Source organism: Gastrolobium bilobum, unplaced genomic scaffold (assembly GCF_033153095.1).
Source record: "Gastrolobium bilobum isolate Gb01-03AN ecotype WA unplaced genomic scaffold, APGP_CSIRO_Gbil_v1 utg7961, whole genome shotgun sequence".
Lineage (NCBI taxonomy): Eukaryota > Viridiplantae > Streptophyta > Magnoliopsida > Fabales > Fabaceae > Gastrolobium > Gastrolobium bilobum.
This window is the reverse complement of record NW_026899198.1, coordinates 399,753-463,421: the sequence shown is the minus strand read 5'-3', so window position 1 is coordinate 463,421 and position 63,669 is coordinate 399,753. Positions and strand designations below refer to the sequence as shown.

The window sequence follows — 63,669 nt, the reverse complement described above, 5'->3', positions numbered from 1 at the left end:
ATGTGTATTCATCCACTTTCATATAGAGATTATATGATTCATTATATTATGATGCACTAATGATGTATGTTATGAGGATCCTGGCTAGTGATTGGGTATATAGGCTTCTTGGGTCATTCCTTGAGTTATTTCATACTAAATAGAGATTTGTGTGTAGACCGCCTATGACTGGACTCTAGGGGTTATTGCACAGCATGCATACTGGACATGCCAGGATGTTGGCTATTCGGGGTTCGAGTCTTTCAATAGCTGACCAGGATGAGATATGATGCTATGTTTATGTTGTATGATTATATATATGCTTTATATCTGACTTGTCATGCAGGAAGTGAGTTCAAGGGAATAGAGTATTCTCTATAAACCTTGAGCTTACTGAGATTGTTGTTATCTCACCCCTTCTTGGGGACATTATTTCAGGTACCTACCATAATGGTGAGCCCTCGATGGGCAAGGACCAGGAACGTGGCTAGTGGAGTGCCAATGGATATTTATCTGATAACATGTTTAGTTTTATCATGTTATAGTTATGTATTTTGAGATTATGTTATTGTTTAATAATGCTAATGACTTGTTTTGATGAGCTTATGGAGAATTATGTATTGGTTATGTATTTATTTAGATGCATGTGTTTATTATATGAACATGTTGTAATTGATGTTTAGTTTTGGGCATGGAGCCTTATGTATGTGTTGCCCCACTGAGGGGATCACAGTCCGTGTCGGACTTGTGAGATGTCTGTTTATATAAACTGTGTCTATCAGGATTATCTTATTTAGTGAGATTCTTATATCCTAGTTATCTGTTAAACAATTGTTATGCTGTCTGTGAGACTCTAGCAGGAATGATACTTGTTGTCATATTCGGTTAGTAAATGACACTAATAATGGCTAATGTGATTAGTTAGTAGTTGTATGTTTTATATTTAGGTTTACGCGATATCTCATGTGAACGAGGTTGGAAATGTTTTTAGAAAACATTTTGGATAAAGTTAACTCATATTTTTATAAGACGATTTATATTAAATAAAATAAAGTCTTCCGCTGTGTACGTTAAATTTCATGTATGTTAACAATCAGAGTACTACGGGGTGTTACATTTATGGTATCAGAGCAGTTTCACCGGGACGTTCACTAATTTATTGCTTGAGTGTTAACTGCCTATAGAGTATTTTCTTGAGTGCTTTGATAATGCATATGTCATCACTTGTATGAGAGTAGCTAACTCATTCTTTGTGTAGTTGTGTGCAGTTATCATGGCTCCTGGAGAACTCGTCAGGTAGTTGTGGATCCAACACCGGATCCAGTAGCAGTTGCTCTAGCAGCTCTCCAGCAAACCTTGAATACTGCATGGGAAGCTGATTTACAATGGATAGCTGAGGCCAGAGAGAGACATAGAGCACATGAGGAAGACCAATGAGGATCTCATGGCTCAAAACAGATTGCGAATATGGAGATGATGAGACTATTATTGGCTGAGGTACGAGCATGACCTCCACCACCTCCATCACCACCACAACAGGATGTTCAGATGGCGGATCTGATACCAGCTGTCGAGCCTGTTGTACTGAGACAGGAAGTAGTTGGAAATGTCACCATGGTGTTGATGTGTCTGTGCACCGAGGGGGAGATGGACCATCAGTGATTGATAGAGAGACTCGAGAGAGGATGCTGAATGCTTTCAGGAAGCATTCCCCACCCCACTACAAGGGTGGAAGAGATCATGTGGCTGCCTTGAGTGGTTATAGGAGATGGAGCATATTTTTCAGGTTATGGAGTGTGATGCAGAGATGAAGCTTCTGTATTCTGTTTATATGTTGTAGGGAGATACAGCGGACTGGTGCAACAATGTCAGGCTTCCACTAGAATGCCAAGGATATGCTATTACTTGGCCATTATTTGAGAGACACTTCTTGATGAAGTATTTCCCCGAAAAGGCTAGAGAAAAGAAGAAAGGGGAATTTGAGGATCTCAGGCAGGGAAATATGATGGTGGATGAGTATTTGGGAAAGTTCAATCGGTTGGCTAAGTAATCTTGTTATGGTAGAGCTCCCCTCACTCCAGAAGATAAAGATTCAAGTTCAAAAGAGGCTTGAATGATATTATTGCAGACAAGTTGGCTAGTCATTGTTCTTAGGGATGGCAAAAACGAGCCAACCCGTCGGGTTGGCTCATAACCCGTCACAAATGAGTCGGGTTGGGTTGGCATAAATGAGCTGTCAACCTGAGCCAACCCGATCCGATCCAACCCGGACAAAAACGAGCCAGCCCGCAGGTCAAATGGGCCAGCTCGTGGGTTGAGTTTTTTTTTAATTAAAAATACTAATATCAAAATTTCCCTACGCTAGTATGTTTTCATCGTCAGTCGTCACTTTCTTTCCTCATTTTCATTTTTTTGTCCAACCCTAAATTCTTCTTACTTTATCTACTCTTTTATTGAATCAAAGTGAATCAACTCAAAGGTAAAGTGAAACTATTCTCCTTCTTTCTCTTTCTCCCAAAGCAATTCTGCAAATTTTGTGCTTTGTATCAGATCTCTGATCTGTTTTCATATTTCATGAAGTTCAACCCCTAAAAGTTTCAGCTCTCAGGTTTACAGATCTGTTTTCATATTTCGCATATTAGATTATTTAAGGGATTCTGGATTCGTATCGACAATTCAAATTATATTATTTATTTATTTATTATTATTCTTAATTTTCATGATTCAAAGTTGGTACTTTTGATTTGTGATTGTTTGGTGCTGGCTACGGAAGTCATGAAGTACGGTATTGTTACTGTAATTGTATCCAAAAGGAGATAAGGAGAAAGGAAAAATAATTATTCAAATACCATGCTTCTGCGGTTATGTGACAGTAAATGGTTCTGCTAGTTGCATATTTGTTGGATTAACAAGCAATATATTATTTGATTTGTGGCAGTTTGCAGTTCATTTTCTCCTAGATCTGTCCTCTCCTTCCTCTGTGATAACCCCCCGGCCAAAAAAAGTTCAGACTATTATAATCTAACATATGCTTAGAAGTATGTTAAACTCGGTCTAACTTTCAGTATTAGTGAGCAACTTAGCATGAAGAGGAAGGAAATTCTGGAAATTTGTTATTAGATACATGGATGGATTCTGTATAAGTATTTGAGTAGGATAATCTTTTATATGTGGATTGCCTTATTGCTATACCTTGAAAGACATAAAGTAATGGACAAAAGAATTTGAAAGAACCGATTATTGCTAAAACTTTTATACTTTTTTTTTGAAAGAACCAATTTTTTTGAGCCAACCCGCGAGCTAATCCATGAGCCAACTTACTGGCAATATTTCGAGCTAACCAACCCGTGAGCCAACCCATTGGCATTATTTCGAGCTAACCGCGAGTTTTTTTGAGCCAACTCGCGAGCTTTTTTCTGAGCCAACTCACGAGCTGATTATCGAGCTAACCCGCGAGCCAACCTTAACCCGGTTCGGGTCGGGCTGGATTGGGTCTTCTGGCTCGTTTTGTTTTTCAGGCCAACCCTAACCCGACTTGTTTTTTTCGGGTTGGGCCGGGTTGGCCCGTTTTTCCAACCCTAATTGTTCTAGAGATTTTGTAGAGTTAATTAAGCAGTGGCAGGACATACGGGAGCATTATAGGATTAGAGGCAAGGATACTACAGGCAAAAGTTTCAGTAGGAAGACTACTCCCTGGAACGGGAAAGGCAAAGGCTTGCAAGAGAAGCAGAATGGAAACAAGTTTAAGAGAAATGGAAATTTTCATAATGGAAATGCAAGAGTTGTGAATGGGAAGACCCCTGCTTGAGCTAAGTGTGGGAGGTCTCATGTTGGTGTCTGCTGGATTGGGTAAAATGTATGCTACAGTTATGGTCAAGCAGGACATTTTGCTAAAGAGTACTCCAGAAAAAGGGGACAGGTTGCGGCTATTCAGGCTGTTCCTATGCAGGCTATTCTGACTTCTACTTCTATTTAGGAGCATCCAGTCCCTCAAGTTGCACGAGTTTATGCTGTCACCCAACAGGAAGCGGAGAAGTCTCCAAATCTTATTAGAGGTACCATTTCCATTGATGACCATGATTTTGATGCATTGTTTGACTCAGGAGCCACCCACTCTTTTATTTCGGGTTTTATTGCAAATGGTTTGCACTTGCCTATGTATTCGTTTACGCCTCCAATGATAGTGAAGACTGTCACCGGAGACTTGGTTTCTACTTCTTTGATGTGTAAAGAAGTCAAGTTCAGTTATGAAGAGAAGGAATATGTGGTTGATCTGATTGTGCTTGAGGGTATGAATTTGCACATTATTCTGGGCATGTATTGGTTAGTCAGACCTGGAGTTATGATTGATTGTTGTAGCAAGAAGATTTACTTTTCTGCTATGAATGAGAAGAAGGACTTCCCATATTTATCAGTGTTACAGATTATTAAGGCTATAAATGAGGGAGATGCAAGATTTATTATGTTAAGAGGATTGATTGGTGTCTCAAAGGAGCCAACTTCTAGTATCCCGATTGTACGTAACTTTGAGGATGTATTCCATAAGAGATCCTATAGTTTCCACCGGAAAGGGAGATTGAATTCTCCATTGACCTATTTCCTGGTGTGGGGCCCATCTCTTTGGCTCCATACCGGATGTCACCAGTGAAACTTGTAGAGTTGAAGAAGAAAATTGAAGATTTGTCAAGTAAGAATTTCATTAGACCGAGTGTGTCTCCAAGGGGAGTACCAGTTATCTTCGTGAAGAAGAAAGATTGAACTATGAGGTTGTGCACAGATTATCAGCAATTGAACAAGGTGACTGTGAAGAACAAGTACCCTCTACCTCGCGTTGATGATTTGTTGGATAAGCTTAGAGGTGTTTATTTTAAAAGATTGATCTTCGTTCCGGATATCATCAGATCTGGGTAAAAGCAGAAGATATTCCGAAGACAGCTTTCCGATCTAGATATGGGCACTATGAGTATCTGGTGATTTCATTTGGGCTTACAAATGCCCCAGCCGTGCTCATGAGTTATATGAACCAGATATTTAAACCTTACTTATACCAGTTTGTTGTGGTCTTCATTGATGATATTCTGATCTACTCCAAGAGCAAAGAAGAGCATGTAGAGCATTTGGGGATAGTTTTACAGATCTTGAGAGAGCACCAGTTGTATGCGAAACCGTCCAAGTGTGACTTCTGATTGTCAGAGATTCAATTTCTGGGTCACGTCATTTCATCTGAGGGAGTGGTTGTTGATCCAAGCAAGATAGAAGTAGTTTTAGATTGGGAAAGACCCAAGAGCATTACAGAGATCCAGAGTTTATCGGGATTAGCTGGATATTATAGACGATTCATTGAGGGATTCTCAAATATGGTGTTACCATTGACCCGATTAACCTGAAAGGGGACACCTTTTGTGTGGACACCGGAATGTGAGGTCAGTTTCAAGAGCTCAAAAGGAAATTGACAACAGGACCAATTTTGATTATTCCTAACCATGAGGGAAGATTTGTGATTTACTGTGATGCATCTAAGTTTGGATTGGGGTGCGTGTTGATGCAGGAACAAAAGGTAGTTGCTTATGCTTCCAGATAGTTGAAGCCCCATGAGGAGAACTACCCCACTCATGATCTTGAGTTGGCAGCGGTAGTATTTGCTTTAAAGATTTGGCGGTATTTCTTATATGGTGCTAACTTCACAGTTTTCAGTGATCATAAGAGTCTTAAGTATCTATTTGATCAGAAGGAGCCGAATATGTGGCAAATGAGATGGATAGAGTTTATGAAAGATTATGAGTTTGACCTTCAGTGTCACCCTGGTAAGGCACATGTAGTGGCTGATGCCTTGAGCAGAAAGAGTATGAGTGTGGCTAATTTAATGATTGCTGAATATGAGTTGATTGAGAAATTCAGGGATATGAATATTCCCGTGACTCCGCCGGACGATCCTCATGTTATGACTGCGATTGTAGTCTTGAATTCTCTTGTGGAAAAGGTTAAAGCGGCTCAGTTACTTGATAAAGACGTTCAGATCATGAAAGAACAAGATTTTGTCTTCACAGGTAATTCTAATGTGAAGTATTACAAAGATATGCTGATTGTTTCGAAAGGGCAGATGGTAGAAGATGCATTGACAGAGGCCCATATGGGTAAGTACACCATTCATCCAGGTACCTCTAAGATGTACCAAGATTTGAAGTAAAATTTTTGATGGTCTGGTATGAAGAGAGATATAGCTCAATATGTGAGCAAGTGCCTGATTTGTCAAAAAGTGAAGATTGAGCATCAGAGGCCTTCAAGTTTATTACAGCCATTAGGGATTCCTGAGTGGAAATGGGCTAGTATATCCATGGACTTTGTAGTTGGATTACCAAGAAGCCAGGCTGGATTTGATTCTATTTGGGTTGTGGTAGACAGATTGACTAAGTCTATCCACTTTCTTCTAGTCAAGATGACTTTCTCCACAGAGCAGCTAGCCAGATTATATGTTAGAGAGATTGTGATGCTTCATGGCATTCTTGAGAGTATTATTAGTGATCGGGATCCGAAGTTTACTTCCCGCTTTTGGGGAGCACTACATGAGGCTTTTGGTACTCAATTGAGATTGAGTACAACATATCACCCGCAAATGGATGGTCAGACGGAGAGAACTATTCAGACATTGGAGGACATGTTGAGAGTATGTGCACTAGAGCAGGGAAATGCTTGGGATAAGTACTTGCCATTGGTTGAGTTCTCTTACAACAACAGTTATCATGCCAGTTTGGGCATCGCTCCTTATGAGGCATTGTATGGCCGTAGGTGTAGGACACCTACATGTTGGAATGAGGTTGGGGAAAAGCAGTTATTGGGTCCAGAATTATTCCAAGCAGATAGAGATGATCAGAGATCGGCTGAAGAAAGCACAAAGCCGTCAGAAAAGCTATTATGATGGGAAACATCGACCCCTGGAATTCTAAGAAGGGGATCATGTGTTTATCAGATTGTCACCAACCACAGGTGTTGGGCGTGCCTTAGGAGTTAGGAAGTTGAGTCCACGGTTTATTGGACCCTATTAAATAATAAAAAAGGTCAAACCAGTGGCTTATCAACTTGCCCTACCTCCGAACTTGGCAAATTTACATGATGTTTTCCATGTGAGTTAGCTCCGAAGATACATATCTGATGACTCCCACATTGTTCAATATGATGATATAGAGATCAAGAAGGATATGAAGTTTGTGGTTGGACCTGCTAAGGTTCTAGCTCGTGATGAGAAACAGCTGAGGAATAGAGTTATTCCCATGGTTAAAATCCGATGGGAAGTATTGACATCATAGGATGCCACAATGAGAGCGGGAGGATGACATTCTCCGGCTATATCCTGAATTTGATAACAGGTATGGTCCGATTTTGAGGACAAAATCTTTTTAAAAGGTGTGGTTAATATAATAACCCTAATTTGGATAATTCAAAATTAGAGAGTTATTATGAGGACCTAAGGGTCATTAATGAGATGAGAAAAAAATTATATGAGTTTTGATATCCATATTATTGGTATTTTAAACAGGTGAATTTATGCATGTTAATTTTGACTGCTGATGCAACAATAAATAGTAGAATCACCCTAACCAAGTGAATTTGAGTTAGAAAGTTATTCTAATAATACCAGTATCTTAGATGAGTTTAGAATTCAATCCTGAAAAGATTGACACCCATATTGTGGGTATTCTGAGAAAGTGAGTTTTGACCTAATGGTTTATACTGTTGTTGCAGTAACAGGTATCTGATAAATCCTAATCAGTAAATCTGAGTTAGAGGACTATTCTAAGGATATAATTATCATAAATGATAAGAGTATTTGATTCTGTGAATTCTGATACCCATATTGGGATATTTTGATAAAATCACTATTACCAGATATTTTGTACTGTTGTGACAGCAGCCGGTATAGTTCTGAAATGAGAAAAAGATGATAAAAGAGAAAATAAAAGTTCTCTAATTTCAGAATTTTTTTTTGAAGTGCCTACAATAAGGTAATAATTGTTCTTTCTTACCTCCTTTATGATGAAATTTATTTTCTAAAATTAATAGATAAAGATACATCTCCATAACTATTTTTGTTCGTAAATTTACCAATTACGAAACAATATAAAATAAAGATTCACAAAATGCTTCAATAGGAGATTGATAGAAGCTTTTCCAATAAAGGATTATGTCCAAGCTATTGTTTTCTATGTCTTTATAAACAAGGATTCTTTCTTGGCTTTTACTGCAACATCCAATAAATTGAACTAGTTTCCTTAAGATGAACATTAATTATAGGCTTGAGTTCATGATAACTCATATTTTGTTAGACTTATTTATTACTCTTGGTTGATATTTTTATGATTTATTTGAATTAAATAAAGGTCTTTTGGGTCAATTCACAATTCTAGATTTTAGTTGGGTTTAATTGATTTTCGTCATAATTTTCCAGATTTACACTACTTCTGTATTTTGACCATATCTCACTCTACAGATGTCAGATTGACTCCGTTCTTATTTCGTTTTGCAGCTAACAGATAGGGCTACAATCGCTATTTCAGCTACTGAAGCCCAATTCAGACGGGAAGATGGTCGAAACTTGATCTCAAGATGACGTGTTTTGCTGGAATTTTATTTTGACGTTTGAACTTGTAATTTTCATTAGGACCCAATGTGTTTAGGGCCCAAGGCCATGTTTTATTATTTTATTTTATTCAGCTTTTATTTTATGTTTGGGCTGAAGCGATGAAACCCTAGCCGTCCTGCGTGATGGCTATTTAAAGGAGACTCTAGGAAACCCTTGGGAGTCAGTTTTTACAACAGAAAAGTTCTCTCTGAGTTTTTATTCAATTCTGTTCTTATCTTTTTCTTCCTCTTCTTTTTATTTTAATCATGTTTACCTTAGCCATGCGAGGCTAAGAACCTTTTAATCAACCTAAGGGTAATGGATTCCATGGATTGGTCTTGAGGATCTGCGTTTATTTCAAATCAGTTTTGTTTCCCTTCCCAACTCAGATTGATATCGTGCGATCGTGGATATTCAATCTGAGTTTCGCGATTGCGATTATGGAAAGGGATTAATCATCAGATTTGATGATTAGGTTGATTGACCCTATGACCTTAAATCAAGCGGGCTGATACTCTACGATTGTATGAGTAGAAGCATCGTCTTTGATCAAATGCTAAGCGATCGCTTAAAGAGGGTTGTCAATTGGAAATAAGGATTCTGATTCGATTGACAAATCAATCACGATTCTGATATCTTCTTATCCGAGGAAAAACGTCCATGGAACCCTAACCTTAGGTTGGTTAATTTTTAATTACGAATTTTTATTCCAAATTTATATTCTGCCTTTTTAATTATTGAATCAAAATTCAAAAACCCCCCCTTTTAATTTCTGTTTTGATAAACGATTTTTACCCAAGCAATTTCCTTGAGAGAGATGACTTAGGGTTTCCACTCTACTACAAATTTTCTGAACCCTAAAGAATTAATTTTTAATTTGCGCGAGTTCGACAGCTCGTGTCAGTTCACGTTCAAAATGTTCAACCAACTAGTCAGATTGGTCCAAAATTAATTTCTTAACTGCTATTACTTTACCATTTTTCAGTGTACCATGTTCATCCAACAATGGTACGACTAACAGAGAATGAACTAAAGCCCAAAGTTGCAATTCTAAGTTTAAGCAATCTTAGTGTAACGCCCCAATTTAATAATCATATAGTTAACTACATATGGTCATACTATTCGCATCTATCTAAATTAAAGTAGCGGGAGACTTAATTAAATTTCTATTTACGCGATGTAATTTTTACGGTATAGCTTTTTCTTTCAATTACCTTCTACTATTTATTATAATTATCTGTACAGTCCCGTACCTGTACAAATTCCAATTTAAATTCCAAGAAATCATAATCAATGACCAATCACTATTCGAATATGATAATTTATACCATTCCGCTTAGAGCCAGTCGAACAACAAAACGGCTGTAAATCAGACTATACCAGGGATTAAATCCCAATGTTATAACCTGTTCCTGAAATACAGAAAGGTCTATCCAACATATATATATATACTGAAAATGGCTCCGTGCCAATACAACGTCAAACTACATTACTTGATTATACACACATAGAAAAATACATGCCTCTCAAAAAGATAACAAACTATATAAATGCATGATTATCTACTTTATGTACTGCAAAACATGTCTACACAAACATTCAAAACGGCTAGTGCCAACTCCTCTAGAGTCCTCTAGTCTCACTAAACTGGTCCTTTGCCCTTTGCCAAATCTCTTGCTGCTGATGTAGTTGTAATTTAAATTACAGCCCCACGATGGGGTGATAAATGAATCCTAATAAGACTCTGGGTTTATGGAGTAGTCTCCACCCAAGAGTTCACTATTTGCATGAAAGGTCAGATATAAAACATATAATACAACATGCAATTTTATTAATATAACCTACTGACTTTATCCTATTGTCTGTTTCTCACTGTCCGTATCTTACTGTCTTTATCTCACTGTTCATATCTTACTGTCTTTATCTCACTGTCTATATCTTACTGTCTTTATCTCATTGTCTATTTCGAAAGCCTTAGACTCCCCTATATCCCACTGCTTTATATTACAGAAGATTTATACTTCCCCGCTTTTGTAATATGGAAGATTTATTCTTCCCTGCTTTTTCATATGGAAGAATTTATTCTTCCTTGTGTTTTCATACGAAAGATTTATTCTTACCTGCCTTTTTATATATAATAATAATAATATATTATATAACTAGGAATCTATTTCTATGTCTTAATTACTCAATCCCCTTTCTACGTCTTGATTTTCTGTTAATCTTAGTACTACGGAAGATTTATACTTCTGTTATACGTCTTTATAATTTTGCTACGGAAGATATGTACTTCCGTTATCTCTCTTTCTACTGTCTACTTGCGTTATATCACATCACAATATGTCTGTCTATATGAATGCATATGTATGCATATATACCAAATATCTCACTGTCAATCATATACACAATTTAACCATCATCCTTAATGGACTTTGGCGGAACCACAAAGACGGAGGAAAAATCCTAATCAAGAGCTTACCTGTCAGTGCTTTTATATCACGCTTACTTTGTATACAAGTAATTTTTCTAAAATACACAGTATCCTGACTTGGAATCACTGTATTACCTACTACACATTACAATACTTGTTTACTATCTCTATTTGATAATTTCATGCCATACCACAAGCCATATTTAAATTCCCACAACTTAACCTATATTTACATAATATAAAATTTACTCCATCATATTACCAATTAAAGATTCATCATACTAATTTTACTGGAAACATACTTTTAATCCATTTCCAAGTTCCATCATTAAGCAACTTAATATTTAACCCAACAACAACTAAATTTCTGAACCTATATGCCACATAAATTGACATTTATTAAAGCTTAATACTTGTAACTTTAAGTGCCATTTAACCTTAATACAAACCAATAACACCAAATATCATTTAATTACACAAAATAGTCCAAAAAGCTAAATTTTCAGTCTGCACTATAAAATACACGAAAAATTCATTTTACACCCAATTTCTCTGAAATTTTTGTATGTTAAACTAGACATGTGTGCCTTTAATTTGCAAGAAACCCCACTCAATTTGGATTTCTACAAATCCAAAAATAAATTTTTGAAAACAAGAAAGATTTAAGGTCTTTATGTTCAACGAAAATTATAACTCTTCCAATGATTCAAACTTAATCCAATCAATTCCATACTCATCAAATACCATGAATACATATAAAAACACAAAATATACACCTAATTTATCATCATACAAAGTCAGCCCCAATTCAAAAACCCTAAATCAAAATCTATGAAATTAAGCTTAAGATAGGTAGTTAGTTACCTTAAACCACTCCTTTGTGCCCATTTCCTCAATTTCCCATCAACAAAATATGAAAACACCTCACTTTTCGTGGATGGCTATAACAGCCCATTATACACTGGTATTATTAACATTAATTATAATATTAAGCGCAGTTACAATCACAGCAATTCATTTGTAAAAATGGGAGTAAACCTTTTCCGTTTATTACGCGAACATTTAAAACAATAAAGCGTAATAATTAAAAGTTGTGATCGTAACTGTAAAATATTTGTGAAATAATTATTTAAACTACTTTTATAACTTATTTTACTTCCCATAAGTCACTAAGGGGTTCCCATTAACTCACTTAGCATATTTCTCACTTTTACGTTTTCTACCTATCCGAACATGGTTCGGTCATTAATTTTTTGAGGATAAAATGCATTCTACAAACCTCCCATATTTTGATATGTTATTATACACTCAATTACCTTTCTAGGATGCTATCACACGAGTCATTTAGAGTTCTTTTGCTCTGTATATCGCCGTTTGAAGTTGGACCTGCAAAGCTGCCAGCCAACCCCAAAACAGCTCCAAACATCCCTCACTCAACGAATTACTTCAGAAAATAAACTCAACCAATTGCTCTCAAATTTTTATACAAAAAACTAGACACCTTAAGATTCAATTTGATATATCATACACCTAAATTTACAAGAAACGAAGTGGGAATAAATTTCCCAAACTTGGTCCAGAACTGCCCAATGTGCAGTAGCCCACTGAACAGTCTGCGTTCTCTGCCTCCTACAGGCCTACTTCCAACCCATATTTTTACCAAATTTTAACAAAAGATAGAGGACATCTCAAGCTTCAAAATGGCATATGGAACGTCCCTATCGGAACTCTATGGAGGGAGATATGCTCTCCCGAAGTTTGCCTAAATTACGCCAATTTCTAGAAAATTCGCCAGAGTTTCTTTTGTTTTTACAAAAATCCCCAAATTTGCAAAGCCATCTAAGACCTCAAAATGTACCTAATAATCATATGGTGACACACACAAGGACCAGCAATGCCTTCGGGCTCTTACAACCCTTCACAGTTTATATCAATTTACTCAATACATACCATATTGCTTACTTTATTACACGTAGCACATTTCAATCACTAATGTCCATTTGCATGCATTTTCTAAACATACACATAATAATAATCCTAAAATAGGTCTATTGTCCTTTCATCATATTACATCAAGTATACATGTACAATTACAACTTCTCAATTACATATTACAATTCATAACCTTCAATTACAACATAAAGCATGAACCTTAAAATGACATATACAACTAGACTTAGGCAAAATGACATGAACAAATATGACAATGAATCTCCTCCTAAATACATATGCAATGTTCATGCCCTAAGTCTAGCCTAGGCCCAATGGCCACCAAAAAGCAAAATGTATAATCCTCCATATAGTCATCCTACGGGCTTTTTGCCTGCCGCTCCTGCACCACTGCTACCTCCTAAAATAAAGCCCCCAAGACGTCGTGAGATATACGAATATATCTCAGTAACCCAGAGGTTCTGAAGAATACTCTGCCCAATGGCTCACTTCGATGCCTATAAATAATATAAAAAAACATCTTGAAAACGGGATAAAGCAAGAGATTTAGAGAAACCGGGGAACATAGGGATACAAAATACGACGAAGCTGGAATGGTCGATGCCAATACAACGCAACGTCCAGCCTAATGGCTCGGCATATAAGCCTACGGGTCTCAACCAAGGCGTGTTCCTAGAACATCTAACCAAGACACCCTCCATCCATATACACCCGAGACTTCCTAGTGTGCTCCTATCAAGATCACACACCACGACCCTAGGTCAACTGGAACTCCCTCTCGGAGACCTATCCAGTGGAAGTCTGTAACGCCCGAAGGCAAACTGTCTACTGGCCAGAGACTCGGTACATCCTATGTACCAACATACATACTACATGCATGATCATGTTATTCTACATTACTTACATACACTTTCTACCATCACCCTCAACGGGCATGGTGGAACACACAAGGGGATCAAGCCCTAGTACCAAGAGGTTACATGTATAGTCCTCTTCACTTAGCTCCCAGTAATATATTCTTCGAGCTTGTTATACAGCAGAAATGCCTACACAGAGGACATTCCCAATTACTTACAATTCATACAAACACATGCAAGTTACCGATTATACAAGCATGGTTCCAATTACTCACCTCAATCCCACTTGGTCCGGGACTAAGGGCAATCCACCGAACTCCCGGTTCGGGGTTCAAATCTACGTACGGCAACCTACCACAACCATCTACGAATCACCAATACACGACAAATCTATCAAAATATGAAAACGTCAAAAATCCTCCCCTATACAATGTAGGTTCGACCTCTATAGTGTAAATTTGCAATTTATTTTTCTAAATTTTCTTTCTCATTTTCTTAGGCATCCTTAGGTTACGAAAAGGTCATATCAAGTGCCATTTTTCATTTTTCATCATTCAAACATCGTTTTGCCTAATATTTTACTCTAGGTTCCATTTCACCTCTCAACACTATCAATTATTTTTCCATTGGTTTTCCAACCTTCCAACCACCACACAACCCTTCTAATTACCATACAATACACAACACATCATCCAAATAATTTCAACAACATCATTTCCCTTATTTTTCCTTCTTGGCCGAAATCAACAAATGCCCATACCAAGGACCATTCAATTCAATTTAGCAATGTAATACATCCTGTCATCCCATTATTAACTCATATACACCTCCAACAATCCAATTACACAATCCTAACAACAATTCCAAACACAAAGTCATGACACCATCAAAATTTTCCTAAGTTAAAAATCATATTTTTCACCAATAATTTTTATTGCATTTATGGCTCCAACACATCATTCTAAGACATATTCATGTACAAACATTTTCCATTTGAGCTCTCCAACTCCATAAATCAAGCATACAAGCTCTAGGTTTTCATGAAATTAAATCATCAAATCAATCCATGAAAGGTGTTGAATCTTACCCACAATCAAGTCACAAGACTTCTCCAAGTGATCTCCGAGCAATAGCTTAAGCAAACAACTCCAAAATCACAAAAATTCTCTCAATTTTTGTGGCTGGTTTTGCCTCATATCTCTAAAATGAGAGGGTTTCAAGGAAAACTAATCGGTGGGTTGTGTTCGGATGATGATTTCCAACAACTTTGCTCACAAACTTTTCTTGATTCGGAGTTATATGGAGTGAGTAATGGAAGAAAGAAATTTTGAAAGAGAAATGGTGTGAGAAGAGAGAAAGTCACGGTTTTGAGAGAGAGAGTGAGGGTGGGAGATGATGAATAGTGCATATGCGCATGTGTCTTAACTGACTTAAGTGAGGTGGGCCCCACCGCCACCTCACGCGATTTCAAACTAATTCAAAACTCCCTCCGATTCCACTAAATGTCCATAATTTCATAACCTATTTAGAAACTCTAATTTTTAACATTAACCATTGTCCTTTAATTACTCTTGATTAGATGAATCCGGAGTTTTCCGGTCGTTCGGAGAAAATGTTGTTTTAAGCTGTTACGCGCGCTGTTGGCACGCTTTCCCAAACTTAGTAATTTCCATCAATTTTCATCAGAAATCATATTTCCTAGTCCTATATACCATTTATAACTTGTATTCAAAACCTAGAGCTCAAAACTCAATCGGCACACTTTACGGTGCAACTGTACCGCAGTATTTTTACTCGGTAAAAATACTATTCACTGAATTTTATGAAACTTGCCTAACCACTCAATTTTTCGTTCTGAATCCATTTCCAGGGTTATTTTTATCATCTGAGACCTTCTACTCAATTTTTATTTTCCTAGGGTTGCGTGTTGGCTAATTACCGTTTTACCCTTCCTTTGTATTTTGACCTAATTCCTAGGATTTTCACTAATCCTTCCCTTTAATCCATGTTTAATATTTTAATATATAATTTAAAATTGCGAGGTGTTATAATGGCAGCCATGAAGTCATAAGAAAAACAGGAGAAAAGATGAACATGTGAAGCTACTCTCAAGGATTAAAAGCCATGGTTATGTTCTACTAACTCCAAGGATGATTTTCTCTCAAAGTATCTATGAATTTTGGTGACTAGAAAAGCAAGTTCTCAAGCTCCTAAAGCTTCCATGGAGGTCACAGTTTGTAGAGGAGAAGTGTGCAGAATTTTTGCTCTTTAAAAAGTAAAGGAACCGACTTGTTTTTGCAAAAGAACATCAAGCCACTTTTGTTGATTTTAAAGGCTATTTTCCTTTGATTTGGTGACTTCCTATTGGTCCACTTTCTACACACACTAGACACTCCTTTCCTCTCATAATGTGTGCTGATTTGGAGTCCTTCCAAGACAAGGAACATCAGATTTTTTATTAACCAATAACTATACAACACTTTAACTAGTTTATTCTTACATTAACTAAGTTATCTTTAATTCTATTGGCTAATTAATTCCATAATTTGTAACATTTGTAACAATTAATCTACACAATATAATAACCCTAATTACATGACTTTTAAATTATAGGGTTATGATGAGGACCTTATGGTCATAAATAGAATGAGAATAAAATTCTAAGAATTTGGATACCCATATTATGGGTATTCCAGTCAGAGTGAATTTTCATCTGCTGTTTTTGACTGCAGACGCAGTAATAGACTGTAGAATAGCTTCAGTACAGTAAATTTAAGTTAGAGAGCTATCCTAATGATATGAATATCATAAATGATGTAAGCATAAGATTCGATGAAGTTTATTACCTATATTGAGGGTATTTTGAACAGTTGAGTTTTCAGCTGTTATTTTTGACTGCTGACGCAGTAACAGTCTGTAGAATAGCTCCAATCTAGCAAATCTGAGTTAGAGAGCTAATCTAATGATATAAACATCTTGAATGAGGTTAGTATATGAAATGGTGAAGATTGATATCCATATCGGGGTACTTCTGAAAAGTCACTTTTACCAGATATTTTGTACGGCTGTAGCAGCAATCGGTAGAATCCCGGAATGGGAAAAATATGAAATAATGGAATGAACGCCCAATATATGCCTAACAAGTCATAATTAGACCAATAATATTAAAGTTAAGAAGATTATGAAATCCGAGTACAGTTAAGAACACTGGTAAAGACTATAGTGCAATTAAACAGCTGTAAGTGGATCTGTGATCTACTAATCAAATTTTAAGTTATGAACATGATAATTAGACAAAATTAATATGAATTACTTCAAGTTAGAGTCTTGGGTGTTCTCGGATAAAAATTTGATAACAGTTCAAAGAAAAATTACACCGGGTGTCACTAAATGACAGAAAGCCACTTAATGACATGGCATAAACCCTAAAAACATAAGGGACCTTTCTCCTCATTTCTGACCAGCACCCTAGCAGCCCCCCTCTCTCTAAGTTTGAGTTGTCAAATTTTCTCCACCTTCTCTCTAAGATTCCACCACCAAAACTCCATCAAATCACTAAACACTCTTCACAAAACTTGTTCCCCTCATCCTCCTCTTCAAGATCATACCATTTTTGTTCTTGAAAGGCAAAATTTCATGGTGCTTTTTCTTGGCTTTTTCAAGCCATGGTGCTGGTGCTTTGAGTTCTCCTTGAAGAACCTCACTTTGGTGCCTACTTCCCTAAGTTCTAGTGTAAGTTTTCTTGAGTTTTCTTCTTGAAAAATCCCACCTTTGTGTTGTCATCTTGATTTCTAACCTTGAGTTTTCTTAAAGGTATGTTCTTTGTGGAAAGAAAGCTTGCTTGCTTGAGAAAGATGGGAGCTTGAAGCATTGGTGCTCATTTGAAGATGTAAGCATGAAAGTTTAAAAAAATGGTGACAAAAATCCCACCACCACCATATAAACAATTCAGCCATCATGAGTTCTTAAGGGGTTTGATGTGTTTAACTGATAAAAATTGGTTCTTGAGGTTGTAAAGTGTGGACAATCATGAGTAGGACGAAGGGGAAAGGTTAAAAATGCAACCTTTAAGCTTAAAAACGCTAATCTTGATTAAGGAATGGATTTAAACTCTAATGACTCTATTATATCAAATCTGTCCTAAATAGTATAATTAGGTTTTTATGTTTAAAATTAAATTAAATGATGGATTAATGGACTAATTAAGTGTAGGACTTGATTAACTAAAGAAATGGTAAAGTTAACAAGTTAAAAACCTAGTTTGTATAACCTAAACAATTTGGCCACCTAAGGATCAATTAGGGTTAGTATGTTAAATATTGGTTTAAGACCTAATTAGGATACTAGTCTAAGGTTTAAGTGAAGTGGACCATGCATAATGTATTAATTAACTATAAAAACCCTAAAATGGACCTAATGAGGGTTTAGAAGCACTAATTATGTAATTAGTGAACCTAATGAACAAAGACCTAATGTGACTATGTGGTAATGCATAAGTGACCTAATAATACAAAAATTCTAAAATTAAAGTGACTTAGAGTTTCTAACCAAAGATAATTAGGATTTGCTAATTAAACACACTTGGGGTTAAATGACCAGTTTTTAGGCTAATTTTGGAAGAGCATATCTCCCTCCACAAAAGACCTATAGGGATATGTCATACATCATTTTGAATATTTAGATGTCAGCTATATGGTGTCAAAATTTGGTACAATTTGAAGATGTGTATCATTTTGTAGGTCCAATTGAGTGGAGACTGCCCAGGGAGGCCATGTGCAGGGGCTGTACGTGGCTGCATCTTCCACGAATTTTTTCTCCCTCAGTTATTACTCAAATTAGGCTCATGATATGTCAAATTAAAGCTGAATGTGTTTGTTTTGTGTATAAAAATTTTAGAGCAATTGATTTAGTATATTTTCCAGAATCGCAGAAATGGTGAGGGATGTTTGGGGCTCTATTTGAGTTGCAGGCAGTTTTGCTTGTCCAACTTCAAATAGTGATAACTGGAGCTAGATAACTCCAAATGAGGCATGTGATACCTTGTTGGAAATTTAATTGAGTCTAGGTTAACATACTAAAAGCTGAGAATATTATAACAAGTTGGTTGCGCATAGAGACTAGAAAACAGAAGTGTGTACAGTTATAGGAAAATCGTAAAAGTGAGATTTAGGCTAAGTGAGTTTATGGGAACCCTAAGTAACTTATAATAATTAATGTTCAACGTTATGAATGACATATATTTATGATAAATGTCTTGATTAGTTGTAAGTTAAGTGAAAAATGCCTTAATCTAAGAGAGTTTATTAATGGACTAAGTGTCTAATGAGTTATTGTGGACTTAGTGAACAATTCCTTATGCTCTAAAAACATGTAATTAAGTAATAAATGGTCTAGACTTGTAATGGGCATATTATTGGCATATAAGTATGGAAAGTGGAACCATTAAATGGTTAAGTGTTTTATATGACTTGATTAATTACTATGTAATTAATGATGTGAATGGTTCCTACTCTAGGTGTGCCTAGAGAACCTTGCACTTGATGATTGTATTGGAGCATACGTATAATATTAGAGTGTGGGCTTGTGCTAAGCTCCTTAAGGTAAGCTCCTAGTTCTGGTTGTTCCTCTATCTTATGGCCCCACCATGATGGTGGGCATTATGGTTGTATTATATGAAAGTGTGTGGTGTAACGTATATGTGCATTCATTCACATTCATATAGATGTTATATGATTCTTGATGTTATGATGATGCACTGATGATATATGTTATGAGAATCCTGGCCAGTCATCATGGTATGTAGGTTGCCTATGACTTGACTCTGGAAGCTATTTCATACTGAGGTTGTGTTGACTGTCTATGGCTTGACCCTGGAGTCGCACATGTGTAACCGTCTATGGCTTTGAACTTGGGGTTACACAAGGACGATATGATGATGTAATGTTTATGTTGTATGCCTGTATTATATGCTTTATATCTGACTTGTCATGCAGGAAGTAGGCTCAGAGGATTAGAGGATCCTCTATGAACCTTGAGCTTACTGAGGTGTGTTATCTCACCCCGTTTGGGGACATCATTTTAGTTAACCAGGTTAGCAGTGTGCATTCTAAGGGCAAGGGCCTAGCTACGAATTAGTGGATTGTGGCTGCTGTTTATTTTTATGTTGTTATGTGACATGTGTAGTGTTTTGACATGCCTAGTCAGCTCATTTTGAGACTTATGTTGTTATGTGACATGTGTAGTGTTTTGACATGCCTAGTCAGCTCATTTTGAGACTATGTTGTTGTATTAATAATGCTCATGATTAATTACTGTTTGAGCTTTCAAATTATTGATGTATGTATTATGAGTTATGTTAGATGCATGTGATGAGTACACAAAGACATGATGTTTGAATTTATTAATTTGGGCATAAAGACATTATGTATGTACTGACCCATTTAGGGGATTGTAGTCCGTGTGGGACTTGCAAGCTGTCTGTTATTTAACTGTGTTTATCAGGTGTAATTGTGTGAGATTCTTATCTCCCAGTTATCCGTTAAACATCTGTTATGCTATCCGTGAGACTCTGGCAGGAAGGACACTTGTTGTCATATCCGGTTAGTCAATGGCCACTAATACTGGCTAATGGGATTAATTAGTAATTATATGTGTTAGATTTACGCTTCCGCGATATATCAAGTGAACGATTTGAGAAATATTTTCATAAAATGTTTTGGAAAAAGTTTATTCGTATTTTCACAAGACTTTTCTTTAATTATTTAATCAAATCTTCCGCCGTGTACGTTATAATATCATGAGGTTAACAACCGGAGTACTGCGGGGTGTTACAAGGAACATCATATTTTTTATTAACCAATAACTATACAACACTTTAACTAGTTTATTTTTACATTAACTAAGTTATCTTCAATTCTATTGGCAAATTATAGAAAATGAAAATCGATGAAATAAAATTGGCGCTTCTTAAATTGAATCACAAGGGAAAATAGAGAATTCAGGGAGATTTGAAATATTGAAGAGCGAATTGTGGGGAAAATGAAGAAAAGATGAAAAGAAAAGAAGAAAGAATACTCTGTAACTGATCATAGAAGGAATATCACGAAGTAAAAATAATAAGAATAATAAACTATGGAAGTGTAACCTTCGACCATTATGCTTACAAGGGGATGAAATTGCAACCTCCCAACTAATTTTTGTTGCACTAGCAAATAGACTTATAGAGCTTGAACTAATCCAACAACTTACCACTTGTATTATTATACATTTTTACTTAGACTCTATGGTTTTGTACCTTACGTAAAGAATAATAACTCATTCAATAAATAAGAAAGCTACCCTCTATTAGCATTTCCTCTCTCTCTCTCTCTCTCTCTCTCTCCCTCTCTCTCGTTTGCCTTTCTTTGCATGGTTCTGATACCTTACACTATTGATAAAAGAAGAGGTGATGTAGTCGTAGAGATTTCAAAGCTCAAGTCATTAAAAAAATAGAATCGAGAATACATTTAGGGTTTAGTCCATACTGAGGGTGAAACATGCAATTATAGAATAACCAAAGGGCCAACAAAGATGGGCGTAGTTGGTTAAGGGTTTGGCTCATACCCCTCAAGGGTGTGTGTTTGAATTTCTCTGGCCTATATGAGGACTTTGTTAGTAGGTGATATGTAATCCCTCCTGGAAATCCTCAAAGAGGTTGAGGGGTCTTCTCTAACACTAGTGGGATATCAGTATCTAGCCCCACTTAAACTTTTCATTATCCAAAAAATAAAATAACCAAGGAAATAATCCATTACTAGATATTATAGGATTATGGGGTATCTCCGAATCATTTGGTGGATAGGGGTGGACATAATGTACTAGTCTGAAACACTTTCCCCCAACTTAGTAGTTCATTGTGTGAGAGTGTAGAGCTATAAAGTGTGACTTGGATGATTTGATTGTTATTTGGATGAGTGTGGTGCCCGGGGTGTATCAAAGATTTAAAAGTCCAAATGAGGTTTGATGACATGGTGAGTTGTCCGGTGATCAGAGCAACCAGGTATATCTTAATATAGGGTAACTCTTATGACAATGGTACAAACCAAGCCCTTGTGAAGCTTCCCTGATACCATGCAACGTTAAAAATTGGGGGGGGGGGGGGTTGTTTAATGGTCAAGGTGGCTCTCCAATCGAACAGAGTAACAACTCATGAATATCTTCGAACAATACCCTCCTATGTAATGGAGAGGGTGTATTCATTTAATGTTGTGAGGGGCTGTGAGGCTGGATGGGATGGTTTCATCTGCCGTCACTTGCATTTGCCTTGGTATAAAGTGATGCTATGGCTCCATGTCCTTGGGATTAGGGGAAAAGTACCTACTTCCTCATAGGGAGAAGTGACTTGTGGAGTGTTAAATATGAGTCGCGTCATTGGGCCTAGGCTTAGGTCAAGCCATTTGGGCCGGCCAGAACACATGGATACCATAATTTTCCAAATAAATTGAGTTGAATAAATTGGCCTATTAAACTAGTGGGTCATTTAGATGGTAGATCAAGCAACTGCCTATGCTTTAATTGGTACTAGGGTTGTTAACGGGCCGAGCCAAGCTAGACTTTGATCTTAAAAGGCTAAGTCTGTGTTTAAATGTGTCAATCTACTCTAGCATGTTACCTGTTATGAATATAAGCATCGGCCTGTGGCCTGACTTATTTAAAAAAAAAATAAAAGCCTGGTTTAGCCTGTTAAAAAAAAAAGACAACAAAAATTTATTCAAACAGAATATACGATCAACAACGCTAATAATTCCACAAAGATTCATAAATTCAATGTATATCCAAAGAACATAATATAGAACAAAATCATTCAAAAAGTCTATTTAATCAATAAAATAGGGTGAAATAAGGTGAAGAGAGAGAAAGAGAGCTATTATGAGTAGTATAAAAAATATAAAATAAAAATGAAAGTTAGTATACTAGGCCAACTTAAGAGGCTCTAAGGATGGACTTTTGAATTCGAGTGTGAAGCCTTTTTATTAAACGAGCTTTTATACAAGTTCAAGCCTGATTCTAACATCCAATTTTATACATTTAAGCCCAAGTGTTCACTAGCCAGGCCAAAGGCCCCTAGTTTGTTTACCATCCTTAGTTGGTACAAACCGAGCCTGTTATGCAATGTCTTTATGTTTTCTTGTCGATTTATTGATTTAGTTTGTTTTATCATCAGTTGCATGAGGACATGGCAACCGAAGAGCAAATCAGAAACTTGATAAGGCGAAGGGCTAACCAGAGTGCGAGTTTCCCAACGTCGTCTCTCTATAGAGTATAGAAAAAATTGAGTAAGTAGATTTTAACAAGTTTGTGACACATTTTCGTAGGGGGAGTCAATTCCAAACCATTTTGAAAATATCAATAAAGAATAGTTTCAAAATCTATTTGTAAGACAAAGGTTCAGAACTAGTTTCAAAACCAATTCGATTCTGAATTAATTTCGAATTGGTTTTGAAATTGATTTTGAATTGTTTCTTAACATGAACTGGTTTCCAAATAGTTTGGTTCAAGAATTGATTTGAAAAAAATCAATTTAACTTTAGTTTTGAACTATTCCTACCTTTACTTGTTGCGAACACGACAAATATACCGATCGTACAAGTAATAAAGTGAATGAGTAGAGTATCGTTCCCACGAGAACTAATTACAAGCAATCATTTCACCTTTTTTTTATCTAAGTTAGACAATTCAAAAGTATTTTCGCACTTAACCAATATTTAATTAAAATTAAATAAAGATGAAAGTAAAAAAAAATTAAGTAAAAGACTAATTTAAAATAAAAATGAGTTTTAAAAATTGAGAATAAAAATGCAGCTAAGGTTTACTTCACCTCTGATTCCCTTAAGTGAATTAAATTAATTCAATAAAATTCTAACACTCTTGTTATCAAACGATTCATAATCTAATTATTAATTCGTTAAATCCCTCATGTAGTTATTTAACCCTTTAACCTAATTAGAATCCTAATTTCCTAGAAACCCTTCTTAGATTAAGCATTAAATGCAATGAATCTCACACACTTGCAACTCTCACCAGTCTATGTCTCAAACAAGCAAAAATTGGTATTTATCCTAGTCCGATTAAAATCCTAAATATTTCTATTTAGAAATTTACCCTCTTTATTCCTATATGATTGATCAAGTCATATAAGAAATTTAAATAAATAAATCAAGATAAATACATAACAATTGAGACATAGTTTTATTGAAAAACAATTTAAATCAAATAAGAGTAATCATTGGATCCATATCCCTGACTACTAAGAAAATTAGCCAGACATATTCATATCTGGCTTTAACAAAATATCAAGAGAAAATTAAACTAAATTCCTGGGTGAAGAATGAGGTTAAATCTCCACGTTTCAGCTTTGATCCTCTTCCAGTTCTTCACTGTCTCTAATCTTTAAGTTCTTTGTGTTGCACGCTTCAGTCTCTGTTCCAGCCTCCAATCTCTCTCTTGCCAGAATAATCCTCTCTAAAGTATTCCCTTTTTATATTAAAGAGAAACTTTCCTTTTTAATCTCCAATTAAATCTTCATAATACAAGATATCACAACCCATTAGATATTATTCCTCCTCCAAGAGTGTCTTTTTCTTATTGATAAAACAAAAAATTCCATTTCGTTTTATTTTAGAAATCAAATCTTTAGCGTGAAGCGTGAAATCAAATCTTCGGTAAATCTGGCTTTGGCATCTGTGAGAAAACGGCGCTTTTAGCACCACCCAACGGAAGCTAAGTAACCTGCACCAAACTGAGAGAGAGAATGGCGCCTTTGGCACCAACTTTTGTGTGCTTTACAAAAGGGTTGAAATTTTGGTGCCAATGGTGCCACTTTGTTAGAGAGATTGGCGTCTTTGGCGCAATAAGCTTTGAAGTTCCACTTTCTTCGTAATTGATATTCTTTAATAAGAAAAATTCTTACAAAACATATTAATTTCATGAAAGTATTCCTGAAGGTGAATCAACAACTATATCATAATTTTCTGTGTTTTGGTTGAATTTAATTTAATTAATTGCTCAATTTAACCTTTAATATATAATGAATTAAGGACTTATCACTACTCGAGGGAATGACGGTTCAACTGACAGACTTGACTTTGGCTGCTCAAGACCTCTCGAACAACTTCCTCATCGATGCTCCTGCTTTCACTATCGACTATTGAGACCACAACGTTCGCTTAGTTAAGAAGGAGAATAGGCAACGAATGTTCCCTTAGGTGTATTAAAGTCCTTACCCTAAACTTGCAAGAAAGTTTTTTAGCAAAGTTAATTAAACTTGTTTAAAGGAAATGTGTTAAGAGATATATTATATAATTATACAAATGCCTTCACATAACAATTTAAACGTTTGAGATAATTAATTTATTTCCTCCTTATAGTTCTGTTATAACTAAGCGGTCTGGAATTCGTTATTAAATTAATTGATTTATGACATCGTAATAGTTCTGTTCTAACAAAAATTTATATTAAACCTTGGTAAAGTTGGTTCATGAAAGTGCCCGTATTTGTTAACCAATTTTGAAGCAATCTATCCACTTCATACGTTGCCTATAGTCCCTTAGAAAATATTTTAAAAAAATTAACGCATATATAATTCAAAACATTTTGTGAATCGAACCCCAAACTTTCCCAAGAATAAGCCTGAATGCCCCGACTTAGATAAGTGTAATTGCTTTAACATAGGAATAGATATAATTATAATAATTAGCAAACGTGCTAAGGTAATTTAATCATGAACATTTTACAAACACAACTAAACACAGCACAAGGTATATTACAACACATATCTCATAAGCTCATGGCAACCATCTTAGAAGGCGAAGAAGCCAGCCACGGCGGCGACAACAGCAGAGACTCGAAGGGCGGAAGCACCGCTGGTGTTGTCATCAACTGATGCAGGATTCTCAGCAGGTGCCAAGTCACCAATAGGGGCTGGTGCCGGAGCACCGAGTTCGGTGGCCTCGCTAGCCGGAGCCGGTGGAGATGATGGCTCCTCCTCCTTGGCTGGGGAAGCAGCAGGAGAAGACTCCGCAGATGGGGTAGGTGGTGAGGCCTTGGGGGATGATGCTGGTGCTTTTGGTGATGGAGATAGTGCTTTTGGTGATGGCGTAGGTGATGGCTTAGGTGATGGAGATGGTGCGTCGCTAGCCATGGCCACCCCAGCAATGGCTACAAAGAGAAGAGCAAGAACAATGACCTTAGGTGCCATGTTGTGTTGTTGTTGTTGTTGTTATTGTTGTGTTTGTTTGAAAGCACTTAACACTGCAAATGACAATTGAATTGTGGGAAATGAGTTACCATTGGGAGGGTCATTTATAGGTTTGGGGTTGTGAGGGAAATCAGGGGAACCTGTGGTGGAGATAAGAGAGAGAAAGAAAGTTTTTAGAATTAGGGTTAAATGATAGGTTGTTGATGCCTTTTGTGTTGTTAGGCTAGTATTTGAAGATGCTCGAAAACTTAGGTATGAAAAAGCCCCATGTTTAGTATATGCCTTTTAGGCTTATGGCCTGTAACATATGCAGATATGTTTACTTAATTTAGATAACGACACGGTCATTTTTGTTTTTGTCTTGAACTTTTCAGAATACGTGTATTATTTTATTTGTTAACACTATATATATATATATATATATATATATATATATATATATATATAAAAAAAATATTTCTACGGTCATAATGTCATTTACATATAGTCCTCTCTGACTAAGTTTGACATGTGAGACATAGTTATTACAATAAAATAAAGTTGTTCTTTTTTTTTCTCTCTCTCTTTCCAGACATTATCGGCTTTAGAAATGTTTAACCCTATATATATATATATAGGGGCAAACATTTCTGCATCCACTTTAGATAAGCTTCTCTACAGTTACCTTTTTCACTAAGTACGACCAGTCGTACATTAAAATTGCATTTTCTCTCTCCTCCACGTCAGCCGACAATGTCTGAGGAAAGAGAGAAAAAGAACAGCTTTATTGTTATTACTAAGTACGACCGATCATCCTTAGTGAAAAAGAGTAGTTGTAGACAACCTTATCTAAAGTAGCTATAGAAATATTTTTCCCATATATATATATATATATATATATATATATATATATATATATATATATAGAAATATTTCTAAAGTCATTTGAGCTATATTTATCTCTGGTCACCTCAAAACTACATCATTTTGTTTATTTATTTTTGGCTAAATTATAAATTACCACCCTAAACTTTGATACTTTTCCAAAAAACCACCCTGTACTTTTGATTTAAGCAATTAAATTACTTACAGTTAAACATTTTAGCAATTCAACCTATCTGTTAAACTGAGAAGCAAATCCGTTAAATCTAATAAAAAAGCACGTGCACTTGCAATTTTTTTTAGAAGAGGACGATGGCAAATTGCATCATGCAGGTATCGATAATCTCTCGCTTCAACTCAAATCCTCTTGTGCCAAGAATTAATTGCTTAAACAAAGTCAAACTTAAAAGGGAAAGTTCCTGAAATCAATGGTCTTCTCCACCATCAGTGACTCCTCCCCTCGTCACGTCCATTTTTTTTTTCTTCTTCTTGTTCGTGTTTTAGTGAGAGAGAAACATGATGATGTTGTCTTTTGAGTATGGTGCAACAGAGAGGAACCACATTGGAAGATGATATGTTAATTTCGACATAGTAGCAGATTTTCCTATTTTTAGTGAATGATCTTTTGATTCTGAACAATTTTGAACAAAATCCAATGAACATTTTTGTTTTTCTTGGTGCCGATTATTTTGTTGAAGTTGAAATTTTTTGTTTTTTTGAATTTTCCTTTATTGGATCTTCAACTAAATGTGTGAAATTCCTATTTCTATTGTCTTTCTTCTTCCACAACTTGTATTGGGTTTGATTATTTTTGTTTCGTTGTTATTTAAACATTTGTGCATATTTCATAAATGGTTTAAGTGATAATTTTGATAGTAGTCTCAGAATGTCGAAGTCAAGAGGACAAACTCATCTATCTACTGTCATGTAGTCTAGTTTACAAAAATCGCATATCATGATGCCTTTAATCAATATATCGTTATTGTCAACATTGGTCACAACATTAAGGTTTTTACGGTATAAAATATTCACTTATTTTCAGATATTCACTTCGTGATGATAATGCAATGTTTCACTTTTTCTTTATTCAGAATCTGTTTGGATATCATTGAAATTGGGGAAATCAAATCCAATTTCAAAACTAGAGATCCATCAGAACATTATGAGAGGAAAGTAGTCAAGGAAGTGACCTCTACGACGAGATATTCAAAGACGACAGTATTCAAAACAACAGTGAAACATTGGAAGAGCTTGCACTGATGCACTAAATACATGAGCTCCAATAGAGAAAAGAACGAGTTTTGTGTAAAGAGAGAAGATTCCCTCACGTGATGCTTTAACAGAATTGAACGGAGATTTAACAGATAAACTGATTTGTTGCATCAACGTAGTCTAGGTAGGTTAATTGTTTAGAATGAAACTATAAGGTGGTTTTTTAAAACTTGATCAAAGTATAGGGTGTCAATGTGTAATTTAGCCTTTATTTTTTTATATTAATTGATTCACCTTTGAATGGTTATGATTCCTTTTTTCTCTCTCTTCTTTTATCACTATTGATCCATCTTTATATGGTTATGATTTAGTGGCCGGAGATAAAGTTATCTCAAGTGACTTGAGAAACTATAAGCATATATATATATAGGAAAAATTAAAAATTCGGTCACTGGACCGTCCAGTGCACTAAGTTCTCCCGCGAGAACTTAGTGCAATAAATATTACAATGGTGTGTGTTCTCCCGGGAGAACATAGTATAAATTTTACTATAAATGTGTTCTCACGGGAGAACATAGTGCACTAGACCGTTTTTACATCCAGTCACTGTACACTCACTAAACTCATATATATATATATATGAAAAAGTGTTTGTCATTTTAAATGACAAAAAATTACGTCATTTGAAGAGAGATACAGACACAGAAAATTTGAATTTTAAATTAAAAAAAACCACTCACTTTCTCTCTCCCATGATTTTCGTTTTTCTGTGTCTATCTCTCTCCTAGAATGACATAACTTATGTCATTTAAAATGACAAACACCAAACACACACACATATATATATATATATATATATATATATATATCGATTTTTAAGAACTTTATCGACAGAATTTAAGAGATTATCAAATATTTGTAATGACAAATTCAGCTTACAAAACATGTTTAGCAGCGATACCCAAAAACGAAAGCCATATATTCTTCCATCATTTATAAGTAGAAGTTGATTAATAAGAAAGAACAAAAGTTAATAATTAAAGATATTGATTAAGAAGCAAAAGGTGTAAGAATATACAGACCTTGGATTAGGTTTTTTTTTCATTAATAAATATTTTTATTTTCTAAAATTTATAGCATTATATATTGTCAATTAAAAATAAAAAAATTATGAGGCTAAAATCAAGTTGAGATCTAAGACAAGAGTTTTATTAGCCTTGCTTTAAAACCGACCATAAACAGCCTTTAACCTTATATTGGTGGGTTGTATGTATACCCTTCCAACGAAAATAGTGACAATTTAAACTTCGGATGTTACATTTTACTGTTAAATTTAGGAAAAAATGTTTGTCCTTTTAAATGACATAATTTGGATCATTTCGCTCTCACAAAGAGGTGAGACCCACACCTTTATATTTTTTTGTCCATTTTCTTTCCTCCTTTATCTATCTCTTTCTCTCACTTAAAATGATACAACTTTACATCCTTTAAAATGATACACACTTTTCCCTTAAATTTAACAGAGCATGTGATTATCGTTGGATTTTAATTTCTTATTTTTAATTATTACTTAAAAATGATTACAACAATATTTTTGTCGCGATCTCATAGGAAGCTGAAAATTAGAAAAACACAAATTAAATTTTAAGTGTTATTGATGTGATGTCTCAAGCTGGCATCATCATACGAAAAATCTATGGATTCTAATGTTAAGTTATTACCCGGACAAGGGGAGTCATTGGCAGACCCAGTCGTTATCGCAGATTAGTTGAAAAGTTGAACTATCTTTATATATAGACCCTCACCACTTCAGAAATTTTATCTAGTTTTCTTCACTGTTATTCTGCCGGGTTTTTTCCTTCATCCGATTTTTGCATACTTCCTTCCATTCTCCGATGTAATCCCTCTGACATCTTGTTGTGTTCGTTCGGGCTGTTAACTGGTAGTGCCACCAATCTTCAGACGCAATTCGTTTTATCTTGGGAGACAAGTGTCCATCAACCTTCGGCATCAGTGAGGGGGCAAATTGTCTTAAGGAGACACTTTCTATGGGCTCAAATTTCTTACACTATCCTGTATCCGTTAATCATTCTGTTCCATTATCTTAAGTCTGTTCTAATTTTCTTATTACACTGTGTTTGATAATTATGATTATTAATATCATATGTTCTATACACGGGTTCAAACCTCTTAGTGATTTTTAATATCACCCACTGTCTTCTAAATAATAATCTTAAGACAAGTTTAGTGTTTTGAATCTGTGATTAGTATATTCTGTTTTCTATTTTAAATACTATTTTTATTTACTGTGTGATTACTGTATTAATCTGTGTGATTAATTCCTGTTTCTGTTTGTGTAACAAAAACGGCAAGTGCAAGTACAAACTCTACCAATCCTACTGCTTCTGTTCCGATGCATGCTGAAAAACCTGAAAAAACTTAATGGGACAAATTTCAAGCGTTGACAACAGAAGATGTTGTTCTATTTGACAACATTGAGTCTGGAACGTTTCCTCAAAGAAGATGCTCCTAAATTGGATGAGGAAGAACAACTTGACAAGGAAAAGGTTGCTGTCATTGATGCTTGGAAGCATTCTGACTTTCTTTGCCGAAACTACATTCTCAATGGTCTAGACAACACATTATATAACGTGTACAATACCCTGAAGACCAGTAAGGAACTATGGGATAATCTGGACAAGAAGTATAAAATCGAGGATGCTGCCTTAAAGAAGTTCATAGCTGGCAGATTCTTGGACTTCAAGATGCAAGACTCCAAATCTGTTGTGAGTCAAGTTGAGGGAGTTCCATTGGATAGGTCTCCGTGAGCGAGTTCCAGTTGACCTAGGGTCATTGAGTTGTTATTCGTTGAGGAGCACTCTAGGAATGTCTCGGGTGTATATGGATGGAGGGCGCCTTGGTTGATATTCTGGGAACACTTCCTTGGATGAGAACCCGGGCTATATACCGAGGCCAATAGGTCGGATGTTGTGTGGCTTTGGCATCGACAATTCTAGCTTCATCGTATTTTTACTCCCTATGCATCCCTACTTCACTAAATCCCTTATTTTATCCCTCTTTGGTTGTCGTAGTATATTGTTGATTTACATCTTAGTGAGCCATTGAATGGAGTAATCTCCAAAACCTCTGGGTTACTGAGATATATTCGTATATCTCACTCCATTTTGGGGACATTATTTCAGATAGTAGTAGTGAGACTGGAGCTATGGGCAAGAGGCCCATAGGTTGAGCACTTGGAGATTGGAGCATTTTGCATTTTGAGGCCATTGTGGCATAGGCTAGACTTAGGGCATGAACATTGTATGTTGATTAGGATTATGGATATTGTCATATTTGTTCATGCCATATTTTGTCTAAGCTTAGTTGATAAATTACCTTGTTTTATTTTGAGGTTCATTTCATTGTATCTTGGAGAATTTATTTGTATTATGTTTCATTGGAGATATGTAAATTGTAATTATTGGACCTTGTGTAATCTTGAAGCATGATGTATGATGAAAGAAAAATAGGCCTATTTTAAGTTATGATTATATCTATGTTTAAAGAATGCGTGCAAATGGAACAAAGTGAATGAAATGGTTTAAGTTTTATAATGTAAGAAATGAAATGTAAAGTGAGGAATTTGATGTAAATTGTAATGGGTTGTAAGAGCACCAAGGCATTGCTGGTCCTTGAGTGCCACCCTTGTCTATTAGGTACCATTCGAGGATAATAACATACTTTTGATAAAGTGGGATAGGTTGAATAAACAAAGGAGATGCCGTCAATTTTTTTATAAAAAGGCAGATTTTGGGTGAACTTTGGGAGAAAATATCTCCCTCCAAAGAAGTCCAATAGGGACGTTCCTTACACCATTTTGAATATTGAGATGTTATCTATATTGTTTCAAAATTTGGTAGTCATTGGAGTTGTAAGAAGACCTGTAGAGGCGTTTGAGTACAGACTGTCCAGAATGCCCTGTTGCAGGGGCTGTCGGGTACCATATTTTGGTAAAATTATTTCTCCCTCAATTCTTGGTCAATTTAGGCCCATGATATGTAAAATTGAAGCTTGAGGTGTCTAGTTTAGTGTATAAATTTTTTAGAGAAATTAGTTGAGTAATTTGTCCAGAATCGCTGAAAGTGTAGAGGCTGTTTGGAGCCCTCTTTGAGGTTGGTTGGCAGCTTTGCTTGTCCAACTTCAAACGGTGATAACCGCAGCAAACGAGAACTTTATGGAGCGTATGATAGCTTGTTGAAAATATAATTAAGTCTAAAATAACATACTAAAATATGGAAGGTTCGTAGCATGCGGATCTCTCGCAATGTACAGAATACTGAACCTTGTTTAGATACGTAAAAACCGTAAAAGTGAGAATTATGCTAAGTGGGTTTATGGGAACCCCTTAGTGACTAGAGAGAAACATTATATGATAGTTAGGAAATTAATTTAATTATTCCGCATTTAGTTTTCTGTTATGATCAATGCTTTTACTCATTATGTTTTATTATTATTTTAAATGCTTACGTAATGAAAAAGGAAAAAATTTACTCGCATTTTTATAAATGAACTGCTGTGATTATAACTGCGCTTAATATCATAATCAATCTTAACAATACCGGTGTACAACAGGTTGTTACAATTTTTCCACATTAAAATCTGTTGTGTTCTTCTCTCTCTCTTTCCCTCCTCTGTGTTTTTTGGTTTTTCGCTGCGCTGGCCGACCTGGTGATTCAGGCCGACCTCTGATTAAAGAGTCGAGCTCCTAGCTCGATATTTTACTTCCGCAAAGTATTCTTAGCCGAGTTTGAGGGAACCAAGTTCTCAAAAGTTATATCAGAGCCCGAGTTCGACGGTCTCTAAGGGAGACGAGATGGAGATCGGTGGAATCTCACATGATGGAGATATGTTCAAGCTGACTACAGAAAACTTCACTTAAAGGAGACAGATGATGGAAGACAATCTTTACTACAAAAATCTATATGAGCCCATCATCCTTAAAAAGAAGCCTGAAGGCAAAATTGATAAGGAATGGGAGATCCTGAGTCGAAAGGTGGTAGTCACGATCAGGAAATATATTGACAAAAGCCTCTTTGAGCACGTGTCCGAGTTGACGATTGCGTATGAGTTGTGGAAGGAGTTGGAATCCATGATTTAGAAGAAGAGTTCTAGGAACAAAGCACACCTGGTTCGCCGACTTATAAAACTTGAATACAAAGACGACATGAGCATGATTTAACACCTCACACCTATTAAGGTATTGTGAATCAATTGTCTAAAGCCGAGATGAAAATTGATGATAAGATGCAGGCTTTGCTGCTATTGAGCTCGTTGCCAGAAAGCTGGGATACTATGGGGGTGACATTAAGCAACTCAGCTCATGATGGAAAATTGAAGATGGATGCCGTGACAAGCAGCCTCCTGAATGAAGAGTCTAGGAGAAGGGAAAAATGTGTAACCAGCACATCTGAGGCAAATGTGACCTAGAATATAGGAAGGTCTGACGCCCTAGGTCGTAGCAAAAGTCGAGGTCGTGACAAGTCCAGATGCCAGTCTGGGCCAAAATATTAGTTGAAGTGCTTCTATTGTGGGAAGCCTGTCATAAGAATTCGAACTGTAAGACTCTGCAGAAAGATGAGAAGATCGATACTGTGAAGCCGAATCAGATTATTCCAAAGAAGAAAGAAGACAAGAGCACCACAACTGTGGTTTCCAACTCGGATGCCAAGATATTTTTCTTTGGTGAAGAAATTACTTGAATGTTGCATACGATGACTGAACCTGGATTATTGACTCTGGTGCCTCTTTCCACGTTACTCTACACAAAGGTTTTTTTTTCTTCATACAGAGGTGGTGATTTTGGAGTCGTAAAGATAGGAAATCTGATGACCAACAAGATTATTGGTGTCGATGATGTGACCTACAACAACCCTCATTACCAAGTTGGGTTAAATAAGGAAATCAAGTAAGAGTTCAGTAGATCAAGTGGTGTTCATAGAAATTGTGATCGGTTATGTCAAGTAATGTTCCATTGATCATGAAATTGAGATAATGAGATGCACAGGGATAACATTCATGCCAAGCAAGTCATATAGTATATAAATATATGTATGAAGAGAATTCAGGACGTATATGTCATTATAGAAAAAGTCATCAATTACTTGGTAAATAGACTAGATGTGATCAAAACCTGAATTGGATGTTATCATTAAATTCTTTAGAGAATTTAGTAGGTTCAATATGATCTTATATTAGTCTAATGATGATTAGATTAATAATTAAAAATGAGTCAAAGTTGAATGAAAATTAACCAATGAGAATGAATATAAGTCAATGTGACTTAAAAGTAAGCAAAACTAGTCTTAAACTTGAACTAGAAGACATAATTAAATTGAGTGGTGAATTTCATTGGGTCAAGGTATCTTTAGATTAATTAGGAGATGTTTAGATTAGTTGTTAAAAATATGACAAAGTATGGATTTAATTAGCCAATGGAATTAAAGATAACTTAGTTAATTTAAAAGTTAACTAGTTAATATGTTATATAGATACTTTTGATCAAAAAATCTGGTTGTTCCTTGTCCTCTAAGACTCGAAATAAGCATACATAGGAAGGAAAGAAAGAGTGTGTAGAAATCCAACCAATGGGAAGTAAGTTAACAAAGAAAGAAAGCAACCTCCTCACAAAAAAAAACAACCAAAATTCAACATAAGTGGCTTGATATTTTGGACACTATACAAGTCAGTTGTTACTCTTTTTAAGAAGCAAAAATCTGTACTCCTTTGCCTTCAAAACCGTTACCACCATGGAAGGAAGGAAAAACTTGAGAACTTGTTCTTTTAGCCATTGTTTGGTCTTGTCTATGATACAAAAAAGAAAGTTATAGGTCTTGTGAGTAAACCCAACACCTTATTCATCTTCTGGGGCTATTATGATGGTGTTTATACTTTCTTCTTCTTGCGCACCTCTTGCTGTCCACATGAGGAAGAGATGTGCTTTCAAGTTATTTTGAAGAGAAATTGAAGAAATAGCCTGCTAGTAGTGTTTTAAGGTAACTATCTACCTTTCTTTAGCTTAATTTCATGGATTTTATGATAGGGTTTATATGATTTGGGGCTGACTTAGTATGATCTTTTTCATGTTAAATATGTTGTGGGGTATTGATTAAATTCAAGCAGTTAAGTGTTGATTGTTGAAGGATCATTTGGTTTGATGTTGAAAAACAAAAGGAAGGAATGACCTAGTTTCCTAGAGTGTATCGGCCAAAGAGGGATAAAATGGTAGACCAAGTGTTTGTCTATATCTCGAAGTGGAATTGAAGTTGTAGTATGCTTGGATTTAAGATTCAAGTGGTGAAAAAAATCAAAAGAAATGAATAAGATGCATGAACTTGGTTATAAGTCACTTTGGGGCTGCTGTTTTAGAAAAATTATATTTGGAGTTTTAGAACTCCAAACTGAGTGAGGTTTGTTGAAAATTAAAGGTACACGTGTCTAGTACAACATACAAATTATTCAGGGTAATTGGATTTAAAATGAATTTTTCTTGTATTTTATAGTGAAGACTGGTCATGCTGGAAAAATTCAGCTTTATGGACTATTTTGTATAATTAAATGATGTTTGGTGTTATTGGTATGTGTTAAGGTGAAATGACACTTAAAGTTATAAGTATTACGCTTGAAAAATATGATTTAGTAAGACATACAACGTTTGGAAAACTTAGTGGTTTATTGGGTTAAAAATCAAGTTGTTTTATGATGGAACCTAGAAATGAATTTGAGTATGTATCAAGTAAAATTAGTATGATGAACCTTTAATTAATAATATGATTAAGTAGGTTTTATATTATGTAAATATAGGTCCAGTTGTGGGTATTTAGGTCTGACTTGTGGTATGACATGAAATTATCAAGTATAGTTAGTGAACAAGTATTGTAATGTGTAGCAGGTAATACTGTCATTCCAATTCAGGATTTTGTGAATTTTGCGAAAATTACTTGTATCCCAAGTAAGCGTGATATAAAAGCACTGAGAGGTAAGCTCTTGGTTTCAGAATTTTCTTCATTTTTGTTATTCCACCAAAGTCCATTAAAGATTATGGTTAAATTGTAAATATGATTGACAATGAGATATTTAGTATAGATGCATACATGTGCATTCATATAGACAGATACATTGATGATGTGTCTAAATTATGTACAATGATATTATGATGTGAATTTATAATGTTATGTGTTTAATTCAGGTAGATAAATAGACAAAACGCAAGTAGATAAGTAGAAAGAGGAACAACAGAAGTACAAATTTTTCGTAGTAAAAATATCAAGAGAGATAATGGAAGTACAAATCTTTCATAGTAATAAAGAAGAATAGCGGAAGTACAAATCCTTCGTAGTACAAATATTATCATGACGTAGAAATATGATTTAGTAAACAAGACGTAGAAATGTCATTTAGTAAAAAAGACGTTGAAATATGATTTAGTAAAGAAGATGTAGAAAGGTAAATTTAGTTGTATATATCAGCAGGATAAAAATCAGTAGGATAAAATGATAAAATAAAATGTTTTATCATATGCTTTATATCTGACCTTTCATGCCAAAAGTGAACTCTTGGGTGGATACTACTCCATAAACCCAGAGTCCTATTGAGATTCAATTCTCACCACGTTGAGGGCTGTAATTTAAATTACAGGTGCGTCAGCAGCAGGAGAACCCTCAAAGGGCAAAGGACCAGTTTAGTAAGGATAGATGACTCAAAAGGAGTGGCACTTAGCTATTTTGAATGTCTATGTAGACATGTTTTGTAGTGCATAGTATATGATCATGCATGTATATAGTTGATAGTCATTTTGATAGGGATGTTTTTGCCTATTTGTATATTATCAAGTCAAGTTGTTTGATATTGTATTGGCACGGAGCCATGTTCAGTATGTATATATATATATATATATATATATATATATATATATATATATATATATATATATTGGTAAAACTTTTTTGTATATCAGGAATAGGTTAAAATAATAGGATTCAATCCCTGGTGTAGTCCGACTTACAGTCATTATGTTGTCAGTTAAACTCTATACGGAATGATATAAATTATCATATCCAGATAGTGATTGGTCATTGATTATGATCACTTGAAATTTAATTTGGAATTTTGTGCAGGTATGAGACTGTAACAATGTGTAGGAATTAATTAAAAGAAAAAGTTATACCGCGAAATTACATAGGGTAATTAGAAATTTTATTAAGTCTTCCGCTAGTTTAATTTAGTTAGATGCGAATAGTATGACCATATGTAGTTAACAATCCGATTATTAAATTGAGGAGTTACATGACCCTGACCACATATGTCGCGTGCCGACTTATGTTGAAAGATGTAAGGCAAGTTCCTGATATGCGACTGAACCTAATCTCGATAGGCAAGCTTGATGATGCTGGATTAGTGAACTAATTCAGTAGTGGTAGATGGAAGCTAGCTAAGGGAGACTTGGTTATTGCTCGAGGTAAGAAGGAAGGCTCCTTGTACATGATACAAGGAAAGATCAATGGTGGAGAAGCCAATTCTGTTCGCAATGAACCTAGCCTGGAGCTGATGTCTGCTCCATGTAGGAGAGATCTGTAACACCCCGTGTTAACCCGGTTTGTTAACATGTCATCGTATTAAGTAACGCTTAATTTAAAAATGCGAAATATCTATTTCTTTTCAATTATGACGTCATTATACTTAGCCAAGTTGATTACTTAACCATTTCCATAAAACATCGCCTGTATGTAATTGCAAATCAACAATAACTAGAATACCCCATATATAAATAATTGTGATTATCTACAATCACGGAACTACAACACGTAGTCCGAACATAATCCTGATACATTATTAATACTCAAATCTAAACTAAGACATAGTCAATCAACGTGGCATGGACAATCCCCATACTCACCAAATAAGGCAACAAAGCCCAACAGCAGTCTCAACTCAATATCATAAAAAAGGCAGAAAACATAAGCAGCATCCAATATCCAGTCAGCCAGCAATATAATAATAACAACAATAATCATCAACTAAGCTCCGGCCTCCTGCCACTAGAGGCATCAGCCCCTAAATTACCTGAACCTGAAATAAGCGCCCCCAAACATGGGGTGAGATCTCTAAACAAGAAATCTCAGTAAGACAAGGGGTCCTTAAAGATCTTCCACCCCAAGCTCACTTACATGTGCAATATAAGTTCAAAAGCAGTTTAACAATATAATTTCCAAAGTAGTGCAATGCAGCATATAATCATGACATGTGTGTCAATACAATAATCTACTGGCCAGAGAATGCAGGAATATGTCTATTACCCATAATTGTAGTACAAGGAACATCGCTTGCACCTCACCCCAGTCTCACCATCTTGTATGTACCACATACTCAGGCTTACCGTATAGGTGAAACACCACATGCATATCATAAACCATTGCACATATCAGCTCAAAAGCATTTCAATATATCAAAGCATGTAACACAGCATGCATATAACCATTCCCCCATGGGGTATGGTGGAACTACATAATGGCTAAACCGAGGACACGAAAGCTTACCTTGTAAGCTAGCTATCCAAACCAAGAGTCCACGCAAGCTCAAGGCCAACAAACAGCACAATCACAATCTGTTTAAGCAATAATTAATCATCAATAATCATTACTCAAGATTACACTAAGTGATTAAGGCTTTCTTACTCATTTTAACTCATTTCATGCTGTTTCTGCAGGAGGTATTCGAATACTCTACGAGTAGTATTCGAATACTTCAGCTCTCCAGAAAGTATTCGATTACTTTTATTTAAGTATTCGAATACTACCAAGTATCCGAATATTTTTCCCCCAGTATCCGAATACCACAGTATCCGAATACCAAACCTCACTGTATTTGAATACTTTCCAGTATTCGAATACTTCTTCAAAGGTATCCGAATACTTTTCTTCCCAGAAAAGTATTCTCATACTCCTACAAGGAGTATTCGACTACCAGATTAAAACTACCATTGCAAATATTTACCAAATACTCTAAGATTTTACTATGTTAAACTAGACATCTCAAGATTTCCAACGACATATCTTATGCCTCAATCGGAGTTGTATAACTCCGGTTATGATTTTTTGCAAAGTTCCTACAACAAGCTGAATTTCCAGCAATAGGGTCTCGACTTCAAACATACACTGAGAGAAATCCATTTATCCAATGGATTTGAAAATTTACAGGGTTGTAGCTCTATGTGTTAGCTTCACATAAGTTCAAAACTCACTCAATTTAAAGCTTTGAAGCTTGAGATATCGCGATTTTACTAATCTAGGTTGCTGTTGTCTCGCGAAGTATTCGATTACTGCCCGAAAAGTATTTGAATACTTCTTCGACTGAATGCAAAAAACTGAGTTTTAAAGGTAAAATCGACCTCCAATGATCCAAACTCGATCTGGAGTCCAAGAACTCCTTAAACAGATGTTTATTAACATGTTATTAACCCAGAAACACATTCCTTTTATCAAATGGTTCAAGTTACGATTTTTAATTGCTTAAACAAGCTTAAAACATCAAAATACACAAGGGTGATCATGGTATACCTTCCAATGCTCAAAACTTCGAAAATGGCACTGACTTGGAGCCTCCAACACAGCTCCAAGGTACTGACTTCACCAAGATACGAATTTAACACACCAAGGTTGGTTCTTTAAGCCAAAAGGTTACTACTTGGCAACACAATAGTCATGAACAAAGCCTCACCAAGGTAGTTCACAAACTCAGCCCACAAACCACCACTCACAGCCACTAAACTGACTTCCCACAGCCACCACACTCAGAAAAAGTACTCCTTTCACGCTCACAAGTCCAAAACACACTCATACCAAGAGATTTAGTGAAGAAACTATGGAGAAAGGTGATCAAAATGGTGATTTCTCAAGCAAGGAAGAGGGTGGCAGCAAGGGAGGCTAAAAGTTCAGCAAGGAGACACGTAATGTTAGAGATTTCTAACCTAGAAATCTGTGCCAAGGCCTTATATAGGCCACTTAAGTTTTAAACACACAGTATTAACATTAATAGCTACGCTTAGCATTTTAATCTCAAACTTGAAATTCTGAACCTACTAATTTTTCTAAGATTTGTCATATTTTTATTCTATTTTTCGCATCACCTTTCCGGTACGCGCTTTTCCATAGCCAGTATCAGTTCTGGCACCAGCTCTCATTGTTTTAACTTGAAACTTGTTTTACAAGTCCTATATATTATTCTAGGAATATTCATGCACTTATTATAATTTTCTGAGATACTTCATCGGTACGCATTTATACCGAGTAGCAGAACCGGTATCTGCACTTTTCGTCTGAAAAGCGACTTTCAACATTATTACTCACTTACTATAATTATTAAAGCCTCATAATAATTATTAGGGTCAATTATGGAATTATCTCATAATTATCTAATTAATTTCCTTAATTAGCAGTGCGGGTTCTTACAAGATCACTTAGTGGAGCTCAATATTTTGTTTTATTTATTGATGACCACTACCGCAAAGTATGAGTATATTTGTTGAAAACTAAAGACCAGGTACTCTAATCCTTTAAAGAATTTCATGATATGGTGGAAAAGGAGACTGGCAAGAACGATCTCACAATGATGGTGAGTACTGCGACCTTTTTGATGCATATTGCAGAGCATCCAAGATTTGACTTGAGAAGACGCCACCCAAGACACCTCAGCTGAATGGACTACTAAAAGGATGGACCGAACTATTCAAGAGAAAGTCTGCAGTATGCTATCCAATGCCGGATTGCCGAAATCAATCTGGGGAGAAGTCGTAAGAACTGTTATTGACTTGATCAACCTCTCACCATCACGACCACTAGAAGGAGAAATTCCAGAAGAAGTCTGGACAGGTCAAAAAGTGGCCTATGATCAATTGAAAGTATTTGGATGTCGAGCTTTAGTGCATATCCCTAAAGACGAAAGGGAGAAACTAGATGCAAAGACTAAAGAATGCATCTACCTTGGTTCACCGAGATGCGAATTCGGATTCAGACTTTGGGATCCAATCAACAAGAAGGTATTGAGAAACCGAGATGTGGTATTTCATGAGAACGAGACTATTCAAGACATTTCAAATCCTAAAGTCTAGGTAATTGTAAGACGTGTAGAACCTATCCCTCATGTTCGAGCTGAAACAGGGGAAGAAAATCAAGAGAATGAAGAAAATAATGAGAATGAACAAGGTACAGAAGATCGAGTTCTCGAGGACCGAGATGTTGAGGTCTAGGATGATGAGATCCGAGATGAGCATGATGAGCTGGATTCTCAACCTGAAGAATAACCCAGACACTCTACTCGAGTGAGACGTCCTTCTACGAGGTACCTCCCCTGATGAATACACTGTTGTTGCTAAAGATGGTAAACCTTAGAGTTTTGATAAGGCTGTGACGAGCTCAGATAAGGAAGAATGAGAAAAGGAAATGCAAGACAAGATGAAGTCTCTGCACGAGAATTAGACTTATGAGCTGACCGAGCTACATGAAGGAAGAAGAGCTCTGAAGAACAAACGGGTTTACAAAATCAAACATGAAGAGAATAACCAGAAGTCGAGATACAAAGCTCGAAATTGTGGTGAAAGGCTGCGGCTAGAAGAAGGAGTTGGTTTTGAAGAAATATTCTTTCTTGTGGTGAAAATGACTTCGATTCAAACCGTGTTAGCCATGGCGACTTCGATGAACCTTGAAGTGGAATAGATGGATATGATGACGACATTCCTTCATGGAGATCTTGAAGAAGAGATATATATGGAGCAACCTGAGGGGTTCTGAGCTCCAGAACAAGAAGACTTGGTATGCTGGTTGAAGAAGAGTTTATATGGCTTGAAGCAAGCACCTCGGTTGTGGTACAAGAAATTTGAATTTTTCATGACTGATCACAAGTTTGTGAAGACAGATGCCAACCACTGCGTATTTGTGAAGAGGCACGAGGCTGGAGATTTTCTGATTTTGTTGTTATATGTTGACGACATGCTGATTATAGGGCAAGACAAGATGAGGATAGCCGCCCTGAAAAAGGCATTGAGCTTGTCCTTCGCAATGAAGGACCTCGGCCCTGTAAAGCAGATACTCGGAATTAAGATTATCTGAGATAAACAAAAGAAGTTATTGTGGTTGAGTTAAGAAAAATACATTGAGAAAAATTCAGAAGAGATTCAACATGGACAAAGCTAAAACAGTGAGCCCCCCTAACCGGACACATAAAGTTAAACCAGAAGCAATGTCCGAGATCTGATGAAGACAAAGACGATATGTTGAAGATCCCGTAACAATCCGCTGTCTTAAGCTTGACGTATGCAATGGTTTCTACAAGACCCGACTTGGCGTATGTTTCTGGAATGGTAAGTCGGAATCTGTCAAACCCCGAAAAAGAACACTGGGAAGCAGTGAAGTGGATTTTCAAGTATCTCATAAAAACAACAAAGTTGTGCCTTTGATTTGGAGAAGACAAAGTCGAGTTGCAAGGCTACTCGGATGCTGATTTAGGGAGAGATTCCGACTTGAGGAAGTCAACGATGGGATATATGATGACTTTTGCAGGAGCAGCTATATTTTGGCAATCAAGACTACAGAAGTCTGTGGCACTTTCGACGACTGAGGCCGAGTACTTAGTGGCGACTAAGGCAAGCATAGAAATGTTGTGGATGAAGAAGTTTCTCTCTAAACTTGGCTATGATCAAGACAAGTACGAACTGAGATGTGAATATCAAAGCGTAATTCATGTTATGAAGAATTCGACCTATCACTCTCGCACTAAGCACATTGATGTGAGGTATCATTGGATTCGGGATGTGTAGAAGGTGAAGAGCTTGAACTCGTCAAAATGCACACCGACCTGAATTGGTTCGACATGATGACGAAGTCGATACCAACATGGAAATTTGAAAACTGTTGTGAAGGTGCCAGTTTACTGATAAAGCCGACACATTGGGGTCGAAAGGGGAAGATTTGTTGGGCTTCCTCCTTAATGCTAAGCCCAAAGCTTATGAGAGTTCAAGAAACCGTAATCCTTCTTCCTCCCCTATATAAGCATTAGTTGTGGGATGGAGGTAGGTTAGAGAAAGAAAAGAAAAAGGTTGACTTGTAAGATTTGAGGGTTTTAGGTGAAAAGCTCAAAGCTTTGATTTTTAGAGCACCTCTAGGGAGAAGCTTGAGTGTTATACCTCCTTAGGAAAGTTTGAGAGAAAACCACCATTGTAGGTGAGGTTTGAGTATACCACTATTGTTGGTGATGCTTGATCTTTTGTAACCCATTATTTTCATAGTGTAAGTTTGATTCCGGACTAGTGTCCGTGGATTTTTACTTCTTCTCATTGGAGAATATTTTTCCATATTAAAAATTGTTGTGTTCTTCTCTCTCTCTCTCTCTCTCTCTCTCTCTCTCTTTTGTGTTTTTCATTTTTATGTTGTGTTGGCCAACCTGATGATTTAAGTCGACCTCTGATTGAAGAACTGAGCTCTTACCTTGATGTTTGACTTCCGCAAAGGCTTCTTAGCCGAGTTTAAGGGAGACGAGTTCCCAACACAAAAAACCCCAATGGTTTTTCTTATAATCATTTACCCCCCATGATATTCTGTTTATTATTTACTCCCCTATGGTTTTTTTTTTCATTCAGTTCACCATCTAACACTATTAAAAAACATATTAGATTATTCGTTTTGCCCTTATGAAAAGAAGGGATGTGATATTATGCCTATTTTTTTTCATGCCTACTCTACCTACTCATCTGCAACACCGTTAGATTAGAATCTCAAGAGGAGAGAATAAGGGTGAAGGTTAGTTGAGATTTTAATCTAATGGTGTTGGGGATAAATATGTAGAGTATGCATAAAAAAGGTAGGTACAATACCCTTTCCTTTATAAAATTTATAGCAAACTGTTAAAAAACTTTTCTTTCTAAACGATGTTGACAAAAAAATTACAATAAAAGCTGCAAGTTAGCAATTAATTTCGATCTTTCAATAAGACAATATTCACAACATTGTTAGCAAGAATGAATGCTTAACTTAGAATTATTATTTTTCTTCTTACAAATTTATATATCTTTAATAAAACTGATTTAACTTGAGTTTGATAAATGTATTAATATCTTAAATTTAATAAATAAAATTAAAGATTATTTAAGTAATCAATTTATATGTAAACATATTTTTATTCTGGGTTCAAAAATTAAAATGAAAAAAAATGTGAGCCAGAGATTGGTAACAAAGAAAATCAAAATATTGAAAAAAAATACTAATATATTAAGGAGTAGATTGGTCTATTGATGTATAGTATTCACCAATATTATGCTCAAAGCTATAAGCAAATATGCACAAATGATAAACGAATTGACCACGAATAAAACAAAAAAATCTAAAATAATTCAAATAAATGAGGAGCTAATTGAGTTAAATTAAAAAGAGTTCAATTTAAGTTAAATTCGAGTTAAGGGTTTGAACATGTAATATACGTTTAATTAGTTTCCTTAGTATTATAATAAATTAACAATATATCATATACTATGAGGTTGGATAAAAAAAGTACTACACTATGAAATTTTCATCTTAAGAAGTTGAAAAAGGTGACTAGGGTAGTGATTCTTTTTAGAGATACGATATTATGTCTATATTTTTTCATATCTATTCTACCTACTTATCTCTAACACCTTTAGATCAAACATTGCAGTATAAAATTCTTATCTATTCAATTAGAGTTGGATAAAAAAATATATTTTAGTATAAAATTCTTGATCTCTACAATGATCCTCTTTAATTTAATTTTTTCGGAGTTATAAGGTGGATAGGATGAAAAACATTGTAGGGGTAAATGCTAAAAAAAAAAAAGTTTTATACTTCTCATATTACATGATATGAGTCTTCTTATGCCATAGATACAAAAATCACATGAGACCCATATATTAGAAAAAGTTATGTGTAAAACCTATGTCAGCACGAAAATCGAAAGACATGTAAAATATAAAGGGATAAGATATTGTGACAACCAAATAATGTTACTACCACATCTTAACTGTTGATTTCCACTAATCAACGATTATCATTTTTCAAATCAAACTCATTAATTAATTATTAATTTGCAATAAATGATAATCGTTGATTAGCAGAAATCAACGATTAAGATGTGGTAATAACATTAGTAGTAACATTATTTGGTTGTCACAATATCCTATCCCAAATATAAAACCAAAAAAAAGAAAAATATCCATAAATGATTACGAGAGAAACATAGGGATTTTTGACCTATTTCCCTTTTAATTATAAACATACTTAAAAATGCCCAACATGACATCGAAACTCCTATGTAGACGGAAAGACAATAAAGCCCTGTTCCGTGACCGTGTCCCCTATCTGAATGACGGAAAATCTCAGTTCCTCTGACTCTGCCGGCGATGGTGGCACAACTGTGAAGGAGTGCCAACGCATGATTCAAAACAGTCTCCAGTGTATGTCAACTTTTTCCTAGAATATATTATTTACTGTTCCATTTTCATTAATGTCCCAGATCTTACTACCGTTTATGGTTTTTTGATATCACAGCCCCTTCATTCTAATTCCCTTTTTCTTACTCATGGCATCCTTAAACTTCAATTTCTTATAGGGTGTACAAATTATTAAAAAAAAAATAGCTCATAATTTCACCCTTGAAAAGTGGAATTTGCCTCGATTAGATTAAAGAACCAATTCAACTCAAAAGTTTAAGTTGTTAGATGATTTTTTGAATGATTTATATTATTTTCTAACACAGCTACATGCAAAAGCTCTTTGAAATTGAATCATGGATATTGCATGGACTATTTTGTTTTTTATTTTTCTTATGCTTATTTAATTCTACTAAAAAATGGTGGACGATGAGGATTGAACTTATAACCTTACGGTCCTTATACCGTGTAAAGAATCAATTCAACTCAAAATTTTAAGCTATTAGATGATAGCCTTTTTAATGGTTTATATTATACTTTAACAATCATCAATTCTAGCTTATCATAGGGCTCGTTGTGGTGCTTTTCCTAATTCTAATTTGTGTTACTTTATGGGGTTATTTGATTATTTTTTGTCAGCTCCAACGGTGAAGTTCTTGAGGGAACACTTAGAGAAAGCTGGGTGTCTTATAGGAGACAATTTCATCAAAGCTGTTAACTGCGAGCAGAAAGTAGCTGGTGGTTACACTCGTGGTGAAGGGGTACTTTTTTCTTTGTTTATTTATTTCCTGTTTTGTTCTTTTTGATGGAAAAATTTATATCTGGTTTTCCCCTAATGAGAAGTTGAGAACTTGATGCTATAATTGTGTTTGGCCTCTACATTCAAATTTATATCTGTCCTTTTTATTTTATTTTTTTGGGGGACAAAAAATTTTAGGAGAGAAGTGATTGCCACATTCCTTATGTATGGTGGTATGGTATTTAGAGAAAGCTGAGTCAGTCGTCATTGGCTAAAAGAAGATGATTTAATTTGCGCGCTTGGTGAAGAAAATAAGCTATTAATTATATTCTCGATGAGTGTTTGAATAATATTTGTGTTCAGTGCTTCCTTTGATTGTAAGATACGGTTTGCAATTTACTGAAGTTATCTTTCTACTTTTTTTGGTGTGCCTTTGTCTCAGATAGTTGTATGCAGTAATGAGACAGAATCTCAAGATGAGGTTAACCGAGTGATAATTCATGAGCTAATTCATGCATTTGATGATTGTCGTGCTGCAAACTTGAATTGGACTAATTGTGCTCACCATGCTTGTAGTGAGGTTCCTATCCAACAATGTGCCCTTACCCATATTAAGTTTGTTGGAGTTTTATATCTTAGCCTCCTATAATCACTATTTGTCAACTTATTATGTGAAACAGATACGAGCTGGTCATCTAAGTGGTGATTGTCATTACAAACAGGAACTTTTACGAGGTTTTCTGAAAATAAAAGGGCATGAACAAGTATGTTGTTTCTTTCTTTCCTCCATTTATACAAACCATGTATTTTAGTTGAATATTTTGTGAGAATAACCTGCAGCAGCTTTACTTTGTTATTTTTTAAAATATCTAGAGATTAATTGTGAAGAGGAAAGTATTATTAGAGTTGATAAAGTATTCAAAAGTGGCTTTATTCTCAAAAGTTTTAAAATTATTTCAGACGTACGTTAGTAATTTTAACATCAAATCATAGTAGTCAATAGCGGCGCTATTGCGCCGCAAGCCGTGCCAGTTGCGCTTTGCGGAGCTTCGCTGCAACCATCTGCGCTGCGCTGCACCAAATCGCAATAGCGGCCGCATTTGCGGCCAAATCTCGCCGCAATAGTGTCTTTTTATGGTTTTAACCCTAACCCACTCTCTCTTTCTGCCTCTCTGTTGTGTGTCTCTCTTCTGCCTCTCTTGCTTTCTTTATCGTGCTCGTTTCTTCCCTTCTCTACTTCTCTCTTATAGTATTGAAGTTCAATGTGGAAGCCATGAACGAAGAAGCAAAGCTTTGAGTGTGTGTGTGTGAGAGAGAGAGAGAGAGAGCCGATGACGGAGAAAAGGAGAAAAAGTGAGAGAAATAGTAAGAGAGAGAGAGAACATATGAAGGAGAAAAAGAGAAGCTGTGAGAGAGAGAACAGATGAAAGAGAAAAAGTGAGAGAGAAAGAGATTTTGATCTATCTTTATTCAAAGAAAAGAAAAGTACATTTGTCAGAAAAGTGATTCACAAGTCACGGTAACCAAGTAACTTGGTTATAGTAACAGTGGGTAAAACTATTTCTATATCCCAAAAAAAAAAGAATGTATCATTAAAAGGTAACTAAGGTAAAACACTAAAGTAACTAAGATAAATCTGGTAAATCAGTAAAGTATAGTTACAACTAAAGGTAGTACAACTATAGCTAAAGTTTGGACACTTATTACTAAGAGGTAACATGTCAACTCTGCCTTTATTTTTAATTTTTTTTTATTATTTATCTTTATATTTTTTTTATTATTTGTATTTTTATTAGGTGTTATTATTTTTTTAATAATTTATTATGTTACACACACACATATATATATACACATATAATTTGTTTTTTTAATAAATATATTTTTTCCGCTATTTCCGCAACCGCAACCCGCAATAACGCTATAGCGATTTTGAGGATTGACCGCAATCCGCATTTGATAACTATGCATCAAACATGGAGCAGCTTTTTTGTCCTCTTTGATAAAAGAAGAAATTCATTTAGATGAAGATATAGAAAGTGTTAGGAGGATAAGGGTTCCCCCTTAACATAAAGAGAAAACACACAGAACAGAGAACAAAGATCAAAAAAGAGAAAAAACATCAATGAAGCAAAGCTGTAAGGGAAAATCCCTTGAAAAGACCATGTGCCTTATGCCAAATGCCTTATTTTATCCCAAATCAGCTACTGGTCCAACGAAATCTTCTTAAAGATACACGAATTTGTTCCAACCAAATGAACCTAAGTGTAGCATAGATTGCACATTGTCACAAAGATTTAGCTTCTTTACTTCTACCAAAACCATTAAAGCTAGTCATAAGAAATTTTTCGAAGGACTAGGGCACACCCAACATTCACCTAAATGCCAAATAATGAATTATATAAAGAAACAGCAGCAGAACAATGTAATAGCTGACAAGGAACTGATTTTGAGCTTGAACCACACATATCAAGGTAAATAGCCTTATCAGGCCTACGAACATGCAACATGTCATTGGTATTAATTTTATTAAGCGATGCAGTCCAAGTAAAATATTTGACCTTAGAGGGAGCTTTAGACTTCCAAAGGGGCTCATCAAGGCAGAAAGGTAGCTTTATTCAATGAATATGTTAGGAATTGAAAAAAAGATTTGCACAAAAACACTCCATGAGAATTAAGAGAACAAATCTTTTTTTTTGGACTAAAGGACAAAAAGAATAGAGTCAAGGAGACCCAAAAGAAACTCCAGTGTAGAAAATTCCCTAGCATTCATGTTGCAAAAAAATGTCAACATTCCACGAAATAATGAAGTCTTGGACACTACAGAACTTGTGGATGGGAGAGTTGCATAGGGCAGAGGGAATGTAAAGATGTGCGAAAGTAAATCTAGAAAAGGAACCGCCTACCTAATTGTTCACCCATAGACTGACACGAGAACTATTTTCTACCCTCAAGGAAATCAAAGAATTGAAGGTAGAGTAACAATGTGAGATAAATTTCCAATGTCTAAAATGAGAAGTTTGAACTACTGTATTGGCATCCTGCCCATTTTGGTCTAAGCCATATTTATTTTGGATAACCTGATTCTAATGGGAAATAGGTTCCAAAGGAAATCACCACAGTCATTTTCCCACCAGAGCAATTTTCGTAGGTACCAACTTACCATGACTTGTACCCCCTTCCCTCTTAGGTCAACAATACAACTCTCAACTCAGCAGATGATCATGTCTCACAGCCGTAACATCCAATCAAAGAAAATCCCTTGTAATGGCAACTCCCACTAGTATATGGAATACATATAAGTAATAGAAAGGCATCCTGAATAAGTGTTTTCTGACTCCCTAGAGAAAAATAATGTCCTTTATAATTGTCTAGGCACTTAGAGATCTTAATTCTCAACAATTAGGTTCCAAAATGAAACAGCTATAGGATTGCCACCCAAGCAGATACCGAACTAAACAAGAGGCCACTTAAAAATCTCACTACCTGCCAGTGAAGCAAATTAGCAGAGAGTCTGAGAGTCTACACTAATACCTGCCAAGTAACTTTTGGACAAATTATTTTTCAATCTAGAGATCAACTGGCAAATGAGATTAAATTACTTATATCCCCTTCTCAAACTTAAACACACACTTTTAGCCCCGTTACTTTTAAAACCTACAAACTCCTCTATTTTGTTTATGAAAGTTCAAACAGTGTTAAATTTGTTTTGAAAAAACTAAAATACACTCAATAGTTTGAATTAATTAGTTGTACTTGTTAAAAACATATTTTCTTTCTCGGAGTTATTTGACAAGTTGACTTTTGTTTCTCAAATGATGTAAATATACTTGAGGGAAATATTCACATGTGATATGTCTAAGATGTCTTTACAGCCAACAAATCTCTTTGGGGAAAAGTTTCTCTTTGGCCTCTCTGCTCTTTGGGACACAGTCTCTTTAAGGGGACGTCTCTAGTAGATATGCAAAGGGACTGGAGAGAGAGCTCTTTTGTTTTAATCTTGTTTGTTTATTTATCCTCCTCTCCTTTGCACTCATTTTGTATTAACCCTACAACTTCTTTTATCTTAAAAAGTTTGAATATTAAATGCAATTTTCTAGTTTCAAACGGGCAAATGATAATAAAATAGAGGCTATAATCTCATATTATTGTTTTATAGAACAACTGATAGAAATAAAAAAAATCATTTCCCATTAAATCCGACTAGGGAGTGTGGGATGGAGGTAACTGATAGAAATATAATATAAAAATATAAAACCATTAATCTGTCTTAATCTAACCATTTAAGCTTTTAGGATAGTTGGTTGCTTGACATGGTATCAAGGCCTCTCTGACCAAGTTACTTAGAGTTTGATCCTTGCCGCTCTCATTCGTCTAATAATCTTTTAATAAATATTGTAAAATTTCTTAGCAAAAATATGTGGGCCTATGCACTGTTTAACATTCAACCCCAATGAGCTCTTGTATGAGAAGTCATATTAGAAATGTAATATAAAAATATAAAATCATTTATTTGCCTTCACCTAACAGTTTAAGTTTTTGGGATAATTGATTGCTTAGTGTAAAGAACCAATTCAACCCAAAAGCTTAAGCTGTTGGGTAAGGCTACATTAATGATTTTTATATATCTCAACACGCTCTCTCACAAGAGAGTTTATTGGGCTTGAAAGGTGGATGATGCAACAGGCCTAACCTACCTGTGCTAAGAAATTCCATAAGAGAAAGTGGGGGGCGGCGAGGGTCGAACCCGAGACATGAGGCTCTGATACCATGTAAAAAACCAATTTAACCCAAAAGTTTAAGTTGTTGGGTGAGGCTACATTGATGGTTTTATATATCTCAACACTTAGCAACAACTAAAATGGACAGTCCACTATTAGCTATGTTGCAGTTTAAAATAGTACTTAGATGCCTATTGATGAAGTTGGTGCTTGCATTTCTTGCATGTACACATGGAAGATTAGGACTACGATTTTAACAACTGTTACACTACCTACATATCTTGAAACTGATCATTTCATAGCAAATGTACAGGAATCATGAGAACGAGGAATTGTTGAATAAACGTTAAATGTGGAGTTATGTGTCAGTTTAATTTTAATGGGTTTAATTCAGCAATCAATTTAGTTTTTAATGGGTTTAATTCAGCAAACGTTAAATGTCAGTTTTATGTTTTTAAGTTTCTGAAATTATGTGAGTTTATTGTGATGTTAAGTGTCTTTATTGTAGAGTTACAAGTTTTGTAATTTAAATCTATTGTTTGAATGTAAAAGTTACGACTTCTGCCTTAGTAAAAATCCTTTGTTTTACTCTTCTCCTAACAAATTGGTATCAGAGCTATGGAAAGGGGGAGTGATATGGCACTACCTAAGTTGACGAAGGAGAACTACGAGAATTGGAGCATCCAGATGAAGGCTCTTCTCGGATCCCAGGACGCTTGGGAGAATGTTCAAGCAGGTTTTGTAGAACCACAAGATACTGGAGGCTATTCAGCGGCTCAAACTAAAGCGTTGAAAGAGACGCGTGCAAAAGACAAGCTGGCGTTATTCATGCTCTTCCGAGCTGTAGACGAATCCGGGTTCGAGAAGATAGCAAATTGTGAGACCTCAAAGGCAGCCTGGGACATCTTGGCAAATGTCTATAGAGGAGCTAACCGGGTTAAACAAGTCCGGCTTCAAACCCTTCGTGCCGAGTTGGAGGGAATGAAGATGAAGGACACGGAAGGAGTATCCGGGTTCGTTGCCCGGGTTCAAGGAATTGTGAACCAGTTGAAACGGAATGGAGAAGATATACCTGACACCAGAGTGGTGGAGAAAATCTTGAGATCTTTGACAGACCAGTTCGAAAACGTGGTTTGTGCGATAGAGGAGTCCAAGGATCTGTCTACACTCACCATTGACGAGTTGGCGGGTTCCCTTGAAGCGCATGAACAAAGAAAGAAGAAGAAGGAGGAAACTCTTGAGCAGGTACTTCAGACCAAAGCAACAATTAAAGATGAGAAGATGCTCTATTCTCAAAGTTTCCGAGGTAGAGGACGTGGCCGCAGTGGACGAGGTACTAGCCGTGGTGGTAGAGGTCGAGGCCGAAGTCAAGAAGTGTATGGTGATGAGGTAGGACAGTCAAATCAACAAAACTGGAGAGGACGAGGACGAGGTCGACGAGGAGGTCGGTCACATTATTCAAACATCGAGTGTCACAAATGTGGAAAGTTTGGTCACTATGCGAAAGATTGTAACTCGGACAAGTGTTACAACTGTGGCAAAGTCGGACATTTCGCAAGAGAATGGAGAGAGGAGAAAAAGGTGGAGGAGACGTCCAACCTAGCCACAGAAGGTGAGATGAAGGATGGTGTCTTGTTAATGACACACAGTGAAGGAAGTCCTGACGATGACATGGAGTGGTATCTTGACACGGGTGCGAGCAACCACATGTGCGGACATAAACACTTCTTCAAGGAGATGATAAAAGTGGAAACCGGACATGTTTCGTTCGGGGATGCCTCAAAGGTTGAGGTAAAAGGCCGAGGTACGATCTGTTTCCTACAAAAGGACGGGTTAATTGGCTCAATTCGAGATGTGTACTATGTACCCGACCTAAAAAGCAATATTTTAAGCATGGGTCAACTGATGGAGAAAGGTTACTCGGTTATTATGAAAGACCGGGTATTGTATTTGAAAGATGAGCAAGGTCGGATGATAGTCCGAGTTCAAATGGGTAAGAATCGTATGTATAAACTGAATTTGAAATGTGTACAGGTTGAATGTTTACAAGCCGAGGTAGAAGATAAGGCGTCACTTTGGCATCTCCGGTTTGGTCACCTACATTATGGTGGTCTAACCAAGTTGGCAGAGAAAAAAATGGTGGACGGGTTACCTGACATAAACTTTGAAGGAAAGTTTTGTGAAAGTTGTGTACTTGGCAAGCATGCCAGGATCACGTTTCAGAAGATGGCAAGATTCCGGGCTAAGCAACCTCTGGAACTAATACATACCGACTTGTGTGGACCCATCAATCCGGGTTCCTTCAGCGGTAAGAAGTATTTTATTTCCTTTATTGATGATTTCTCACGGAAAACTTGGGTTTACTTTCTGAAGGAGAAGTCCGAGGTGTTTGATGTGTTCAAAAAGTTCAAGGTGATGATTGAGAAAGCAACAGGAAGCTATATCAAATCGGTGCGGTCTGACAGAGGTGGGGAATATACCTCAACAGCGTTTATGTCGTTCTGTGAGGAACAGGGGATAAGGAGGTTTCTATCAGCACCATACTCACCACAACAGAATGGCGTGGCTGAAAGGAAGAACCGGACTATTCTTGACATGGTTCGGTCAATGCTGAAGAACAAAAGGATGCCGAAGGAGTTTTGGGCGGAAGCTGTGCAGTGTGCTGTGTATGTGCAGAACCGATGTCCACATTCAAGCTTGGATGACAAAACACCACAGGAAGCATGGAGCGGTCAAAAGCCTTCAGTGGCTCATCTCAGAGTTTTTGGTAGTGTGGCCTATGCACACATACCGGACCAGCTCAGAACCAAGCTCGAGGATAAAAGCAAGAAATATGTTTTTATTGGATATGATGAAAAAACAAAGGGGTATAAGCTGTTTGACCACGTCAACAAGAAAGTCATAGTGAGCAGAGATGTAAAGCTCAATGAAGCAAATGAGTGGGACTGGAGCAATTCATCTGAGATAAACTTTGAAGACGGAATCACAACACAAATTATCAACCCGGCAAGTCCTGAAGCTTCTGATGATGAAGACGAGGTACGACAACCCAGGATGCGGAGCATACAAGACATATATGAGGTACATTTTGTTTGTCTTCTTGCAGATTCTGAAAATAAAAGTTTTGAAGAAGCCATTCGAGATAAGAAATGGCAAGACGCCATGGATGAGGAGATAGAAGCCATTGACCGAAATAACACATGGGAGTTAGCCGAGCTACCAAAAGGAAGTCGGCCCATTGGAGTGAAGTGGGTGTTCAAGAAGAAGATTAATGCTCAAGGGGAGATAGAACGATATAAAGCTCGGCTAGTTGCAAAAGGTTATAAGCAGAAGGCTGGAATTGACTATGACGAGGTGTTTGCCCCTGTTACAAGGATGGAGACAATTCGGCTACTCATCTCACAGGCTGCTCAATACAGATGGCCAATACATCAAATGGATGTAAAGTCGGCATTCCTGAATGGTGTTCTTGAAGAAGAAGTTTATGTGGAACAACCGTCGGGCTACATGAAGGCAGGAGAAGAGAAGAAGGTGCTGAGATTGAAGAAAGCACTTTACGGGTTGAAGCAAGCACCACGAGCATGGAATGCTCGTATTGACAAATATTTCAAGGAGAATGGACTTGAACAATGTCCATATGAACATGTTGTTTATGTCAAGAAAAATGGAGGAGACTTGTTAATTGTGGCTCTTTATGTTGACGACCTCATTTTTATGGGAAACAATGCCAAGATGATACAAGAGTTCAAGAGCACAATGACAAGAGAGTTCGAAATGACAGATCTCGGTTTTATGAAGTTCTTTCTCGGTTTGGAAGTAAAACAAAATGAGAAGGGAATTTTCGTGTCACAGGAGGCTTATGCAAAAAAGATTTTGAAAAAGTACAAGATGAAAGATTGCAACCCGGTTTCAACACCAATGGAACCCGGTTCAAAACTTTCTAAGTTTGATGGAGGAGACCGTGTTGATGCAAGCAAGTACAGAAGTTTGGTGGGAAGCCTACGCTATCTCACATGCACGAGGCCGGATATCTCGTTGAGTGTCGGCATAGTAAGTCGGTTCATGGAGGAGCCAAGATACACACATTGGAAGGCGGTAAAGAGAATTCTGAGGTATGTTCAAGGTACAGTTTCACACGGGTTACACTACTCGAGCTCGGCAAAATACAAGTTGATTGGATATTCTGACAGTGATTGGTGTGGAGACGTAGATGATCGAAAGAGCACGGCTGGTTATGTGTTTTTCATGGGCAACACGGCATTCACTTGGATTTCGAAGAAGCAACCTATTGTGACACTGTCGACATGTGAAGCTGAATATGTAGCTGCATCTTGGTGTGTTTGTCATGCAATGTGGCTCAGGAATTTGCTAAGCAAGCTGGAGGAAAAACAAGTCGGCCAAACTGTGATCCGAATTGACAATAAGTCGGCTATAGAGCTAGCCAAGAACCCGGTAAATCATGAAAGAAGCAAGCATATTGACGTCCGATTTCACTTCATCCGGGATCAAGTAAAGGAAGGAAATGTGGAGCTAACACACGTGACCAGTCAAGAGCAAGTCGCGGATATCTTCACGAAACCACTACCGACGGTACTCCTTGACAACTACAAGAAATTGATCGGCATGAAGGATGGCAGAAGCATTTAAGTTTACGGGAGAGTTTTGTTGAATAAACGTTAAATGTGGAGTTATGTGTCAGTTTAATTTTAATGGGTTTAATTCAGCAATCAATTTAGTTTTTAATGGGTTTAATTCAGCAAACGTTAAATGTCAGTTTTATGTTTTTAAGTTTCTGAAATTATGTGAGTTTATTGTGATGTTAAGTGTCTTTATTGTAGAGTTACAAGTTTTGTAATTTAAATCTATTGTTTGAATGTAAAAGTTACGACTTCTGCCTTAGTAAAAATCCTTTGTTTTACTCTTCTCCTAACAGGAATGCGGTGATAATTCTTTAATTACATCTAGCATAATTTGAATTTAAGGCTACATCTGTTGTCAATTCTTTAATTACAACTAGCATAATTTGAATTTAAGGCTACATCTGTTGTCAGTCTCTTAGGTTTAGGTTTCTGTGCATTATTAGAATATAAGACTAAATAAAAGGAAACCCTCATGTGAGTTGATTTCTAAAAGATACATGGACAGTCTATTAATGTTCACACAACTTGTGAATCCTTCAAATCACATGCTCTCCATGGCTACTGAAGTTTTTGTAAATGGTGGAATGATAGACTATTATAGATCTGATGTGTCTTTCTTTACAGATGAGTAATGCATTTGTCACTATTCAGCACTAGTGTCATTGTTTTTAATTTTGCTAAAATTGCATTTATTGCTATTTAGTTTCCGCAGCGTACAATATTTTAGACTTTAGACACTTTGTTTCTGTAACTTGTTCAATACTGAATTAATGTAATGCAACTTGAAGGAATGTATCAGAAGAAGAGTTATGACATCATTGTCTGCAAATCCTTTTTGCTCTAGAGCAGCTGCCAAGGAGTCTATGGAAGCTGTGTGGGACATTTGTTACAATGATACAGAGCCTTTTGACAGAGCTCCTTAAAACTTGTATGGTTGTTACTGGCTTTTAGTATGGCAATCATAGGTTCCATTCTTTGGCTAGGAACTTTTTAAGGTGACCTCAATTGTGATTCAAATTGCATAACGAAGACTTATTTATTTTTAGTTGAGATCTCTTCATTTGTTGTAACTCCAGATGGAATTTAAATGTTCACTATAATTATGGCAGTTGTTTTCTGTCTAAAATTTTCTTTGTTGATTTAGCCTGGCTTCAATTCAATTTGGGAGGATTGCACTGTTTTATTTGTAATGATGATTATAAGTTAGATATATCTCAAAATTTATTATTCGTTCCAATGAATAAGTTAATCTAAGAGTTTATAGTACAGTATGAGTATTTGAGTATAAAACTAAGTACTCAGATATTCATATACAATATATAAAAAATAACGAGGGGTATTGAGCCGAAAATACTCTTGGTTTTTTTCCTACCACCATGTAAACGTGAGACTTTATTTAAGTTCAAGGACCATGCGGTCAAGTCAACATTGCTGTATTATTTTTGAAAAATTGATACTTCTTTTCCCTAGAAAGAAACAAAAAGTAGACCAAACATGTCTCTTACACAAACATACGATGTCTTCCTTTTACAAATCAGCGTGAGCCACATTAACCTATGACACCTAGTCTTTGTTCTATCTTTGTTGTATATAATAGCAGTGTTCAAGATTGCTGTCAGTGCTAGAAGCATACATAAAGGGTTGAAGGTAAAAGAGAGTATGAAGAAGGCTTAAAATGAAGGTAGTGGGGATGCTTAGAGTGATTCTTTGCTTCATCTTGCTCAGTCAGTATCAAACATTTTCTGTAAGACCCCATCTTTCAGGTATATATTTACTAACAATTTTTATTTTTATTTTTACTTTGGTTTCATTCTGTTCAATATGTGTATGAATATTGCCATAGATTGGTTGGCTTGCAGGTTCAGAGGGACTAAATGAACATGATCAGCAACACAAGAAAGGGCAAAAGCAGGTTCCTAGCTTGTGGTCTGAGGATTATTCTGTGCCTCGCAGAAGAAGGCCTGTGCATAATAAGTTAGATCCCTAATGATGTCAAAGTTTCTTTCAGCCTTTTCACACGTGTTTGTTTCCTCATACGTAAAACGTTGTAGGAAGAGGTTACTCGTCTCATTAAAATATGGAGCTGTAATGTGTTCTATATAGCTATAGTAGTGTTGTTCACATGCGTTTCCACTTCATGAAATCATGCATCTCTGCCACCATTTACCTTGTTGACTTTCGATAGTGCCACTATGAATAGCTTCAGTCTCTCAATTCTGAGCTTGAATTTGAAAGAAAATCACATGCCTATTTCTACCTGCAATTTTGAATCAGCATTTTGTCATGAACCAGCTCTCCTAAAACTTAAGTTGTTAGGCAAAAGTACATGAATGATATCATATTATATTTCTGGATACTGTGGATAATGAATAGGACCATTATGCCATGAGTTTTTTTTTTTTTTTTTTTTAAGATATTCCAATTGGTTTATCGCTTCGCGACTGGTCTGATTTGGGACAGGTTCCTAGATTAAGGCTTAAAACTCCTCTAAAAAATGGTACTGAAGAAGATCGAATACATGTTCTCACTCCTACATACTTAGTTTTCTAGTCCAACTGAGCTACCATTATTTGGTAAAGTCACGAGTCTTTAGTTATAGAAACTCTGATACCACGTCATGAATTAACTCTTCTAAAAACTTAATTTTTAGATGAATGAACAAGAGTGATTTTACACCCCTACAGGCTACACCTCTTATAACTGCAATTTAATTCTACCCAACTACAATTAATGAGTATATCCCATATTTCTTAGAGTTGGCTTGTTGTGTGGCTTCCAGTCCTGTGCTACGTAAACGTGAATTTTAATCGCTAGAATGCATCTTAGAAGCTATTACCAAGTTTTTGGATTTTATTAAGAGATGGAGCCTAAAACCTATTATTGCATTTGAATTTTGAAACGATGGGAGTCATCTTTATCATGTTGGCAAGGTTTGTCAAACCAAATGATTAGTTTAGTGCTGTTTCTAGCCTTGGTTCGTTCCAAATGCGCTAATTAACCATTTTTTTACTCAACCAATTTATTGCAAATCCAATTAATCTGGTTAGAGAATTGTCGAATTCCTAGTACTTTTTATTTTCCATTTCTAGGTCTCAAACTTGAGATTTTAAATAAGGAGAAAGAAATTCCTTACAACTTAAATAGTTGTTGTTGATGTAAATGCTTACAAATTAATACTATCTAGCTGCATATGAGCTTAAGAGAAATCACATTTTTAACTTTATTGGTATTTTAACGTAATCAATTTTAAATTTGATCGTCGTATGCCGAAAGAGGAACTTCCCTTTGTGACCTCAAAATAAATTGAGAATGCTAATATAGGAGAAATATTATATTTACAAATTGAATTCTGTATTTTCGAGAAAAGACTCAGTTAAAAATGCTTTTCCAGAAATACATAATATAATTTGTAAGAATTTATAAATCAAAAAATTTGTAAATATAATCTACTCCTTAACATATATTGACCAAATAATAGGGAGACCAAAAACAATAACATAATGACCAAATCAGAGAAGGCGCCAAAAGCAACGACAATAACATGGATAGACCAAATCAGAAGAGAGAGACCAAAAGCAACAAAAAAATCATTAAACAAAGGTAGAAATATCTTGTCCCTAAAAAAAGGTAAAAATGTCTTCTCTCTCGATGCAATCTGTATCCCAAGAACTCTGAATGCTGATCACTGAGGATGCGCATGCAATGCAATCAACTTTAGCAGCTTCCATAATGTTCCAAAAGGCACCAGGCATGTTCAGTTTGTGTCACTTTCCTCTTATTAAATTCTCAAGTTGAATTATTTTAGCTGCTGGCTTGGACCATCTTGTGATAGTGTCAATATGTCACACTATTCTTGCCTTGCATCAGATTCTTCTCTGTGCATAAAAAAAAATTATTTAGAAAGAGACTGTTGTCTGGATTCATCTTTGTATATTATGTAGAAAAATGCTACCTTTGGAGAAAATATATATTTGGTTAGGTCTTGTCATGTGCATGGGAGATTAATAAATGTATGTATACATTATATTATTTGAGCTCAGAAGATTATACAAATAATTGGACCTATAGATATTTCATACGAATTATATTATGGACAACGCGAGTTTCCTCTTTTCAACAAGTATCTAATTAGATACTATGTGATATTTTAAATATTTTAATAAGATATTTTAAATATTTTATTATAATAAAATATTTCATGAGTAGTCATGCTTCTTGACTACGTACGGATTAAGTCGAAGCTTAAGACAAATTTGCAAAGGGTGTAGCTGCTAATAAACTTCACTTCCTTGCAATAAGTATTAGAGATTCATTAATTATCAAAGCTAATGCTACGAGATTTATGCCTATTTCTTTTTCATCTAAAAGTTCGTGCCTGACATATTACTGATTATTTAATTATTAGTTAAATTGTTCAACAAATGATAAATATTATTGATTAATAATTAATTCATCTTACGGAATAATAGAAGTATAATATATTTCTGCTTAATTATTTGGAGTACTTGAAAAATTCGATTTTCGGGGGAAGCTTATGAAATCGTCAGATCTAATGAATTAGAATCTAATCACTCACTCCTTTCAAGCGATTTTAGTTCTGTTGTGCTCACTAAGCATAGTTAGAAAGCTTGTCAGCTATCATTGGTGTCTCGGATACGAGCAATGATCAGTCACAATTTACAAGTTTATTTTATTCACACGCTGAGAGAGGCTAAATGCTACGCTAATTGCTACGCTAATTGGAGGCTAAATGCTACGCTAATTGGCTGGCAAATTTTCTACTTGATCAACTAGACATGGATGATGAATGTTTTTTTGTTTGGATCCTCCTCCCGGTCTTATCCTGTATTTGTTTGCGAACTCTTTAGTCACTCCTCGTCTTAGAGGTGGTCAATAATTTTTTTCTTTGTTTTAGAATTTCTTCGTTTATAAAAAATAAAATAAAAAAATCTAACTACTCACAAATGAGATTCTATATTTTGTCTCTTTATCAAAGTGGGTAGCATGATATAATAGCGAAAACCTCCGCATTTGATATGATTAAAGGAGTTAGTTGTAAGCGTTATTCTCAAAAGAGAGAGAGAGAGAGACAGAATTGTAAATGAAAAATATGATTGGATACGTTTCTTCAAGGTGATTATTATGTTGTTCCTGTTATTTGAAGACAGTGAGTGATATTAAATCACTAAGAGGTTTGAACCCATGTATACAACAGAGGAGATTAATAATCAGAATTATCATACACAGTGCAATTATGAAAATTAGAACAGACTTACTTGATGTCAGTATAATGGAACAGACAGATGAATGTATGCAGAATAATGGAAAAATCCGAGCCCACAAAATGTGTCTCCTTAAGACAATTTGCCCCCTCACTGATGCCAAAGGTTGATGGACAAGTGTCTCCCATGATAAAACAGATTTCGTCTGAGGAGTGGCGGCACTACCAGTCGACAGCCCAAACGAACACAACAATATGCCAGAGGAAAGTACACCGAAAATCAGAAAGGAGGATGCAAACCGGAAGAAGGAAAAATTCTGGCAGAGTAACAGTGCAGAAAATTGGATAAAATTTCTGAAGGTGTCAAAGTCTATTATAGATACTGACCGGTCACAATGAACCGCTGCCGGGGCGAATCGCCGTGACTGACGGTCGCGAACGGGTACGACCGGTGACCGGTTCGCGAAAGGTAAGAACCGGTTCAGTTCAAAACTCTCAAAAAATTGGCGGGTAGAAACGTTTGGTTTTGGAAAAATTGGAGGGAAGTAACAGATAGTCATAGGGGAATTTTGGACAAAAAATTAAAAAATAAATTAATAAATTTTTTTTTTTTTTTACACACACGTATGAACTGAACCGATCTGAGACGGCAGCGGTGGCGCATGTGTGTGTTGTGAACCCAAGCCCGCCTAGCTCCTCTCCCCTCCACAAAATGTGTAGTGTCCCAAGAGAAAACTTAGGAGTGTGAGGTGAGAGCTTATAAACTCTCTCACCTCCTACTAGTTGTCCAATGTGGGACTTCTTAAACCCACACACCCCTTCAACTTCTTTTTTCTCTTTTCTTCCTTAACCCACTTCTTATTCATAACCAATAGATTGTCTATACAATTTCAACATAAATTCTAACAATCCCCTACATGGATAAGAAGTCAATTCATCGTGACAAAAAATGCAAAAGAATATAAATGCAAAGTGTAATTTCCTCAACGAGAAACAACTGCATCGAGATAGGTAGAGTTACCTTTGAACCTTCTCTAGTGAAAACCCATCGGATATACTCGGTCAATAGGTGGTCTGGGCGACTTGAACCGTCGACCTTTATTGTATACCTAGACATTAGGAGTCACACAATTGCTTATCCTAGCATTATTGGTCCTTTGTTGTGCCCATTTTGGCCGTGGGACACCTATCTGGTTCTGCGAGTGTTTTAGAGAATAAACCTTTGAAAAATTCTCATAGAAGCGGCCCTCACTTCACACTCACATAGGTAATTTCTTGTGATGTAACTCATTATACATCATCTGAACACAACAGATTAAAAAAAAGCCTAAATGCTTACCCTCATAAATACAATGTCTTGTTATATGAATGAGTATGAGTTTAAAAACTACACAGTGTCTTGACAGTTGAATATCACTTAGTTGTCTCTTTGAACCTAGTTCGTGGGATCTCCACTCATCTAGGTAGAGTTACCACAATGATCAACAATTGATAGGCCTTAAACTCATTCCTTTCGACAAATTGTCAACCAATTCTCTAGGAATCCCTTTGGTTAACGAATCTGCTATGTTCTCTTTAGACTTAACATAGTCAATTGTAATGATTCCATTCGAGAGTAGTTGTCTTACGGTATCATGTCTACGACGTATATGTTTAGACTTACAGTTATACATGACGTTCTTGGCCCTTCCAATAGCTGCTTGGCTATCACAGTGTATGCATATGGCTGGTACAGGTTTTGGCCAATTAGGAACATCCTCAATAAAATTACGAAGCCATTCGGCTTCTTCACCGGCTTTATCTAAAGCAATAAATTCTTCTTCCATGGTTGACCTTGCAATGCAAGTCTGTTTAGACGATTTCCAAGACACATCACCCCCACCAAGGGTGAACACATATCCACTTGTGGATCTAGTGTCGTTAGAGCCGGTGATCCAATTTGCATCACAATACCCTTATATAACTACGGGGTATTTCTTGTAATGCAAAGCAAAATTTTGAGTGTACTTCAAGTATCCCAAAACTCTTACCATAGCTTTCCAATGATTTTCATTTGGATTACTAGTAAAGCGACTTAACAGACTTATTGCATAAGCAATATCAGGTCTGGTGCAGTTCGTAACATACATAAGGCTTCCCAACACTTGAGCATATAACTTTTGTATTGTAACTTTACTAGTGTTCTTTAATAAACTAAGATTAGAATCTACGAGGTTCTTCATAGGGGTTATATTCAAACTTTTGAATTTCTCAAGAATTTTAGCTATATAGTGAGCATGTGATATGTAATGTCCCACATCGGTTGGAGAGGGGAACGAAGCATGCCTTATAAGGGTGTGGATACCTCTTCTAGTGTGAGGCATTTTGTGGGGTGTCCCAAGAAACAAAACTGTGAGCCCGAGGGCAAAGCGGACAATATCATGCTACAGGGTTTGAGGCTGTTACATTTGGTATCAGAGCCTGGCCCTGGACCGGTGTGTACAGCGGGGACGCTGTATTCCCAGTGGGGGAGGATGTAATGTCCCACATCGGTTGGAGAGGGGAACGAAGCATGCCTTATAAGGGTGTGGATACCTCTTCTAGTGTGAGGCCTTTTGTGGGGTGTCCCAAGAAACAAAACCGTGAGCCCGAGGGCAAAGCGGACAATATCATGCTACAGGGTTTGGGGCTGTTACATGATAAGGCCAACCCTCCAGATGTTCTATGGATTTTAATACCTAG

At 36.1% G+C, this 63,669-nt stretch overlaps 2 protein-coding genes across 5 annotated transcripts; one reads left to right on the top strand and one right to left on the bottom strand.

Annotated features, from left to right (window-relative positions):
• Window positions 1-25,670: 25,670 nt before the first annotated feature.
• LOC133288191 (classical arabinogalactan protein 5-like) lies at window positions 25,671-26,069 on the bottom strand. Its single transcript, XM_061485897.1, has one exon. The coding sequence runs from the start codon at window positions 26,067-26,069 to the stop codon at window positions 25,671-25,673; it is 399 nt and encodes a 132-aa protein (XP_061341881.1).
• A 19,437-nt stretch (window positions 26,070-45,506) lies between these two features.
• Window positions 45,507-57,912, top strand: LOC133288179 (mitochondrial inner membrane protease ATP23-like). Of its 4 annotated transcripts, none has more exons than XR_009748340.1 (7): window positions 45,507-45,654; window positions 46,270-46,391; window positions 46,812-46,949; window positions 47,050-47,133; window positions 56,516-56,655; window positions 57,328-57,490; window positions 57,587-57,912. XR_009748340.1 is itself a non-coding variant. In XM_061485885.1 (6 exons), the coding sequence occupies exons 1-5, from the start codon at window positions 45,564-45,566 to the stop codon at window positions 56,648-56,650; spliced, it is 570 nt and encodes a 189-aa protein (XP_061341869.1). In that variant the 5' UTR covers window positions 45,507-45,563; the 3' UTR covers window positions 56,651-56,655; window positions 57,325-57,342. The 4 variants fall into 4 exon arrangements, 2 of the variants coding, with proteins under 2 accessions (XP_061341869.1, XP_061341868.1); XR_009748339.1 differs by having other exon boundaries at window positions 57,571-57,912; XM_061485885.1 differs by lacking the exon at window positions 57,587-57,912 and having other exon boundaries at window positions 57,325-57,342.
• The last annotated feature ends 5,757 nt before the right edge of the window (window positions 57,913-63,669 follow it).

What these genes read in the sequence shown, in the direction of transcription:
- LOC133288179 (XM_061485885.1), top strand. Translation starts at nt 45,564, where the DNA reads ATGACGGAAAATCTCAGTTCCTCTGACTCTGCCGGCGATGGTGGCACA. An exon ending in GTTACACTCGTGGTGAAGGG is followed by an intron (nt 46,392 to 46,811) that starts GTACTTTTTTCT and finishes CCTTTGTCTCAG; the next exon opens with ATAGTTGTATGCAGTAATGA. An exon ending in CTCACCATGCTTGTAGTGAG is followed by an intron (nt 46,950 to 47,049) that starts GTTCCTATCCAA and finishes TATGTGAAACAG; the next exon opens with ATACGAGCTGGTCATCTAAG.
- LOC133288191 (XM_061485897.1), bottom strand. Translation starts at nt 26,069, where the DNA reads ATGGCACCTAAGGTCATTGTTCTTGCTCTTCTCTTTGTAGCCATTGCT.